The 72,089-nt window shown below is 43.8% G+C and overlaps 1 protein-coding gene across 1 annotated transcript; it reads right to left on the bottom strand.

Annotated features, from left to right (window-relative positions):
- Positions 1–22,382: 22,382 nt before the first annotated feature.
- Positions 22,383–46,184, bottom strand: LOC121557885 (CD276 antigen-like). Its single transcript, XM_045211803.1, has 5 exons — positions 46,172–46,184; positions 26,398–26,742; positions 25,596–25,880; positions 25,340–25,474; positions 22,383–22,706 (listed from the first exon to the last, which is right to left on the bottom strand). The coding sequence occupies exons 1-5, from the start codon at positions 46,182–46,184 to the stop codon at positions 22,603–22,605; spliced, it is 882 nt and encodes a 293-aa protein (XP_045067738.1). The 3' UTR covers positions 22,383–22,602.
- Positions 46,185–72,089: the final 25,905 nt, after the last annotated feature.

The raw sequence follows: 72,089 nt of genomic DNA on the forward strand, positions 1-72,089 counted from the left end.
ACGAGTATGGCACTGCCAGCCATACTTATCCAACAGTTCTGTTCTCAGTGGCTCACAGGTTTTTTGCTAAGAAAACCAGAATATTGACTTTTTCTGGCTTCAAGGATGAGCGAGTGCAAGTCACAATATTCCCTCCTGTGCTAAAAAGACGCTCTGAGGGAGCGCTTGTAGCAGGTACACAAAGATACTTGCGTGCCATGGTGCACAACTGTGGGTAGCTGATCTTGTGCACCCTCCACCAAGCCAATGGATCATCTTCTCCATCAATGGTAGGAGTCATCAGGTAATTGTTTATCTCTGCCTCTGCGACATCTTCAAGATTTACAGGCAAAGAAGGAGAGGCTGAACTGGTCTTGAAAAAAACTGCCAAGAGACCTCTTCGTCTTTTCCCCCAAGGACTGTGCACTTTGAGGCATCTGAACAGTTTCAGTACGAGACCTCTTCTCCTATTAGATGAAAACAACAGCCATTAGTTTTCCAGTTAGATTTTACAGAAAATTTTTGTTTTTGTGAAATACATAATTATTTACCCAATGATATGTACGTTGTGCCAAGTCTACTATCTCTGTCTTCAGACGAGTCTTGATAGCAGGGATGTTGTCTGTACTGATGTACTGTATTTTGAACCTAGGGTCCAGGGAAACAGGCAACATCCAAAAGCTCCTGGATGTTTGGGTCTCCATATTTGTTATTGAGGTATGCTAGGACTTTGGTTTTTATTGATTTAGTCAGGTCAGTGTCCTCAGCATCTTCAGCCAGGACTGATGTGGCAAAAAGGTGGAGAACTGGCTTGAGGTAGGAGATGCTTACATACTCCTCTCCAGAAAGAGCATCAGTAAACTCCAGTAGAGGATGCAGTGCCTTGTGAATCGACTCCAACACGTCAATATCCTGCCAGGTTGGGATAAGGGAGCGTGCATATCGATCTCCAGACAATACCTGAGAAATGGCTTTGGCCTGTTCAAGCACTCTGGCAATCATCATTTCTTTAGAACCCCATCTTGTTGGGCACTCCGTTATGAGGTTGTGCTCAGGGAGTTTGAGCTCTCTCTGTGCCTCCGTCAGGGCTGCTTTCTTCTTCCAACTGTGGGAAAAGTGCCCCACCAGCTTCCTGCACAGTGCTGTTGCCCTTGACACTCTGTCATCTTTGAGTGCATTTTCTAAAAGAAATAAAAAGTAGTGTATTACACACAATTTGAGTTTTGATACAAGGCTCTCACTATTACACACTCAAATTAGCTGTAATTCTGAAATACACACATCCACAACACATCCTCTCTCTCTCTCTCAATTCAAAGGGTCTTTATTTGCATGTCAATTCTCTCTCTCTTTCTCTCTCTCTCTCTCTCATAAACACTAAAAAAACATGTAAAAAACAAAAACAAGAAAAGAAAAAAATGCAGGTGGGCATTCCACCACAGACAGACATATGATATAAGCAAGTAAAATGAATTTACATATTAGAAAAGGAGTGGAAGTATGAATTTATTTAATCCCATCCGATTTATATAATATCATTTATATATATTTGTATATTCAGCTTTACTAATCGACGCATCTCTCTCTCTCGCACTCGCGCACACACACACACACACACACACACACACACACACACACACACACACACACACACACACACACACACACACACACACACACACGATAACTTACCAATGGCAAGATGTAATCTGTGGCCAAAACATTGGAGCCTCGTCCATTCATTAAGCCGCGCAGCAAGCACCATATTCGACGCGTTGTCCGTCGTGATGCAGACGTGATTCTCCTCGTGGAGATCCCAGCTGACAAGCCCTTCTCTCAGGCCGGCTGCAATATTTTCCCCTGTGTGATCGTCTGGGAAGTAGGTAGTTTGTAGGCAGCGAGCTCGGAGGTTGAAATCTTCATCAATAAAATGGACTGTAAGACTCTGGTACGGCTCAGCTGTGCGGCTTGACCACATATCAGTAGTGCTAGCAAAAAACTCCACCGTTTTAAGTTCCGCGGCGACTTTCTCTTTGCACTTTTGTACAGCTCCGGTATGGCAGTCTGACTGAAGTATGTGCGGGAGGGTATACTGTAACGTTTATCAAGCGTATGTATTAATGCCATGAACCCAGGCTTGGTCACCGTGCTGAGAGGCATCATATCTTTGGCTATGAACTCGGTTATTGTCCGAGTGATTTCTCCGTGCCGTTTTGAATTACGTTCATACGGAGTGACACTTTCGAACATTTCTGTCAGTGATCCCTGTCTTGAGGTATTTGGCTTGTCTCGCGCACTGATGCTCGGCATTTTGGTCATACAACTGTCATGCATTGATTTGTGGTATTTTTTTAAGTGCTGAAACAGGTTTGTAGTGTTACCCGTGAAGTAGCAATCGGAGCACGGCATGCTCTGCACAACACCTGATGCTGCTCAGCATCTTCTTTTTTAAAACCAAAATAGTTCCACACCACCGACGTGCTGTTCCTCTTCGATATTAAAGTATCAGCTGTGTCAGTTTCTGACTGTTCCGTCGAGCAAGAGGCCATTGCGCTGGACAGCATGAAAAGTCGCGTCACGTGACCACCTCAAATCGCGCACGTTGCGATTAGAAAATCGCGTTCAGTCAAATCGCGATATTATCGCGAATGCAATTAATCGTTCAGCCCTATGAACTTCTGAAGCCAAATATCTAATTGATCCATTAAATGACCGGGTATGATGGTGCATTGATCAGTTATACAGTTTAAAGCTGTTCTTTTGCATTTTTGCCCAAAGTCAACCTTTTAACACATTGACTTTGTTTGAACTTCATTTCATAAACAAAATCTTAGGAGGACAAATCATTTTCAATGTTCCCACCCTTCCTTCTCCTGACAGTTGCCTGGCCAACTGATTATAAAATGCCCCAGATGAACCTTGACCTGGTAGTTTAATGTTCTTCTTCCTTTCTCATGATCTAAGGATGCCTCAGGTGGTAAACAGGCCACTGGGTAAACAGTATCTTACTGAATGATGAACTATTCTATCATGAGATCTGAGAGAAGGTGTGTTTAAAGGAAACAGAGCACCTGGCCTACAGTAGTCTGCTACAAGCAGTCAGCTTCCTTTTCGTTTTATCTATACAAGTTACCAGATCAACCTGTACTTGTTTGTTTGGCATAATTATCTGACTTGCAAGCAGTCAGTTGCCAACTAGTGGCCTTGTGGGTAATGTCCACCCTGATAAGGTGTTGGGGGTTTGATCCCTGTTTGAGTCATACCAAAGACTCTATAAAATGGGACCTGATGCGTCTGCTTGAAGGAGATGGATTGGGTGTAAGGCCCTCTAACAGATTAGCTTCCTGTCCAGTACTTGTACATCCAGCTGCCTCACGCTACAGAAACAAGAGATAGGTTCTTGAACTTTGGGCCGTTCTGGCTTGGACAAGACTTACTTACTTAAGCAGTCAGTTGACAATTAAAACAACATTTCACTCATTCTGCATCCAAACAAACAGGTTAAGGTTGATCTTGTGAATTTGATGAATAAACTTTAATAAAATAAGCTAAATGGTCTATTGACTTTTGAAGATTCTCTTATGGAGAAACAAAAACAGGCTTCTCCTTCACAGTGTTGAAACGGTGAGAAATGTTGTTCACATGGAATAGGCCTGAAGTTACAGAAGTTTCCATGGAATAGGCCTGAAGTTACAGCAGTTTCATGGAATAGGCCTGAAGTTACAGAAGTTTCCATGGAATAGGCCTGAAGTTACAGAAGTTTCCATGGAATAGGCCTGAAGTTACAGAAGTTTCCATGGAATAGGCCTGAAGTTACAGAAGTTTCCATGGAATAGGCCTGAAGTTACAGAAGTTTCCATGGAATAGGCCTGAAGTTACAGCAGTTTCCATGGAATAGGCCTGAAGTTACAGAAGTTTCCATGGAATAGGCCTGAAGTTACAGCAGTTTCCATGGAATAGGCCTGAAGTTACAGAAGTTTCATGGAATAGGCCTGAAGTTACAGCAGTTTCATGGAATAGGCCTGAAGTTACAGAAGTTTCCATGGAATAGGCCTGAAGTTACAGCAGTTTCATGGAATAGGCCTGAAGTTACAGCAGTTTCCATGGAATAGGCCTGAAGTTACAGAAGTTTCCATGGAATAGGCCTGAAGTTACAGAAGTTTCCATGGAATAGGCCTGAAGTTACAGCAGTTTCATGGAATAGGCCTGAAGTTACAGCAGTGTACATGGAATAGGCCTGAAGTTACAGAAGTTTCCATGGAATAGGCCTGAAGTTACAGAAGTTTCCATGGAATAGGCCTGAAGTTACAGAAGTTTCCATGGAATAGGCCTGAAGTTACAGAAGTGTCCATGGAATAGGCCTGAAGTTACAGAAGTTTCCATGGAATAGGCCTGAAGTTACAGCAGTTTCCATGGAATAGGCCTGAAGTTACAGAAGTGTCCATGGAATAGGCCTGAAGTTACAGAAGTTTCCATGGAATAGGCCTGAAGTTACAGCAGTTTCATGGAATAGGCCTGAAGTTACAGCAGTTTCATGGAATAGGTCTGAAGTTACAGCAGTTTCATGGAATAGGCCTGAAGTTACAGCAGTTTCCATGGAATAGGCCTGAAGTTACAGAAGTTTCCATGGAATAGGCCTGAAGTTACAGAAGTTTCCATGGAATAGGCCTGAAGTTACAGCAGTTTCATGGAATAGGCCTGAAGTTACAGCAGTGTACATGGAATAGGCCTGAAGTTACAGAAGTTTCCATGGAATAGGCCTGAAGTTACAGAAGTTTCCATGGAATAGGCCTGAAGTTACAGAAGTTTCCATGGAATAGGCCTGAAGTTACAGAAGTGTCCATGGAATAGGCCTGAAGTTACAGAAGTTTCCATGGAATAGGCCTGAAGTTACAGCAGTTTCCATGGAATAGGCCTGAAGTTACAGAAGTGTCCATGGAATAGGCCTGAAGTTACAGAAGTTTCCATGGAATAGGCCTGAAGTTACAGCAGTTTCATGGAATAGGCCTGAAGTTACAGCAGTTTCATGGAATAGGTCTGAAGTTACAGAAGTTTCCATGGAATAGGCCTGAAGTTACAAAAGTTTCCATGGAATAGGCCTGAAGTTACAGCAGTTTCATGGAATAGGTCTGAAGTTACAGAAGTGTCCATGGAATAGGCCTGAAGTTACAGAAGTTTCCATGGAATAGGCCTGAAGTTACAGAAGTTTCCATGGAATAGGCCTGAAGTTACAGAAGTTTCCATGGAATAGGCCTGAAGTTACAGCAGTGTACATGGAATAGGCCTGAAGTTACAAAAGTTTCCATGGAATAGGCCTGAAGTTACAGAAGTTTCCATGGAATAGGCCTGAAGTTACAGAAGTTTCCATGGAATAGGCCTGAAGTTACAGAAGTTTCAGGGAATCCCTCTCTCCCTCTCTCCCTCTCTCCCCCTCTCTATTCTCTCTCTCTCTTTCTCTCTCTCTCCCTCGCTTCCCCGTTCTTCCACTCCTCTCTCCCCCCTTTTTATTCCTTCATTTCTGATTGAGGTAGAAATGTTACATGTATGATTTCCAGGTAGAAATGTTACATGTATGATTTCCAGGTAGAAATGTTACATGTATGACCTTTAAATGCTTCCAGTGCTTCAGTCTTTTAACTATTTTCACACGTGGCTTTGTTTGGCAGAAACTTTACTGGGCCTTTAAAGGTAGTAACTAATTAAACATATTGAAACTTTACTGGGCCTCTAAAAGGTAGTGACTAATTAAATGTAATGAGCGAACAAATGTATTCAGATTTGTTTCCTTAACTCATCGGCGGTCTATGGATGGGGTGGGTTGGCTGAGAGTTTCCTTTGGCGAGGGTGGAGACTTTGCTAACCGGAACTCCCAGTTTCTAACGCGTATGGACCCAGAACTTTAATCACACAACATTTTTGGGGGTAAACGAGATTAGACCGCTCTAAAAAGTGACTGCATCCACACTTTTGGTTTTGGTAGAAAAACGTAGAGTATGTCAGCATAGAGTGGGTCAGAAGTTACACAACACACAGTGGGACTGTTTTGGAATAAAACACTAATATATTCTTCAACAGCTTCTATGTTGTGTGCTTATTGTTTAACCAATTATATGTTCTAGGCGCCATTTTGAGACCCTAAGGAGCATCAGGTACTCATGCAATGTATACCAATCGCATGTTCATCTTTATGTGAGAAATTAAACATTTATAACATTTTTATAAAGTATAAATAGCCCTCACTTTAGATGAAGCCACGCAAAAATATGTAACTAATGATCAGTAACTGGTTTATAAAGACCTGTATTAAATATCTGATGAAGGATATAATTAATCATTTTGACTATAGCCCTACATGTGAGATTAACTAGCATTTGCAAATGTGGGAGAATCATAAAATAATGAAAAAACGATTTACAAATATGTATTATATTATTCTATATATGTTTATATATATATATATATATATATATATATATATATATACAGTGGGGAAAAAAAGTATTTAGTCAGCCACCAATTGTGCAAGTTCTCCCACTTAAAAAGATGAGAGAGGCCTGTAATTTTCATCATAGGTACATGTCAACTATGACAGACAAATTGAGAAAAAAAAATCCAGAAAATCCCATTGTAGGATTTTTAATGAATTTATTTGCAAATTATGGTGGAAAATAAGTATTTGGTCACCTACAAACAAGCAAGATTTCTGGCTCTCACAGACCTGTAACTTCTTCTTTAAGAGGCTCCTCTGTCCTCCACTCGTTACCTGTATTAATGGCACCTGTTTGAACTTGTTATCAGTATAAAAGACACCTGTCCACAACCTCAAACAGTCACACTCCAAACTTCACAATGGCCAAGACCAAAGAGCTGTCAAAGGACACCAAAAACAAAATTGTAGACCTGCACCAGGCTGGGAAGACTGAATCTGCAATAGGTAAGCAGCTTGGTTTGAAGAAATCAACTGTGGGAGCAATTATTAGGAAATGGAAGACATACAAGACCACTGATAATCTCCCTCGATCTGGGGCTCCACGCAAGATCTCACCCCGTGGGGTCAAAATGATCACAAGAACGGTGAGCAAAAATCCCAGAACCACACGGGGGGACCTAGTGAATGACCTGCAGAGAGCTGGGACCAAAGTAACAAAGCCAACCATCAGTAACACACTACGCCGCCAGGGACTCAAATCCTGCAGTGCGAGACGTGTCCCCCTGCTTAAGCCAGTACATGTCCAGGCCCGTCTGAAGTGCATTTGGATGATCCAGAAGAGGATTGGGAGAATGTCATATGGTCAGATGAAACCAAAATATAACTTTTTGGTAAAAACTCAACTCGTCATGTTTGGAGGACAAAAATGCTGAGTTGCATCCAAAGAACACCATACCTACTGTGAAGCATGGGGTTGGAAACATCATGCTTTGGGGCTGTTTTTCTGCAAAGGGACCAGGACGACTGATCCGTGCAAAGGAAAGAATGAATGGGGCCATGTATCGTGAGATTTTGAGTGAAACCCTCCTTCCATCAGCAAGGGCATTGAAGATGAAACGTGGCTGGGTCTTTCAGCATGACAATGATCCCAAACACACCGCCCGGGCAACGAAGGAGTGGCTTCGTAAGAAGCATTTCAAGGTCCTGGAGTGGCCTAGCCAGTCTCCAGATCTCAACCCCATAGAAAATCTTTGGAGGGAGTTGAAAGTCTGTGTTGCCCAGCGACAGCCCCAAAACATCACTGCTCTAGAGGAGATCTGCATGGAGGAATGGGCCAAAATACCAGCAACAGTGTGTGAAAACCTTGTGAAGACTTACAGAAAACGTTTGACCTGTGTCATTGCCAACAAAGGGTATATAACAAAGTATTGAGAAACTTTTGTTATTGACCAAATACTTATTTTCCACCATCATATGCCAATAAATTCATTAAAAATCCTACAATGTGATTTTCTGGATTTCTTTTTCTCATTTTGTCTGTCATAGTTGACGTGTACCTATGATGAAAATTACAGGCCTCTCTCATCTTTTTAAGTGGGAGAACTTGCACAATTGGTGGCTGACTAAATACTTTTTTCCCCCACTGTATATATACAGTGGGGAGAACAAGTATTTGATACACTGCCGATTTTGCAGGTTTTCCTACTTACAAAGCATGTAGAGGTCTGTAATTTTTATCATAGGTACACTTCAACTGTGAGAGACGGAATCTAAAACAAAAATCCAGAAAATCACATTGTTTGATTTTTAAGTAATTAATTACAACAACACTGCAGCACCGAGGTGGGTTACAGTTGCTGAGTTCACGTTCAATTAATATCCCACAAGGCTTAGCGCCTCTGACTCAGCAACTCAAAGAAGTAACACTTGCATTTCCCTTGACCAGCAAGTAACAATATTTAGTATGATGTCTCATAAAGGTCTCACATTCATTACATATATCTATACAACTGAATGAAATGGAGGAAGATGTATACAACTAAATGAAATGGAGGAAGATGTTTACAACTGAATGAAATGGAGGAAGATGTTTACAACTGAATGAAATGGAGGAAGATGTTTACAACTGAATTAAATGGAGGAAGATGTGTACAACTGAATGAAATGGAGGAAGATGTGTACAACTAAATGAAATGGAGGAAGATGTGTACAACTGAATGAAATGGAGGAAGATGTGTACAACTGAATGAAATGGAGGAAGATGTGTACAACTGAATGAAATGGAGGAAGATGTGTACAACTGAATGAAATGGAGGAAGATGTTTACAACTGAATGAAATGGAGGAAGATGTTTACAACTGAATGAAATGGAGGAAGATGTTTCCAACTGAATGAAATGGAGGAAGAAATCAACTTTCCATCTCTGATTTAGCCTCTAACACACTAACTGGAAACCAGAAGATGGCATATAATGGATGTTTAATTTACTGGTGTCGTTTATGTTGGTTTATTCTGTGGTCTGACCACTGCTGAGTTTATTTCCAGTAATAGAAGTAGTTCACAGTAAGAGTTGACAAGGCTGTGTATGTAGTGTTAGAAAATGTGCTTCCTAACAACACTGTGGTCAGAGCAGCACTGGGCTGATTAACACCTCAGCAGCTGTAGATTCTCCAGTTGAGGAGGCCTTTTCTCAGTAAGAGTAGGGGAGACTGGGGAACAAAGTAACACTTTTAGGCTTTTGATTATTATGAAAATGTTATTTAAGTTAAATGTTACAATTGACCCAGTAGGCAAATGTTCCACAGGTCAATACTTTTTTTTAAAGGAGAGGCGGCAAGTATATTTACTTTAGGGCCTCAAACCCCTTTTTTTGTCCATAAAACTAAAAGTAATTAATGGATTTAAACAAAACCTCTTGGGCATGTAGAGACACTAACCAAGCATTAGCACCTTGAATAAGAGCTTTAAGTGGTTTCTAATTGGAGTTATTTAGCGGTTACAACTGACCCTGTGTTACTATGTTCCCCAGGCTACCCTACCTTCATGTAGAATATTTAAAGTGACTGATTTGCTAAAGTAAAACATTTGTAACTTCTTCAACTACCATAACAATTGTATAGAACTGAAGCAGGTCACACAATTTTACTTCATGTAAAATTACCTTTCTAGTTGTAATTTAAAAAGGTGTGGATATTTATTTGTTAATTGTTCACATAAAGTGTTGCCTTGAATGTTGGCTTGTAGGACGTATGATATACTATGAATCAATGTCTTATTTCATGAAAATACAGAAATCCTTTGTTTCAGGGAAACATTATATGCATTAACTCATGACTGTGGGGAGGAGTGCCATTTTCTGTCCAATTAGGTCATTTCTGGACAATATTTCTGCAAGTAAAATGATGGTTCTACTTTGGAATGGGGAGCCCACAGCCAATAGAGGAGTTTATCCAACCCAACCCTCCTGGTCCAGTCTTGACCACTAATTATACCAGACAGGACTCATCTTCTCCCAGATATCATCACAGAAAATGTCATCATTTAGTTAGATAATGTTTACCCAGTGGCATTGATAGACCATGAGAGAAGAAAATATAAAATTAGCATTTCTAAGCTTCTCATTAATTATGGAAAAACTCACCCCAGCACTTTCTGAGGCAGGCCTTGGAGGCAGGAAGGACATCACCCTCTTCTGGTCTTGAAGGCAGGAAGGACATCACCCTCTTCTGGTCTTGGAGGCAGGAAGGACATCACCCTCTTCTGGTCTTGGAGGCAGGAAGGACATCACCCTCTTCTGGTCTTGGAGGCAGGAAGGACATCACCCTCTTCTGGTCTTGGAGGCAGGAAGGACATCACCCTCTTCTGGTCTTGGAGGCAGGAAGGACATCACCCTCTTCTGGTCTTGGAGGCAGGAAGGACATCACCCTCTTCTGGTCTTGGAGGCAGGAAGGACATCACCCTCTTCTGGTCTTGGAGGCAGGAAGGACATCACCCTCTTCTGGTCTTGGAGGCAGGAAGGACATCACCCTCTTCTGGTCTTGGAGGCAGGAAGGAAATCACCCTCTTCTGGTCTTGGAGGCAGGAAGGACATCACCCTCTTCTGGTCTTGGAGGCAGGAAGGACATCACCCTCTTCTGGTCTTGGAGGCAGGAAGGACATCACCCTCTTCTGGTCTTGGAGGCAGGAAGGACATCACCCTCTTCTGGTCTTGGAGGCAGGAAGGACATCACCCTCTTCTGGTCTTGGAGGCAGGAAGGACATCACCCTCTTCTGGTCTTGGAGGCAGGAAGGACATCACCCTCTTCTGGTCTTGGAGGCAGGAAGGACATCACCCTCTCCTGGTCTTGGAGGCAGGAAGGACATCACCCTCTTCTGGTCTTGGATGCAGGAAGGACATCACCCTCTTCTGGTCTTGGAGGCAGGAAGGACATCACCCTCTTCTGGTCTTGGAGGCAGGAAGGACATCACCCTCTTCTGGTCTTGGAGGCAGGAAGGACATCACCCTCTTCTGGTCTTGGAGGCAGGAAGGACATCACCCTCTTCTGGTCTTGGAGGCAGGAAGGACGTCACCCTCTTCTGGTCTTGGAGGCAGGAAGGACATCACCCTCTTCTGGTCTTGGAGGCAGGAAGGACATCACCCTCTTCTGGTCTTGGAGGCAGGAAGGACATCACCCTCTTCTGGTCTTGGAGGCAGGAAGGACATCACCCTCTTCTGGTCTTGGAGGCAGGAAGGACATCACCCTCTCCTGGTCTTGGAGGCAGGAAGGACATCACCCTCTTCTGGTCTTGGATGCAGGAAGGACATCACCCTCTTCTGGTCTTGGAGGCAGGAAGGACATCACCCTCTTCTGGTCTTGGAGGCAGGAAGGACATCACCCTCTTCTGGTCTTGGAGGCAGGAAGGACATCACCCTCTTCTGGTCTTGGAGGCAGGAAGGACATCACCCTCTTTTGGTCTTGGAGGCAGGAAGGACATCACCCTCTTCTGGTCTTGGAGGCAGGAAGGACATCACCCTCTTCTGGTCTTGGAGGCAGGAAGGACATCACCCTCTTCTGGTCTTGGAGGCAGGAAGGCCATCACCCTCTTCTGGTCTTGGAGGCAGGAAGGACATCACCCTCTTCTGGTCTTGGAGGCAGGAAGGACATCACCCTCTTCTGGTCTTGGAGGCAGGAAGGACATCACCCTCTTCTGGTCTTGGAGGCAGGAAGGACATCTCCCTCTTCTGGTCTTGGAGGCAGGAAGGACATCACCCTCTTCTGGTCTTGGAGGCAGGAAGGCCATCACCCTCTTCTGGTCTTGGAGGCAGGAAGGACATCACCCTCTGATGGTTTTGGAGGCAGGAAGGACATCACCCTCTTCTGGTCTTGGAGGCAGGAAGGACATCACCCTCTTCTGGTCTTGGAGGCAGGAAGGACATCACCCTCTTCTGGTCTTGGAGGCAGGAAGGACATCACCCTCTTCTGGTCTTGGAGGCAGGAAGGGCATCACCCTCTTCTGGTCTTGGAGGCAGGAAGGCCATCACCCTCTTCAGGTCTTGGAGGCAGGAAGGACATCACCCTCTTCTGGTCTTCACCCCACCAGGGACAGAAGCCTGGGGTGGATACAAGGGGGCCTGGGGTAGATCACCAGGGACAGGGGCCGAACATGAGGCAGGAGAGAGCGCTGGAGGTACCTGTACATCCAAAGGTTCATACAGAATACACACAGAGAATACATCATTGACAGCTACATTACTAAGCATTCTCAGCACCATGAGAGTAAATCTACAGCCAAGCTGCAGCATGAATGGTAAGTGACAGCTACTAGATTTAGTTATGTAGCTATAGGACAAAGAATGCATAGGCCTTTATGACAGATACAGGAAGGGAGTGTCATCATAGAAGGGTTTTCATCTGTGCAAAGTACACACTGCATTTATGGAAAGCATGCATGTCAAGCATTCAATGCATGTCAGATCTACATGGGCAAATAGTAAGATTAACACAATGCATATCTTCCATTCTTGTAAAGTATTCATGCTTGCAGAATGTCAAGGGAATTGAATAGCCTACCTAACATTGCAGACCCATATGCATGTGTAGATTGAATTGCAAGGCAAATATCGCGATTATCACACCATTACACTAGAAACATAACACATGTCTTAGCTACTACATGACTGATACTGCTACATACATGTTGAATAAAAACATGCTAACGTTACTGTACTGTAGCCTGGATCACGTACACACGATTTCACAACTTCACAGACGTCTTATACCATACAACAAAGCACGAATTGAAGCGATAGTATGCATTAAAATAGCTACGATTGTAAAAGTATTATTGAAAATGCAGACAAGTGGTGGCTGATTCTAGCGCCAGCTACCGATGATGCTGAAACCAATACTCCGTGTATCAGACGTAGATGACACCAGAGATAGAAGTGTATAATAATGTTTTCAATTCGCTTTTCCATTCTTACAACTTCACAGATGTAGCAAAAACATTACAATAGATTTCGTTCAAGATTGTAAAAGATACTTACTCTGTAACTCTCTCTCCGTGTGATGGAAACATTGATGCGGGGAAAGACTCTTCTTCTTCTTCTTCTTCTTCTTCTTCTTCTTCTTCTTCTTCTTCTTCTTCTTCTTCTTCTTCTTCTTCTTCTTCTTCTTCTTCTTCTTCTTCTTCTTCTTCTTCTTCTTCTTCTCCTGTGGGTTTTATGGCGGACTACACCCAGAAAGGTATGTTGCCGCCACCAACTGGATGGTTTATAATATATATAGAATGAAAAAACCAGAATCCATACCTAATAGTGATACTAACTTAATCCACGCTAATGAAATTGGTACATTGTCAAAACAAACAAAATTCCCACTTCTTCCGACTTTTAGTTCTCCATATCTCCCTTTCCAGACTCTAGGACCTGAGAAGGTGGTACGGCTTGTGCCAATATTCCATGTAACTCCTTTGCTGTGAAATCTTTCAGCCCCGGGAATCGCTCCGCCGCAATCACTATGATTTCTATCTTCCATAACCTTCTCTCCACCTTGGCAGTGCCATCAATTACCATAGCTATAAATGCTACAAAGTCAAACCTTCTAATGTTTAAAATGTGAGGATCCTGCTGGTGAATGGCAACCCCTGCATCCTGCATTGTAGGTCTATCCACTACCATGGACTCTTCTGGTGCAACATTCAAACCCTCAACCCTTTTAACAGCTGCTTCATCTGAAATGCTCTGGACAACCCTGACTTAGGCCACCTCATTCTCTTTCACCCTTGTGGGGCATTCAGAAGATGTGGCTTCATGGTTCCCACTGCAATTGCAACATGTCACATATTCATCACTTTTATAACACATAATATGATCCTTTCCAAAACTTGGACATATCGGATTCTCCCTTCTGCAAACACTTGCTACATGACCAAAAGATTTACAGTGATCACACTGCATTGGTCTTGGGATAAATGCTCTGACTCTGTAGTTAATATACTCCAACTGCACTTCAGTAGGGAGAGACTCCATATCCAAAGACCTGAAACGTTGTTTACTGTGTTCACTGTGTGGTGGAGAAAGCAGACACTTCTGTTGATGTTTGCTACCCTCTAGTGGTCATGTTGGGTAAGTGCACCTCTAGTGGTCATGTTGGGTAAGTGCACCTCTAATGGTCATGTTGGGTAAGTGCACCTCTAATGGTCATGTTGGGTAAGTGCACCTCTAATGGTCATGTTTCATGCCTTCTAAGGTGCCTTCATTTGGTTGATTTTGAAGGCCGCGTCGATGTATCCTTCGCCGGGGAGGCTATCCCACTAATACAGTCTTGGTCAAAAGTTTTGAGAATGACACAAATACTAATTTTCACAAAGTCTGCTGCCTCAGTTTTGATGATGGCAATTTGCATATACTCCAGAATGTCATGAAGAGTGATCAGATGAATTGCAATGAATTGCAAAGTCCCTCTTTGCCATGAAAATGAACTTAATCCCAAAAAAACATTTCCACTGTATTTCAGCCCTGCCACAAAAGGACCAGCTGCCATCATGTCAGTGATTCTCTCGTTAACACAGGTGAGAGTGTTGATGAGGACAAGGCTGGAGATCACTCGGTCATGCTGATTGAGTCAGAATAACAGACTGGAAGCTTTAAAAGGAGGGTGGTGCTTGAAACCATGGTTACCTGCAAGGAAGCACGTGGCGTCATCATTGCTTTGCACAAAAAGGGCTTCACAGGCAAGGATATTGCTGCTAGTAAGATTGCACCTAAATCAACCATTTATCGGATCATCAAGAACATCAAGGAGAGAGGTTCAATTGTTGTGAAGAAGGCGTCAGGGTGCCCAAGAAAGTCCAGCAAGCGCCAGGACCGTCTCCTAAAGTTGATTCAGCTGCGTGATCGGGGCACCACCAGTGCAGAGCTTGCTGAGGAATGGCAACAGGCAGGTGTGAGTGCATCTGCACGCACAGTGAGGCGAAGAGTTTTGGAGGATGGCCTGGTGTCAAGAAGGGCAGCAAAGAAGCCACTTCTCTCCAGGAAAAACACCAGGGACAGACTGATATTCTGCAAAAGGTACAGGGATTGGACTGCTGAGGACTCGGGTAAAGGAATTTTTTCTTTCCGATTGTTTGGGGCGTCCGGAGAAGACAAGGTGAGCGCTACCATCAGTCCTGTGTCATGCCAACAGTAAAGCATCCTGAGACCATTCATGTGTGGGGTTGCTTCTCAGCCAAGGGAGTGGGCTCACTCACAATTTTGCCTAAGAACACAGCCTTGAATAAAGAATGGTACCAACACATCCTCCGAGAGCAACTTCTCCCAACCATCCAAGAACAGTTTGGTGACGACCGATGCCTTTTCCAGCATGATGGAGCACCTTGCCATGAGGCAAAAGTTATAACTAAGTGGCTCTGGGAACAAAACATCAACATTTTGGGTCCATGGCCAGGAAACTCCCCAGACCTTAATCCCATTGAGAACTTGTGGTCAATCCTCAAGAGGCGGGTGGACAAACAACAACCCACATATTCTGACAAACTCCAAGCATTGATTATGCAAGAATTGGCTGCCATCAGTCAGGATGTGGCCCAGAAGTTAATTGACAGCATGCCAGGGCAGATTGCAGAGGTCTTGAAAAAGAAGGTTCAACAATGCAAATATTTGTCAATTGTCAATAAAAGCCTTTGACACTTATGGAATGCTTGTAATTATACTTCAGTATACCATAGTAACATCTGAAGTGCACCTCTAATGGTCATGTTGGGTAAGTGCACCTCTAATGGTCATGTTTCATGCCTTCTAAGGTGCCTTCATTTGGTTGATTTTGAAGGCCGCGTCGATGTATCCTTCGCCGGGGAGGCTATCCCACTAATACAGTCTTGGTCAAAAGTTTTGAGAATGACACAAATACTAATTTTCACAAAGTCTGCTGCCTCAGTTTTGATGATGGCAATTTGCATATACTCCAGAATGTCATGAAGAGTGATCAGATGAACAAAACATCGACATTTTGGGTCCATGGCCAGGAAACTCCCCAGACCTTAATCCCATTGAGAACTTGTGGTCGATGATCACCATATTTTTCAACGAGTCTGCAATATGTCTCAATAGAGTGATTGCGATTGGCTGGAGGTACAAAATAACTATTACTTCTAAAAGGAGTCGGAGTATGTGCAGGTGAGCAAGCTAAATGTTCAGTTGAAATATCACGATTTGGGGAGCAAAAGTATTCCCTTAAACTGATGTTTAAAAAAAAAAAACTAACATGTCTCCCTTAACATCGAAATCTGAGTTGTAGGCACAAAAGAGAACCCTTTATTAAGCAAGGAGACATGGACAGGGCTCAATATCTTGCTTGATAAATGAAAGACACTCAGTCCCGTGGGTTCTGGGACCGTGTGAACGGTCTCCTCTGCCTCCGGTAGTCGTTTCTTCTTACCCTGTCGGCCCAGTCTATCGTTGGATTCAAAACTGGCACTGGAAGCGGATGAGCCGCTGGTTGTAGAGCGTTGGTCAGACGGGATTGGATAGAAGTAAGCAGCCTCCATCCTGCGTCTGTCATGGAGAGGAGCAGTACCTCTTTTGTCAGGGTTTCTCCTGAAGTAGACTTTGTCCTCTGCCTTGTCTTTAATGAGGTGTTCAGTAAGGGTCTGGAACAAACAGACGTGACTGTCCAGACACTGTCCGTGTCTTGTTTCATGTCTGTTTATATTAAATATTCACTCCCTGTACCTGCTTCTCATCTCCCGGCGTCTGTCCTCACATTCAGTAAGGGTCTGGAACAAAACAACACGACTGTCATGAGCCTTCATGTACCGAACAAGCTTTTGAGTGTTGGAGGTTCGTCTTCTTGATGTCCCTCACTTGGGGATGACTTATTTTGTTCAATGGACTGTGTTCTAAGGATTCATGCACAGATATAGGAAACCAATAAGTGTTCATATTATATATATTATATTATTATTATACATGGGATAGTATAAAAGTAATCATTCTACCCCTCCAAAAAAAATAAAAAATAATAATAATAATAAAATATAAACATAAAATAAAATAAAACAATATATATATATATATATAAAACAAACGAAAATTAAAAATCTACTCTAAAAAATAAGTAATAATAATAATACAAAAATAATACCAATTTTTTTTTTTTTTTTTTTAATAATAATTGTAAAGTGGTTGTCCCACTGGCTATCATAAGGTGAATGCACCAATTTAAAAGTCGCTCTGGATAAGAGCGTCTGCTAAATGATGTAAATGTAAAAATATTCTGAAGAATGACAAGTGCTGATTTCTCCCCATGGTTCTGGTTTTGAGGCTTGGGCAGGCTGCAGTTCATCTGTCTAATCCCCTGCAAGGAGAAATACATTTAATGTATATTCCTGTTTGATATGCGTGCATATAATTACATTGGACATGTTTTCCTTTGTAATATGACAGTGTTTGTTTTGTATCCAATGCATTCAGCTTACATTAAGGACGAAGCAGTGGAGTCCGGTCTTGAGACCACATAATTGTCTCGGTCTTGTCTCGGCGTCTGATACATTTGTTTCCATCTCTCCAATAGTATTTCTCATCAATTTTCACCTAATTCTACTCATTCATGATATTGTTTGACTATTTTGGGAGGTGATGATTTACAGTCGACTCCTGATAAGAGCTCAAATACATTTTTACCTTACCAAACAATTAGATGGCCTGCAAAAAATAAAAAACATTTACACACTGAAAAAATGAGCATTGACCAGAATGAGGCGCTCTCCTCTCTATATATAGTTCCTGCACTGAGGAATACCATCTTCAGAGAATGTTGTGATAATTTATCTGCAGATAATCGATGACTGGAGCTCAAAACGCAACAGTGATAGTAAACAAACCATGGAGCCAAATTAACGTTTCTTTCACATTCTTTATTTTGACAGGAAGTCAGTGCTGAGACAGGTCTCTTTTCCAGGGGAACCCCGTATACTACCAAACTACACATTAAATAAACTTACTTATACACTACAATACATGAAAAACAAAACACAATCATAAAAAAATAATAAAAAATACATTATTCAGTAACAAGGTCAAATACCCCAGAAACAGCAATTCCTCAAATTTTAAAGCACATTGTAGATCATTCCAAACGCAAGGCGCAAGGAAACCAAAGGCTGATTTAGCTAATTCTCTAGACACCAAAGGAGTCTCCAGAGTTAACCAGCCCTGTGAACGGGTTTGGTACCTTGTCATTTTAAATCTGAACAGTGACGCTAGGTAAGTCAGAAGTTTGTGGAGTTAACAAAAAGAGAATAATTTTGTGATCGACGTGACTACATAGAGGTAATAAAACTGCCTCCTGTCATAAAATGAAGGGCACTATGAAAAACGTTATCCAGGTGTTTAAGAGTAGAGGAAGCTGCACTTTGATAAAACAGTACCACCATAATCAAGAACAGCTAGAAAGGCTGACTGCAAAATATGCGATTCGGTTTCTGACCTTCACAAAAAGGAGCTGTTAACTATTGTTGTGCAGCTTAAACTCCGGTTGTAACTGAATTTATAAAACGATGCCACTCGCGCAATTAAGAAATAAATAAGGAGTAAAGAAAGAAAGTGGTGGAAAAAGTATCCAAACGTCATACTTGAGTAAAAGTAAAGATACTTTAATAGAAAATGACTCAAGTAAAAGTGACCCAGTAAAATACTACTTCAGTAAATGTCTGAAAGTATTTGGTTTTAAATATACTTAAGTATCAAAAGTAAAAGTATTAATGTAATGCGTACTTGTGTGTGGCAGGGGAAATGTATGGAGTAAAAAGTACATTATTTTCTTTAGGAATGTGGTGAAGTAAAAGTAGTCTAAAATATAAATTGTAAAGTACAGACACCCCCCCAAAAAAACTACGTAAGTAGTACTTTAAAGTATTTTTACTGAAGTACTTTACACCACTGGAAATACAAATGGTAGAAAATACATAGAATATTGTTCTAAGGAGTGTTCTGATTTTGTTTTAATAATATTACATGTCAAAAATAGTAGCACTGGAAAGTTCCATCCTGAGTGATAAAGTAGAAGCTTTGAATGACTTTACCAGCAGCTACTGTAGGTTAGACACTGCTGTCTGAGTTAAAGCTGCTGTGGTGACTTTACCAGCAGCTACAGTAAGCTACACACTGCTGTCTGAGTTAAAGCTGCTGTGGTGACTTTACCAGCAGCTACAGTAAGCTACACACTGCTGTCTGAGTTAAAGCTGCTGTGGTGACTTTACCAGCAGCTACAGTAAGCTACACACTGCTGTCTGAGTTAAAGCTGCTGTGGTGACTTTACCAGCAGCTATAGTAAGCTACACACTGCTGTCTGAGTTAAAGCTGCTGTGGTGACTTTACCAGCAGCTACAGTAAGCTACACACTGCCGTCTGAGTTAAAGCAGCTGTGGTGACTTTACCAGGAGCTACAGTAAGCTACACACTGCTGTCTGAGTTAAAGCTGCTGTGGTGACTTTACCAGCAGCTAGAGTAAGCTACACACTGCTGTCTGAGTTAAAGCTGCTGTGGTGACTTTACCAGCAGCTACAGTAAGCTACACACTGCTGTCTGAGTTAAAGCTGCTGTGGTGACTTTACCAGGAGCTACAGTAAGCTACACACTGCCGTCTGAGTTAAAGCTGCTGTGGTGACTTTACCAGCAGCTACAGTAAGCTACACACTGCTGCCTGAGTTAAAGCTGCTGTGGTGACTTTACCAGCAGCTACAGTAAGCTACACACTGCTGTCTGAGTTAAAGCTGCTGTGGTGACTTTACCAGCAGCTACAGTAAGCTACACACTGCTGTCTGAGTTAAAGCTGCTGTGGTGACTTTACCAGCAGCTAGAGTAAGCTACACACTGCTGTCTGAGTTAAAGCTGCTGTGGTGACTTTACCAGCAGCTACAGTAAGCTACACACTGCTGTCTGAGTTAAAGCTGCTGTGGTGACTTTACCAGCAGCTAGAGTAAGCTACACACTGCTGTCTGAGTTAAAGCTGCTGTGGTGACTTTACCAGCAGCTACAGTAAGCTACACACTGCTGTCTGAGTTAAAGCTGCTGTGGTGACTTTACCAGCAGCTAGAGTAAGCTACACACTGCTGTCTGAGTTAAAGCTGCTGTGGTGACTTTACCAGCAGCTACAGTAAGCTACACACTGCTGTCTGAGTTAAAGCTGCTGTGGTGACTTTACCAGCAGCTACAGTAAGCTACACACTGCTGTCTGAGTTAAAGCTGCTGTGGTGCGCATTATCCACTTTAATTATCTGAACATCAACAATCATGCATGTCAGTGCATACAGAATAACAGAGTAAATATAATCTACCTTAAATATGTATTCAGACCCCTTGACTTTTTCCACATTTTGTTACGTTACAGCCTTATTCTAAAATTGATTAAATCGTTTTTTTTCAACATTATCAATCCACACACAAAATGTTAGCAAATGTACTAAACATTTTTAAAAATGACAGCGATTACAGCATCGAGTCTTCTTGGGTATGACGCTACAAGCTTGGCACACCTGTATTTGGGAAGTTTCTCCCATTCTTCTCTGCAGAACCTCTCAAGCTCTGTCAGGTTGGATGGGGAGCGTCGCTGTACAGCTATTTTCAGGTCTCTCCAGAGATGTTCAATCGGGTTCAGGTCCGGTCTCTGACTGGGCCACTCAAGGACATTCAGAGACTTGTCTTGAAGCCAATCCTGCGTTGTCTTGGCTGTGTGTGTAGGGTCGTTGTCCTGTTGGTAGGTGAACCTTTGCCCGTCAGAGGTCCTGAGCGCTCTGGAGCAGGTTTTCATCAAGGATCTCTGTGTACTTTGCTCTGTTCATCTTTCCCTCGATCCTGACTAGTCTCCCAGTCGCTGAAAAACATCTCCACAGCATGAAGCTGCCACCACCATGCTTCACCGTACGGATGCCAGGTTTCCACCAGCCGTGACGCTTGGCATTCAGGCCAAAGAGTTACATCTTGGTTTCATCAGACCAGAGAATCTTGTTTCTCATGGTCTGAGTCCTTTAGGTGCCTTTTGGAAAACTCCAAGCGGGTTGTCATGTGCCTTTTACTGAGAAGTGGCTTCCGTCTGGACACTCTACCATAAAGGCCTGATTGGTGGAGTCCAGCAGAGATGGTTGTCCTTCTGGAAGGTTCTCCCATCTCCACAGAGAAACTCTGGCGCTCTGTCAGTGTGACCATCGGGTTCTTGGTCACCTCCCTGACCAAGGCCCTTCTCCCAGATTGCTCAGTTTGGCTTGGCGGCCAGATCTAGGAAGAGTCTTGGTGGTTCCAAACTTCTTCCATTTAAGAATGATGGAGGCCACTGTGTTCTTGGGGACCTTCAATGCTGCAGACATTTTTTGGTACCCTTCCCCAGATCTGGGTCTGAATACTTATGTAAATAAGGTATTTCAGTTTTTATTTTTAATACATTTGCTAAAGATTCTAAAAACCTGTTTTCGCTTCGTCAATATGGGGTATTTTGTGTAGATTGATGAGGATTTTTATTTATTTAATCCATTTTAGAATAAGGCTGTAATGTAACAAAATTTGGAAAAAGGGAAGGGGTATGAATACTTTCCGAAGGCACTGTATCTAAACCGGCACCTCTATCACCCCCACCAGTTGGTGGCGCTCTTTTTCACGCGGATTTTCAAAACGACTTCTCCGGAAATCTGTTGCAGTGACAGAGACTCTAGGGAGTGTATCCACCATCTCTTCATGGGAACTCAAACACTACAGACCCGTTGTCCTCACGTCTCCCGTCTCCTCCGAAAGGTCCAAAATCATTACTCTGGTGGGAGGAGCTATAGGAGGACAGGCTCATTGTAATGGCTGAAATGGAATCAATGGAACTGAGTCAAACATGTGGTTTCCATATGTTAGATACTGTTCCATTGTTTCCCAAAATAAAAATTTGCACCCCTTTGGGTCCCCAGGACCAAGATTGAGAAACACTAACCCTCACCAACTCAGCCCAACTGCAGATTACAGGCTAGTCTACCTTTAAGGCAAAGTTACAGGATAGAGCACCTGGTGATTTTGGCAGGGAAGTTACAATGCCCCTCTTTGGCACAGTGAGAGGTCATCGTGACCCCAGAGACAAATCTTAGCACCTGAGAAGACCCTGATCAGAATATCCCTTCAGCAACTCCCTACGCGTGACCTCTGCCGCGACCCCGGCAATTCAAAACAGTCTCCCTCTTTCCAACTCAGCCAGGCTTTGATTGCTTCTGTACGCAATAACTGGTGCTTTTACTATTAAAGTGCATTGTCCCTGTCAAATAAATGAATACATCAGCACATATTACTGACTACCTAAGCGACACCAAAGATGGCGGATGCAACAACAAATGCTGACGACATAGTGCTATATATGGAGCGGTAGGCAGACTAGTGGTTAAGCGCATGGGGCCAGTAACCAAAAGGTTGCTGGTTCCAATCCCTGAGCCAACTAGGTGAAAAATCTGTCGGTGCCCTTGAGCAAGGCACTTAACCCTAGTCGCTCTGGATATGAGCTTCTGCTAAATGACTAACATGTAAATATAGCGATGCATAGTCCTATATAGTCATAGGCAAGCATGGTCCTTGGTAGCGCATGTAACTCCAGGATAGTGTGTTTGATTCCTGGGACCGTCCATACATGTCTGCTAAATGGCATATAACACTATTATTATAAATTAGATCATTTCACATCTTTTACAATCTTTTAAACCTTTGACAGACTGGGTTCACCGGCCTCATCTTCCTCATTCTTCGTCGTCTCCTTGTTCTTCTTCATTAAGGGTTCTGCATTACTGACGTCCAACGCTCCTGTTTAAATGGATGAGAGACAGGACTAGAACAGAACCGTCTAACACGTCACATGAACACAGTCAACTAAGTATGTGTTTCACATCCCTGGACTGGTGAAATCTACTATGTAGTCAAGTCCTCTGTTCAACCTCTTGACCATGTAGACCAGTGGTCACCAACCTTTTCTGAGTCAAGATCACTTTGAGTGAAAAAGCAGGCCGAGATCTACCCCTCAGATTCTCTTTTAAACATGACTGAAAAAACATAAGCAACATTAACCAATTAAAAACTGTTCTGTAGCAACGAGGTTTGTGCAGTAGGCTAGAAGTCCAATACATTATCACTGCATATTGGCTATGCTTGGATTTCCCTGCCAATCTTGTTCTTCTCAGACCACTTAGAAATTATATTTTATAAAATGTGTTATATGATCACACTGGTAATAGATCATGTGTTGTATTATTTGTGAGGCACAGCTAAGTGAGCATAATAATTAGCTTTTATTTTTACTGAACTGATGACCTGTATCTGATGGTCAGTCAATCAATCAATCAATCAATTTTTTATTTTATATAGCCCTTCTTACATCAGCTAATATCTCGAAGTGCTGTACAGAAACCCAGCCTAAAACCCCAAACAGCTAGTAATGCAGGTGTAGAAGCACGGCATATAACAGTCAGTCTGAGGGGAGGGAGAGAGCAGTGGTGAGGCTGACTGATGACCTGCATCTGATGGTCAGTCTGAGGGGAGGGAGAGAGCAGTGGTGAGGCTGACTGATGACCTGTATCTGATGGTCAGTCTGAGGGGAGGGAGAGAGCAGTGGTGAGGCTGACTGATGACCTGCATCTGATGGTCAGTCTGAGGGGAGGGAGAGAGCAGTGGTGAGGCTGACTGATGGCCTGTATCTGATGGTCAGTCTGAGGGGAGGGAGAGAGCAGTGGTGAGGCTGACTGATGACCTGTATCTGATGGTCAGTCTGAGGGGAGGGAGAGAGCAGTGGTGAGGCTGACTGATGACCTGCATCTGATGGTCAGTCTGAGGGGAGGGAGAGAGCAGTGGTGAGGCTGACTGATGACCTGTATCTGATGGTCAGTCTGAGGGAGGGAGAGAGCAGTGGTGAGGCTGACTGATGACCTGTATCTGATGGTCAGTCTGAGGGAGGGAGAGAGCAGCGGTGAGGCTGACTGATGACCTGCATCTGATGGTCAGTCTGAGGAGGGAGAGAGCAGTGGTGAGGCTGACTGATGACCTGTATCTGATGGTCAGTCTGAGGGGAGGGAGAGAGCAGTGGTGAGGCTGACTGATGACCTGTATCTGATGGTCAGTCTGAGGGGAGGGAGAGAGCAGTGGTGAGGCTGACTGATGACCTGTATCTGATGGTCAGTCTGAGGGGAGGGAGAGAGCAGTGGTGAGGCTGACTGATGACCTGTATCTGATGGTCAGTCTGAGGGGAGGGAGAGAGCAGTGGTGAGGCTGACTGATGACCTGTATCTGATGGTCAGTCTGAGGGGAGGGAGAGAGCAGTGGTGAGGCTGACTGATGACCTGCATCTGATGGTCAGTCTGAGGGGAGGGAGAGAGCAGCGGTGAGGCTGACTGATGACCTGTATCTGATGGTCAGTCTGAGGGGAGGGAGAGAGCAGTGGGGAGGCTGACTGATGACCTGTATCTGATGGTCAGTCTGAGGGGAGGGAGAGAGCAGCGGTGAGGCTGACTGATGACCTTCATCTGATGGTCAGTCTGAGGGGAGGGAGAGAGCAGTGGTGAGGCTGACTGATGACCTGTATCTGATGGTCAGTCTGAGGGGAGGGAGAGAGCAGTGGTGAGGCTGACTGATGACCTGTATCGGATGGTCAGTCTGAGGGGAGGGAGAGAGCAGTGGTGAGGCTGACTGATGACCTGTATCGGATGGTCAGTCTGAGGGGAGGGAGAGAGCAGTGGTGAGGCTGACTGATGACCTGTATCTGATGGTCAGTCTGAGGGGAGGGAGAGAGCAGTGGTGAGGCTGACTGATGACCTGCATCTGATGGTCAGTCTGAGGGGAGGGAGAGAGCAGTGGTGAGGCTGACTGATGGCTGCCTCTCACCCGACTCACTGTCCCTCCACCCTCCTTCCCTCTGCTGAGAAAAGGACAGTCGTCCAGCTGATGGCAAAACTCAAGTCACACTAAGTGTTGACAGTGCTGAATAACAACAAACATGAACTTAAACGTTTTTGAAATCTCACAGCATCAACTTTGCTGTATTCGTTGAGTCTCTCTCTAGTCTTGGTTTTAAACGTTTTGAAATCTCACAGCATCAACTTTGCTGTGCGTTAGAGGCTTTGTTTTAAACCTATGGCTCGAAGAAACTGTGCAGACACGGTGATCTGAGCTATCTGATTGGCCAGTGGTCGGCCTATAGGAGCACTTGATTTGCTCTCTGGACGTGCCGGGTAGGCAGAGTTCTATGATGATGTATGTTTTTTTTACAGAAATGTTTGGTGATCGACTAGGAATGTCTTGGCGATGGAGCAGTCAATCGCGATCGACCGGTTGGTGACCACTGATGTAGACAGACATGAATTACCTCTCTCTTTAGGTTGTTTTATATAGCGCAATTAGACCTCCACCAGATGACACTACCACACCAGGAAGTAACTCCCATGACTTACGTTTCTCCATGCTGATGGTCAACATCCCTTTTCTTATCAACAGGTAGAGACCTCCAACTCCAACAAGAGCTGTGACTCCAGCTGCAACAAGACCTGTCAGCCACAAGGACTGGCACTGCGTAGGAAACATTTGATCTGAAACACAGGATGTAGAATTATTACAATACCTAATGCGTATTACACCTGAAATGACTTAAACAACAGGACATTTTTTACCGATAGTGCCTTCTTTCAAATATCCAAAACAGACCCTCACCTGGAATATGAACCCGTCTCTCCTTCATGTGTTTGATCTCCGGCTGTTGAACCCGACAGGTGAACGTGTTGTTGTCAGTTTTCGGGACGTTGACATGGCTTGTCACAGTGTAGCAGCCTTCACGGTCTCTGGATGTCTCTGGAGGTCCAGCAGCAGGGAGGACACGTCCATGAACGTCACACCACTCCATGACAGGCTCTGGGTAGCAGCCTTCAGCCTCACAGCGCAGGACCACCTCATCACCTTTGATTCCTTCAATGGAGATTACTGGTCGAGACGCTGCACCTATAGAGATACAGAGATATACCACGGCTCTCAGCCAATCAGCATTCAGGGCTCAAACCACCTTGTTTATAATGTTATACCACATATACCACGGGTATGACAATAAAATAATTACGTTGGTAACCAGTTTATAATAGCAATAAGGCAACTCAGGGTTTGTGGTATGTGGTCAATATCCCACGGCTAATGGCTATATCCAGGTTGCGTCGTGCATAAGAACAGACCTTAGCCGTGGTATATTGGCCATATGACACACCCCCTCGTGACTTATTGCTTAAATATAACAAGGGTTTGCTAATACTTATGGACCTTAAAATTCTAAAAGTAACTTCCAATGACTCACAGCATTGTACATTGAATTAGCTGGGGTTATCACACTATTAAGGTTAGTATGTAGGCTAACCAATCTATCTAACTAATACTCATCAGGCAATGGACTTGACATTGAACTCACCCTTGATTTCATGTGATCTGTCTCTTAAGGGGGATTGGGTGGTCAGCAGGTGTGTTGACTCACCAACAATGAGTTGAATGGTGGTTTTCTGGTGGTCCAACAGTGGAACGTAACAGGTGTAGTTTCCAGCATCAGAGAGTTCCACTCTGATCAGCTTTAAACCAGCGTTGCCTTCCACTAGTTCTTCTTTAAACAGTGACGTCCTTCCCCCGAATAATCGATTCTGGAGCGCAAGGTCGTCCTTCTCATCTCTGTAAAGATGCACCTCTTTTGGTTTTAGGTCAGGTCTCTGCCATTCTACTGTTTGATACACAGCGCTAACGGTTGGTCTCAGGGTGCAAGGCAGGATGACGTCATCACCAACTAAGGCCACAATGGGCTCAGCAGAACCAGCAACCTGAACTGTCCCTGAGAAGAAACAGATTACAGAGTGATATACTTTGAGACAAAGCAAGATACAGGCCTACTGAATGATGAGCAGGTTGACAGTGACTCCCACACTAAAACCATCTCACTAAATAGTAGGGATCAGTTAGAATAATCGGTTTATCGATTAGTTGATCGAGGGTGTTTGAATCAATCACAGATACGGAAAAGGCTGCATTTCCCACAGACAGCTGATCTCTCTTTAGTGAGAGCTTTATACAAGGGAACCTCAGGAGCCACGTTTTAAAGGTCCAATGCAGCCGTTTTTAGCTTGTTATCAAATCATTTCTGGGTAACAATTAAGTACCTTACAGTGATTCTTTTCACTTAAAATGGTCAAAAATAAACAAAAATAGAATCTTAGCAAAGAGCAATTTCTCAAGCAAGAATGTATCTAGGACTGTCTGGGAGTGGTCTGAGTGGGGAGGGGGAAACTGAAAACTAGCTGTTATTGGTAGAGAGGTTTGGAACTCTTTCTTATTGGTCTATTAACTAATTTACCGCATGGTGATGTCACCATGGAATCACAAAACTCCATCCCACCAAAACAGGCTGAAATTTCAGTCAGTCTTTTCAAACAGCTCTTACACTAAAAGGGCATTATCATCATTTACACAATTTCACAGTATTATTCCAACCTCAGTGTGGAAATCAAACACAGGAAAATCACATTTTTGACTGCACTGGGCCTTTAATAGCTCTCCTGAACGGTTACCTGCAGACATTTGTTTAAAGAGGCAATCAGCTGTTGAAACAATAACGAAGCCTATTCCCTGTTTCGGTAAGAAACTGAAGGAGGGGACTGAAGAAATGTAACCACTCTCAAGTTAATAGACAGAGCTATGGGAGCAACAACTGACCATCCATGACATCAAAATGTTACACCTGCAAATCTGTGTACAGGACAAATAAACTTTTGATTTGGCCCCGGTTTCCTAGAAGTATCTTAAGGCTAAGTTTATCGTTAGAGCCATAGGATCCTATCCGATGCTTTTGGGAAACCGGGCCCTGTTCCATTCTATAGATGCTGTGTATAAGAAAGTTTAAGAAAGTGTAAGAAAGTAACGTTACAACCGCAAAATCCACATTAGTACTAGATAGCAAACGTACTTACCGCCTGTGTCACTTGATGTTGATGATATAGTGATGATGTACATTAACATTGTACACAACCAGCAGGGCAAAGAAGTCTTCATATTGACCGGTTAAGCGTCCAACGTTATGGTGCTCTGGTTAAACTGACTGTAGGCAGTGATACGGGCTGTTGCTGAGGGAGGGAGGGAGGGAGGGAGGGAGGGAGGGAGGGAGGGAGGGAGTGGTGTTGAGGTCCCGAGGGGGGTTAATTATTACCAAGCATGACATCCCCACATTGTAGCCTTTACATTGAATATATTCACTGATCATGTACTCTACCTTGGCAAATAAAGGTGCAGTTCAGGTCTGAATGTTTGTGAGACATTATTTTTCAGTCGTATCCAATACCAGGAGTATCAAACTCCAGTCTTTGATTGATGCTGTGTCTGCATGTATGGTTTACAATTATACACTTCAACAGTGTTTACCAATCCTGGTCCTGGGACATCAATGGTTACACATTGTAACTATGCAATAGACTACAAACATGATTTAACTAGTTTAAGGCTGATTTGTAATTCGTATATACAGAAACAGAGTTTTAAAAACAGTACACTACACTTCCTATGCATCATGTAATTACTCTAAAATCGGTTAATCTCACGATCTAATTTCCTTCATCTGCACTGATCTGAGGACACGGGATAGGTGTAGTATTTCATCAAATGAGAGACTTAATTTCAATCAGAAGAGAATGTGAAAAACTTTATTGAAAGAAGTTAATTATCCAAGTGTTATAAATACATAATACATGCATTATAAATATCATAATTGTAATATTATAAATACAAGTTCAATCTGTACTTCAATGCACATCTGGTGTGCATTCTAAAAACAGAGGAAGAAAGAGGAGGTGGGGAGAGAGGTGGGAGAAAGAGGAGGTGGGGAGAGAGGTGGGAGAAAGAGGAGTTGGCGAGAGAGGTGGGAGGAAGAGGAGGTGGGGAGAGAGGTGGGAGGAAGAGGAGGTGGGGAGAGAGGTGGGAGGAAGAGGAGGTAGGGAGAGAGGTGGGAGAAAGAGGAGGTGGGGAGAGAGGTGGGAGAAAGAGGAGGTGGGGAGAGAGGTGGGAGGAAGAGGAGGTAGGGAGAGGTGGGAGAAAGAGGAGGTGGGGAGAGAGGTGGGAGAAAGAGGAGGTGGGGAGAGAGGTGGGAGGAAGAGGAGGTGGGGAGAGAGGTGGGAGAAAGAGGAGGTGGGGAGAGAGGTGTAAGAAAGAGGAGGTGGGGAGAGAGGTGAGAGGAAGAGGAGGTGGGGAGAGAGGTGGGAGAAAGAGGAGGTGGGGAGAGAGGTGGGAGGAAGAGGAGGTGGGGAGAGAGGTGGGAGGAAGAGGAGGTGGGGAGAGAGGTGGGAGAAAGAGGAGGTGGGGAGAGAGGTGGGAGGAAGAGGAGGTGGGGGAGAGAGGTGGGAGAAAGAGGAGGTGGGGAGAGAGGTGGGAGAAAGAGGAGGTGGGGAGAGAGGTGGGAGAGAGAGAGGAGGTGGGGGAGAGAGGTGGGAGAAAGAGGAGGTGGGGAGAGAGGGTGGGAGAAAGAGGAGGTGGGGAGAGAGGTGGGAGAAAGAGGAGGTGGGGAGAGAGGTGGGAGAAAGAGGAGGTGGGGGAGAGAGGTGGGGAGAAAGAGGAGGTGGGGAGAGAGGTGGGAGAAAAAGGAGGTGGGGAGAGAGGTGTAAGAAAGAGGAGGTGGGGAGAGAGGTGGGAGAAAGAGGAGGTGGGGAGAGAGGTGTAAGAAAGAGGAGGTGGGGAGAGAGGTGGGAGAAAGAGGAGGTGGGGAGAGAGGTGGGAGAAAGAGGAGGTGGGGAGAGAGGTGGGAGGAAGAGGAGGTGGGGAGAGAGGTGGGAGAAAGAGGAGGTGGGGAGAGAGGTGGGAGGAAGAGGAGGTGGGGAGAGAGGTGTAAGAAAGAGGAGGTGGGGAGAGAGGTGGGAGAAAGAGGAGGTGGGGAGAGGTGGGAGAAAGAGGAGGTGGGGGAGAGAGGTGGGAGAAAGAGGAGGTGGGGAGAGAGGTGGGAGGAAGAGGAGGTGGGGAGAGTGGTGGGAGAAAGAGGAGGTGGGGAGAGAGGTGGGAGGAAGAGGAGGTGGGGAGAGAGGTGGGAGAAAGAGGAGGTGGGGAGAGAGGTGGGAGGAAGAGGAGGTGGGGAGAGAGATGGGAGGAAGAGGAGGTGGGGAGAGAGGTGGGAGAAAGAGGAGGTGGGGAGAGAGGTGGGAGGAAGAGGAGGTGGGGAGAGAGGTGGGAGGAAGAGCGTCAAGGACAGAAAGGGAAAGAGGTAAGAATAGAGGAGCAGGGAAGACAGCATGTGATTAATGAATTACAGTGCTACTAGGGAAGACAGCATATGATTAATGAATTACAGTGCTACTAGGGAAGACAGCATATGATTAATGAATTACAGTGCTACTAGGGAAGACAGCATATGATTAATGAATTACAGTGCTACTAGGGAAGACAGCATATGATTAATGAATTACAGTGCTACTAGGGAAGACAGCATATGATTAATGAATTACAGTGCTACTAGGGAAGACAGCATATGATTAATGAATTACAGTGCTACTAGGGAAGACAGCATATGATTAATGAATCACAGTGCTGCTAGGGAAGACAGCATATGATTAATGAATCACAGTGCTACTAGGGAAGACAGCATATGATTAATGAATTACAGTGCTACTAGGGAAGACAGCATATGATTAATGAATCACAGTGCTACTAGGGAAGACAGCATATGATTAATGAATTACAGTGCTACTAGGGAAGACAGCATATGATTAATGAATTACAGTGCTACTTGGGAAGACAGCATATGATTAATGAATTACAGTGCTACTAGGGAAGACAGCATGTGATTAATGAATTACAGTGCTACTAGGGAAGACAGCATATGATTAATGAATTACAGTGCTACTAGGGAAGACAGCATATGATTAATGAATCGCAGTGCTACTAGGGAAGACAGCATATGATTAATGAATTACAGTGCTACTAGGGAAGACAGCATACGATTAATGAATTACAGTGCTACTAGGGAAGACAGCATATGATTAATGAATTACAGTGCTACTAGGGAAGACAGCATATGATTAATGAATCACAGTGCTACTAGGGAAGACAGCATATGATTAATGAATCACAGTGCTGCTAGGGAAGACAGCATATGATTAATGAATTACAGTGCTACTAGGGAAGACAGCATGTGATTAATGAATTACAGTGCTACTAGGGAAGACAGCATATGATTAATGAATTACAGTGCTACTAGGGAAGACAGCATATGATTAATGAATTACAGTGCTACTAGGGAAGACAGCATATGATTAATGAACTACAGTGCTACTAGGGAAGACAGCATGTGATTAATGAATTACAGTGCTACTAGGGAAGACAGCATGTGATTAATGAATTACAGTGCTACTAGGGAAGACAGCATATGATTAATGAATCACAGTGCTACTAGGGAAGACAGCATATGATTAATGAATCACAGTGCTACTAGGGAAGACAGCATATGATTAATGAATTACAGTGCTACTAGGGAAGACAGCATATGATTAATGAATTACAGTGCTACTAGGGAAGACAGCATATGATTAATGAATTACAGTGCTACTAGGGAAGACAGCATATGATTAATGAATCACAGTGCTACTAGGGAAGACAGCATATGATTAATGAATTACAGTGCTACTAGGGAAGACAGCATATGATTAATGAATTACAGTGCTACTAGGGAAGACAGCATATGATTAATGAATTACAGTGCTACTAGGGAAGACAGCATATGATTAATGAATTACAGTGCTACTAGGGAAGACAGCATATGATTAATGAATTACAGTGCTACTAGGGAAGACAGCATATGATTAATGAATTACAGTGCTACTAGGGGAAGACAGCATATGATTAATGAATCACAGTGCTACTAGGGAAGACAGCATATGATTAATGAATTACAGTGCTGCTAGGGAAGACAGCATATGATTAATGAATTTCAGTGCTACTAGGGAAGACAGCATATGATTAATGAATTACAGTGCTACTAGGGAAGACAGCATATGATTAATGAATTACAGTGCCACCAGGGAAGACAGCATATGATTAATGAATTACAGTGCTACTAGGGAAGACAGCATGTGATTAATGAATTACAGTGCTACCCTAATATTCTACTAGGGAAGACAGCATATGATTAATGAATTACAGTGCTACTAGGGAAGACAGCATATGATTAATGAATTACAGTGCTACCTTCATATTCTCTCAGTTCATCACAGTTACATAGTAGTGTCTCTAGCGGTGTTTCCTAACCAGCCTTGGGCCCCCAGTCGGTTATCTTAAGAGGGCCCCCAGTTGGGCCCCCAGTTGGTTATCTTAAGAGGGCCCCCAGTTGGGCCCCCAGTTGGGCCCCCAGTCGGTTATCTTAAGAGGGCCCCCAGTTGGGCCCCCAGTCGGTTATCTTAAGAGGGCCCCCAGTTGGGTGTCTCTAGCGGTGTCTCCTAACCAGCCTTGGGCCCCCAGTTGGGCCCCCAGTTGGTTATCTTAAGAGGGCCCCCAGTTGGGCCCCCAGTTGGGCCCCCAGTTGGGCCCCCAGTCGGTTATCTTAAGAGGGCCCCCAGTTGGGCCCCCAGTCGGTTATCTTAAGAGGGCCCCCAGTTGGGCCCCCAGTTGGGCCCCCAGTCGGTTATCTTAAGAGCGGGTGAGGTGGTGATGAGTTAGCAGCTCATTTGAGTTAGCTTGCACTGTAACGTTAACTAGTTAGCTAATAATACGTTTTTTTGTTGTTGTTATTTATAAGTTCTCCCAGCCATGTGGACGAAACAGGGCAGCAAAGTTTGTTTGTCACCAGTGCGGTTTAGAGCATATTACTATTTACCTGTGAATAAATTAATGAAATGGAGAATGGATTAAACTATTTACCCATTTAATAACCGGACCTTCATACAAACTTGCTATACTGAATTCTTGACACACAATCAGGGTTGCCTGGTCAGGAAACATTTCCAGCCCAATGACCACTGAAAGCTGCCCGAAAGGCCTGAAAAACAAGCCCCATTTTGTTTTCGAATCAAGAGGGGCCATATTTATACAATAAACCATTTTTCCATAACGTTATCGAGCCAATTAAGAAGGAATGTCATAGTAACTTGTAACGACGTTAGAAGCAAAATTCGGGTTTCTTCAAAGTATTAATTATTGCAAGCTATGACATGACGTAATAATGGAATTTTAATATGTGACAAGATAAAATATAATTTAAATATATTAAACTCGCCAGATCATTTTCCATCAATGGATGTCGATTTAACTCGCTTACCTGCTATGATTAAGCAATAAGGCACAAGGGGGTATGGTACACCCCCCCCCTCCTCCCTCTCTGTGGATGACTTCGTCAACCACTTTGAAAAAAAGGTTGACGACATCCGATCCTCGTTTGTTAAGTCTAATGACACTGCTGGTCCTGCTCACACTGCCCTACCCTATGCTTTGACTTCTTTCTCCCCTCTCTCTCCAGATAAAATCTTGCGACTTGTGACTGCAGGCCGCCCAACAACCTGCCCGCTTGACCCCATCCCCTCCTCTCTTCTCCAGACCATCTCCGGTGACCTTCTCCCCTACCTCACCTCGCTGATCAACTCATCCTTGACCGCTGGCTATGTCCCTTCCGTCTTCAAGAGAGCGAGAGTTGCACCCCTTCTCAAAAAAACAACACTCGATCCCACTGATGTCAACAACTACAGACCAGTATCCCTTCTTTCTTTTCTTTCCAAAACTATTGAGCGTGCCGTCTTTAGCCAACTCTCTTGCTATCTCTCTCAGAATGACCTTCTTGATCCAAACCAGTCAGGTTTCAGGACTGGTCATTCAACTGAGACTGCTCTTCTCTGTGTCACGGAGGCTTTCCGCACTGCTAAAGCTAACTCTCTCTCCTCTGCTCTTGTCCTTCTAGACCTGTCTGCTGCCTTTGATACTGTGAACCATCAGATCCTCCTCTCCACCCTCTCCGAGCTGGGCATCTCCGGGCAACACCCGTCTGGTGTTCAACCTTCCCAAGTTCTCTCACGTCACCCCCCTCCTCCGCACACTCCACTGGCTTCCAGTTGAAGCTCGCATCCGTTACAAGACCATGGTGCTTGCCTATGGAGCAGTGAGGGGAACGGCACCTCTGTACCTTCAGGCTCTGATCAGTCCCTACACCCAAACGAGGGCATTGCGTTCATCCACCTCTGGCCTGCTGGCTCCCCTTCCTCTGCGGAAGCATAGTTCCCGCTCAGCCCAGTCAAAACTGTTGGCTGCTCTGGCACCCCAATGGTGGAACAAGCTCCCTCACGACGCCAGGACAGCGGAGTCACTCACCACCTTCCGGAGACATTTGAAACCCCACCTCTTTAAGGAATACCTGGGATAGGATAAAGTAATCCTTCTACCCCCCCCAATTTTTTTTTAACCCTAATTGCTCCTGTAAGTCGCTCTGGATAAGAGCGTCTGCTAAATGACTAAAATGTAAATGTAAATGTACAGTGTATTGGGAAAGTATTCAGACCCCTTGACTTTTTCCACATTTTGTTACTTTACAGCCTTATTCTAAAATGGATTAAATAAAAATAAAAATATCATTAATCTACACACAATATCCCCATAATGACAATGCAAAACTGTTTTTTCGAAATTTTTATGAATGTATAAAAAATAAAAACAGAAAAACCTTATTTACATAACTATTCAGAACCTTTGCTATGAGATTCGAAATTGAGCTCAGGTGCATCCTGTTTCCATTGATCATCCTTGAGATGTTTCTACAACTTGATTGGAGTCCACCTGTAGTAAATTCAATTGATTGGACATGATTTGGAAAGGCAAACACCTGTCTATATAAGGTCCCACAGTTGACAGTGCATGTCAGAGCAAAAACCAAGCCATGAGGTCGAAGGAATTGTTCGTAGAGCTCAGAGACAGGATTGTGTCGAGGCACAGATCTGGGGAAGGGTACCAAAACATTTCTGCAGCATTGAAGGTTCCCAAGAACACAGTGGCCTCCATCATTCTTAAATGGAAGAAGTTTGGAACCTCCAAGACTCTTCCTTGAGCTGGTCGCCCGGAAAAACTGAACAATTGGGGGAGAAGGGTCTTGGTCAGGGAGGTGACCAAGAACCCGATGGTCACTCTGACAGAGCTCCAGTGTTCCTCTGTGAGATGGGAGAACCTTCCAGAAGGACAACCATCTCTGCAGGACTCCACCAATCAGGCCTTTATGGTAGAGTGGCCAGACGGAAGCCACTCCTCAGTAAAAGGCACATGACATCCCGCTTGGAGTTTGACAAAAGGCACCTAAAGGACTCTGACCATGAGAAACAAGATTCTCTGGTCTGATGAAACCAAGATTGAACTCTTTGGCCTGAATGCCAAGCGTCACGTCTGGAGGTAGTTAATTTATTTCCAAAGCTGCAATGATGGGACACACACAGTATGGATGAATGATCAGTAGTCTACAGGATATAAATAGATTCTCCATAAATCTGCTGCATAATATACTAAGAAAAAAAATAATCAAAACGTCTACTAAGGTCATTGTGATCATATAGTGGATTTAACCATTTCTAATAATTCCTAATTTACTATAATACAAATAAATACATTGTTTCCATGTGTAATCTCATATTTAACAACATCAGAATAAACTATTATCCATTTTAGCATTCAAAATATTCCAAAATGAACCTGAAATGACTCAATGTCACCCTCTAATGGTGAGAAAATATAACACACCTAGAATATACCACGTATTTTCCTAAACTAACAAAACCAGGCTAATAAACTGGCTGGTGTTCATGAGTTTATAAAACATATACTTTATGCATTTGTCATAAATTACCTGCAATGATGGGACACACAGTATGGATGAATGATCAGTAGGATATAAATATCACTCCTAAAGAAGATGCATCTTCGAGTTAGCTACCAACTTCAAAGAGGGAACTTTAGCTAGCATAAAACCCACATGGAAAACTGAGATTCGGCAAATATCATATAAAGAGTGGCTTCTTTGACGCTGTGGGGATCTATTCTCTTACAACTAGATGTGATGCCTAGTTTAGAAAGAATACATTCATGATTAAACATAATAGGTTTGTGCTGTACTGATATAGATTGTTTAACATAACAAGCTGTGATTAATGTGAGGAACCGTTAGGGGGTAGGCTGAGATAGACTTGTGACTCACACACACACACACACACACTGCCTCTTTGTTAAACTGCTCAAGGACATGTGTACTGCTACAATGAAGAAGTGCTGACTCTCGAGACAGGCAACAGTGAAGCGCCAAGGGGCTGGGACCAGCCTGTGCGCCAACGATAGGTTGGGTAAGTTTAAACCACACCCAGCCTCTACTCTGACAGGCCCAGCCTGGAGCAGGAACTATCTCTGTCAGAGTATTAAAGAAGAACCTTGGGTTGAAAAAGTTAGTTCTCTGACTGCCCTGCGTGGTGTTTCAGTGGGCCCGTATATGCAAAACATAATATTTACCATTCAAGTGTTTGCATTAATTAAAATACTAGTCTATCTTAAAAGACGTGTATTGACCTCTTTTGTTCCAATACCAGATTCGAATTGACGTAACCTGACAACGCCAAACCAACAACAGTAGTAATTAATAACATAAATTGCTAATGTACGATGTAAAAGGTGGATGTTATGGTGTAATGTCAACTTCATACATGTCTGACCCTGGACAATTCAATGTTCAACTCCCCCACAGCAATTCTCCATAAATGTGCTGTGGACGACCCAGAATCCCAGACCTTTATCACTGAGCGTATTTGACACTCATCTACCAGGAGGTGGAATAATACCCATTTTTATGCAGGATTTTAACAACTTCATTACCCCATTTTTTATTTTTTTATATTTTTTATTTCACCTTTATTTAACCAGGTAAGCCAGTTGAGAACAAGTTCTCATTTACAACTGCGACCTGGCCAAGATAAAGCAAAGCAGTGCGATAAAAACAACAACACAGAGTTACATATGGGGTAAAAAAATATAAAGTCACAAAAAATTAAATAAAAATAAAAAATAAAAAATACAACAGAAAATATATATACAGTGTGTGCAAATGTAGCAAGTTATGGAGGTAAGGCAATAAATAGGCTATAGTGCAAAATAATTACAATTAGTATTAACACTGGAATGCTAGATGTGCAAGAGATTATGTGCAAATAGAGATACTGGGGTACAAATGAGCAAAATAAATAACAATATAGGGATGAGGTAGTTGGGTGGGCTAATTTCAGATGGGCTGTGTACAGGTGCAGTGATCGGTAAGGTGCTCTGACAACTGATGCTTAAAGTTAGTGAGGGAGATAAGAGTCTCCAGCTTCAGAGATTTTTGCAATTCGTTCCAGTCATTGGCAGCAGAGAACTGGAAGGAATGGCGGCCAAAGGAGGTGTTGGCTTTGGGAATGACCAGTGAGATATACCTGCTGGAGCGCAGACTACGGGTGGGTGCTGCTATGGTGACCAATGAGCTAAGATAAGGCGGGGATTTGCCTAGCAGTGATTTATAGATGGCCTGGAGCAAGTGGGTTTGGCGACGAATATGTAGTGAGGACCAGCCAACAAGAGCGTACAGGTCACAGTGGTGGGTAGTGTATGGGGCTTTGGAGACAAAACGGATGGCACTGTGATAGACTACATCCAATTTGCTGAGTAGAGTGTTGGAGGCTATTTTGTAAATGACATCACCGAAGTCAAGGATCGGTAGGATAGTCAGTTTTACGAGGGCATGTTTGGCAGCATGAGTGAAGGAGGCTTTGTTGCGAAATAGGAAGCCGATTCTAGATTTAACTTTGGATTGGAGATTCTTAATGTGAGTCTGGAAGGAGAGTTACACTTACACAAGTCCCAATTTCTTATAACCTAATTTTCTAGACATCAATGTACAGCAACATTTTTACACGTCACTGCAGAACACCTGTCATATGCACACATACTCAGCTGTGGGGCTTACAAGACCCCAATTTCATATAATTTTCAAGACAATGTATCAGTAGAACAAATATCACAATATCGGAAATAACTTCAAATAAAATAAATCAATGTAGGCTATAGCAGAACACACATTTAAGAATATATAGGCCTCCTGCCTATGTGATAATATGAAGCACATATTCAGATTACAAACGTGTTCTGTGCTGTGAAGGTAAAGGCAGAAAAATGTCCTACCTTAGTTTTCAAAACCTCCCACAATGACTCTCCCCATGTCAAGTCCATTTAACTCCTGAGAGTCAACTTCTTGCTCCAAGCCATGAGCGGCCTGTGGCTGTGACGTCTCAAGCCATGAGCGGGCCTGTGGCTGTGACGTCTCCAAGCCATGAGCGGGCCTGTGGCTGTGACGCCAAGCCATGAGGGGCCTGTGGCTGTGACGTCTCAAGCCAGGAGCGGCCTGTGGCTGTGACGTCTCAAGCCATGAGCGGGCCTGTGGCGTGACGTCTCCAAGCCATGAGCGGGCCTGTGGCTGTGACGTCTCCAAGCCAGGAGCGGGCCTGTGGCTGTGACGTCTCCAAGCCATGAGCGGGCCTGTGGCTGTGACGTCTCCAGCCATGAGCGGGCCTGTGGCTGTGACGCTCCAAGCCATGAGCGGGCCTGTGGCTGTGATGTTTAGCCTCCTTCTAAGGCTGTTCTGGTTAGTGTCTATTTATTTATTGTTCATTTTGAGTTTTAACCTGGGTGTCCTCTTTATCCTTGTCTACAAGGCTTGCTGCCACCAAATGCGCCTTGATTCAGGAATGTTCAAAAACCTTTTTTCTGAGGGCTCTTTGTTGTTGTTTTCTATGTCTGAGACATAGGATGTTAATTTACTGTCCATTCCACCCACTATTTTGCTAGTTTAATCCCTCCAGTCGTTTCTAGACCCAAGCTCCCTACCTTTTTGCATGTTGTACAGCCCAACTTTGAATTCTGCATGACAAGCCAGGGGTTATACGTTTGCTTGTTCTTGAACTGCAAATTGCACCTGCTCCGAGCACTTGGTCGGTGGAGGCACTGCCCCCTCCCCCAGCTCCCCTTCTCCCTCTCCCACTGAGTCTGACTCGATAGTAGCCCTACTAGCTAGTGGAGGTGCCGGTGGTGATGCTGAACTATGGGGGTTTTAAGTGGTGGTTATGCTGAACTATGGGGGTGATAAGTGGTGGTGATGCTGAACTATGGGGGTGATAAGTGGTGGTGATGCTGAACTATGGGGGTGATAAGTGGTGGTGATGCTGAACTATGGGGGTGATAAGTGGTGGTGATGCTGAACTATGGGGGTGATAAGTGGTGGTGATGCTGAACTATGGGGGTGATAAGTGGTGGTGATGCTGAACTATGGGGGTGATAAGTGGTGGTGATGCTGAACTATGGGGGTGATAAGCGGTGGTGATGCTGAACTATGGGGGTGATAAGCGGTGGTGATGCTGAACTACGGGGGTGATAAGAGCCGTGAAGCTACTGACACCTCTCACCAAGTCACCTAACATCTTTCTAAATAAAATACTGCCATGAATTAAGATGGACTGTCAATGGAGGTAAGTTTTTTTCTAACGGCTTGTGTACACTAGCACCCAGTAAATTGCAGCGTGCCGCTTCGGCCGCATAGAGTGGCTCGCTTGTGGGCGTGGTGGCAGCATATGCAGCACATTCGATTGTGCGTCAAGAATTCAGCATAGCAAGTTCTTATGAAGGTCTGGTTATTAAATGGGTAAATAGTTTAATCCATTCTCCATTTCATGAATTTATTCACAGGTAAATAAACTCAGCAAAAAAAGAAACCTCCCTTATTCAGGAACCTGTCTTTCAAAGATAATTTGTAAAAATCCAAATAACTTCACAGATCTTCATTGTAAATGGTTTATACACTGTTTCCCATGCTTGTTCAATGAACCATAAACAATTAATGAACATGCACCTGTGGAACGGTCATTAAGACTCTAACAGCTTACAGACTGTAGGCATTTAAGGTCACAGTTATGAAAACTTAGGACACTAAAGAGGCCTTTCTACTGACTCTGAAAAACACAAAAGAAAGATGCCCAGGGTCCCTGCTCATCTGCGTGAACGTGCCTTAGGCATGCTGCAAGGAGGCATGAGGACTGCAGATGTGGCACAATCCCTCCATCAGTGCTCAGACTGTCCGCAATAGGCTGAGAGAGGCTGGACTGTGGGCTTGTAGGCCTGTTGTAAGGCAGGTCCTCACCAGACATCTCTGGCAACAACGTCGCCTATGGGCTACAAACCCACCGTCGCTGGACCAGACAGGACTGGCAAAAAGTGCTCTTCACTGACGAGTCGCGGTTTTGTCTCACCAGGGGGTGATGGTCGGATTCACGTTTATCGTCGAAGAATAAGCGTTACACCGAGGCCTGTACTCTGGAGCGGGATCGATTTGGAGGTGGAGGGTCCGTCATGGTCTGGGGCGGTGTGTCACAGCATCATCGGACTGAGTTTGTTGTCATTGCAGGCAATCTCAACGCTGTGCGTTACAGGAAAACATCCTCCTCCCTCATGTGGTACCCTTTCTGCAGGCTCATCCTGACATGACCCTCCAGCATGACAATGCCACCAGCCATACTGCTCGTTCTGTGCGTGATTTCCTGTAAGACAGGAATGTCAGTGTTCTGCCATGGCCAGCGAAGAGCCCGGATCTCAATCCCATTGAGCATGTCTGGGATCTGTTGGATCGGAGGGTGAGGGCTAGGCCATCCCCCAGAAATGTCTGGGAACTTGCAGGTGCCTTGGTGGAAGAGTGGGGTAACATCTCACAGCAAGAACTGGTAAATCTGGTGCAGTCCATGAGGAGGAGATGCACTGCAGTACTTAATGCAGCTGGTGGTCACACCAGATACTGACTGTTACTTTTGATTCCCCCCCTTTGTTCAGGGACACATTATTCCATTTCTGTTAGTCACATGTCTGTGGAACTTGTTCTGTTTATGTCTGTTGTTGAATCTTGTTATGTTCATACAAATATGTATACATGTTAAGTTTGTTGAAAATAAATAAACGCAGTTGACAGTGAGAGGACGTTTCTTTTAGTTATATGCTCTAAACCGCTCTGGTGACAAACAAACTTTGCTGCCCTGTTTCCAATCGTCTACATGGCTGGGAGAACATATTCAAGTAAGTAAATTTCGAAAATGTAAACAAAAAAAACCTGATGCATTATTAGCTAACTAGCTACAGTGCAGGCTAACTCAAATGAGCTGCTAATGTAGCTAGCTAACTATCTAGCCAACTTTACAAACTGTATAGATAGATAGCTAAGTTAATTCAATTTGACCAGCTACCTAACTTCATATTAGCTAGCTATCTTGATGTATTTATCATTGTAAAAAAACAAACTCCAAATGCATTTGTAGGTAGCTAGCGAACAGCCACGGAGGAGGGTGAAAGGATGGAAGCCCCCAACGCAACTGTCAAAGTGAGAGAGCAGGCTATTCTGGAAAGGGCAGGTACTTTTGTGTAGTTCCAGTCCCTAGAGATGAGGACGGAGGTAATAGTAACATAATATTCATTGCTGTCTAATTTGAGCATAAGGAAGTCTGTTTCTTGTGATGTTTTCTGTCCTCAGATACAGAGAGCAGTGAAAGCCTGTCTGCAGATGAAGAGGTCCCAATGAAGAGCAGTGGTTCTCAGTCCTGGTGCTGGGGACTCAAGCTTCAAGGGGGTATTTATGTATTCATTTGTGATGCTATCCTTGATATGATCCTGCTGTCCTTTGACAGCTCTTTGGTCTTGGCCATAGTGGAGTTTGGAGTGTGACTGTTTGAGGTTGTGGACAGGTGTCTTTTATACTGATAACAAGTTCAAACAGGTGCCATTAATACAGGTAACGAGTGGAGGACAGAGGAGCCTCTTAAAGAAGAAGTTACAGGTCTGTGAGAGCCAGAAATCTTGCTTGTTTGTAGGTGACCAAATACTTACTGTGATTTTCTGGAATTTTTTTTCTCAATTTGTCTGTCATAGTTGACGTGTACCTATGATGAAAATTGCAGGCCTCTCTCATCTTTTTAAGTGGGAGAACTTGCACAATTGGTGGCTGACTAAATACTTTATTTCCCCACTGTAAGTATTTGACCCCTCTGCAAAACATGACTTAGTACTTGGTGGCAAAACCCTTGTTGGCAATCATTTCCAAGATGGCGAAGTAGTGCAGTCCTGTTTCTGTCGTGTGTCTGTAAATAGCCTGTAAATACCCTGTTTTTTTGTATTTTTCGTACATGTTTCCCCTATCAGACTTTTCATCCTTCTAGAAAATATACTTTCCTGCAACCCGCCTCACTCAATGTGGAACAGATTCTATTGTTGACTTACCTTTGTCTAGAATCCAGAATCTCCAGTTGAAACTAGCTAGCCAGTTTCAGCTAACTAGCTACTTGCTATTAGCCACAGCTAGCGGTGTTTCACTCAGAACATTGGATTTTTTTCCGCGGGATTAATTTTAATCACTGGACATTGATCACCTGATATTCGGCCAGTCTGCACAGCGCGTTATCGACCCAGAACATATCAGTTTTTCCACGGAATCACTGAATCACTGGACCTTTAACTCCGGATTCACCGCTACCAGCTGGCTACAACAAAACGGACGCTGTGGTCTAGTTAATCATCCTGAGCTACCGGGCCCATCTCCGGCTATCTACCTCTTTGTCAACCGGACGGGACCACCTAGTGTTGACACGGAGCCCCCGCCGATCCTACACGACTGGTCTGCCGACGAAATCGTCTGATGTGGTTACGACGTTAACCACGAAGATTCCATCCATCTGCTAGCCCCCTGGCCGCTAGCACACTCTATTCGTGGCCTCTTACTCACTAAACTGAACTAGCTACTGAACTAGCTACTTGCTATTAGCCACAGCCAGCGGTGTTTCACCCAGAACCTTGGATTTTTTCCGCGGGATTAATTTTAATCACTGGACATTGATCACCGGATATTCGGCCGAGGTCTGCACAGCTGCGTTATCGATCCAGAACATATCAGTTTTTCCGCCGGAATCACTGAATAACTGGACCTTTAACTCGCTCGGATTCATCGCTACCAGCTGGCTACAACAAAACGGACGCTGTGGTCTAGCTAATCATCCTGAGCTAGGCCCATCTCCCGCTTATCTACCTCTCTGTCAACCGGGACGGGACCACCTAGTGTTGACACGAAGCCCCGCCGATCCTACACGACTGGTCTGCCGACTAAATCGTCTGATGTGGTTACGACGTTAACCACAAAGATTCCATCCATCTGCTAGCCCTTACTAGCCCCTGCTAACCCTCTTACTCACTAGTGCTTCACCACCGACTTATGATAACTCAGCTATACAGCTGATATCTGCTGGACTGTTCCTTTTTACGGTACTACATCCTGTTTATGTTTAGCCTCAGCCCGAAACATGGTTAGTTTATTGTTGTTTCGGTTATTTCTAATTGTACTATATCACTGTAGACCCCCAGCCTAGCTAAACCTGCCTTAGATAGCTATTTTGTCCCTCCCCCATACACTCAGAGACCGACTCAATTTATGCCTCTAGAGATACTATCTCTTTCATTGTTACCCAACGCTCAGGTTTACCTCCACTTTACTCATATCCTTCCCACATCCTTGTCTGTACATAATGCCCTGAATCTTTTCTATAACACCCGGAAATCTGCCCCCTTTATTCTATGTACCCAACGCACTAGAAGACCAGTTCTTAAAGCCTTTAGCCGTATCCTTATTCTAGTCCTCCTCTGTTCCTCTGGTGATGTAGAGGCTAACCCAGGCCCTGCAGCCCCTCAGTATCACTCCTACTCCCCAGGCGCTATCATTTGATGACTTCTGTAATCGCAAAAGTCTTGGTTTCTTGCACATAAATATCAGAAATCTACTTCCTAAGTTTTAGTTATTCATTGCGTTAGCACACTCTGCCAACCCTGATGTTCTAGCAGTGTCTGAATCCTGGCTCAGGAAGGCCACCAAAAATTCTGAAATTTCCATCCCCAACTATAACATTTTTCCGTCTAGATAGAACTGCCAAAGGGGTGGAGTTGCAATCTACTGTAGAGATAGCCTGCAGAGCTCTATCATACTATCCAGGTCTGTGCCCAAACAGTTTCGAGCTTCTACTTCCTAAAAATCCTCTCACTGTTGCCGCTTTGCTACAGACCCCCTCAGCCCCCAGCTGTGCCCTGGACACCATATGTGAATTGATTGCCCCCATTTATCCTCAGAGTTTGTACTGCTTAGTGACCTTAATTGGGATATGCTTAATACCCCAGCAATCCTACAATCCAAGCTAGATGCCCTCAACCTCACGCAAATTACCAACGAACCTACCAGGTACAACCCTAAATCCGTAAACATGGTACCCTCATAGATATCATCCTGACTAACACACCCTCTAAATACACCTCAGCTGTCTTCAACCAGGATCTCAGCGATCACTGCCTTATTGCCTGCGTCCGTAACGGGTCCGTGGTCAAACGACCACCCCTCATCACTGTCAAACGCTCCTAAAACACTTTAGCTAGGAGGCCTTCCTAATTGACCTGGCCCAGGTATCCTGGATGGATATAGATCTCATTCCGTCAGTAGAGGATGCCTAGTTGTTCCTTAAAAGTATTCTTCCTCTCAATCTTAAATAAACATGCCCCATTCAAAAATACAGAACTAAGAACCGATATAGCCCCTGGTTCTCCTCAGACTTGACTGCCCTTGACCAGCACAAAAACATCCTGTGGCGTACAGCATTAGCATCAAATAGTCCCCGTGATATGCAACTTTTCGGGGAAGTTAGGAACCAATATACACAAGCAGTCAGGAAAGCAAGAGGCTAACTTTTCAAACAGAAATTTGCTTCCTGTAGCACTAACTCCAAAAAAAGTTTTGGGACACTGTAAAGTCCATGGAGAATAAGAGCACTTCTCCCAGCTTGCCCACTGCACTGAGGCCAGAAACACTATCACCACCGATAAATCTACAATAATCGAGAATTTCAACAAGCATTTTGCTACAGCTGGCCATGCTTTCCATCTGGCTACCACTAACCCGGCCACCAACTCTGCACCCTCTGCTGCAACTTGCCCATGCCCCCCCGCTTCTCCCTTCAACAAATTCAGACAGCTGATGTTTTGAAAGCGCTGCAAAATCTGGACCCCCTACAAATCAGCTGGGCTAGACAATCTGGACCCTTTCTTTCTAAAACTAGACGGAAATTGTCGCAACCCCTATTACTAGTCTGTTCAACCTCTCTTTCATAACGTCTGAGATCCCCAGAGATTGGAAAGCTGCCCAGCGGTCATCCCCCCTCTTCAAAGGGGGTGACACTCCTAGATCCAAACTGCTACAGACCTATATCCATCCCTGCCCTGCCTTCGAAAGTATTCGAAAGCCAAGTTAACAAACAGATCACCGACCATTTGAATACCACCGTACCTTCTCCGCTATGCAATCCGGTTTCGAGCTGGTCACGGGTGGACTTCAGCCACGTCAAGGTCCAAACGATATTACAACGCGATTGATAATAGACAGTACTGTGCAGCCGTCTTCATCGACCTGGCCAACGCTTCGACTCTGTCAACCACCGCATTCTTATTGGCAGACTAAATAGCCTTGGTTTCTCAAAGACAGCCTCGCCTGGTTCACCAACTACTTCTCAGATAGAGTTCAGTGTGTCAAATCGGAGGGCCTGTTGTCTGGACCTATGGCAGTCTCTATGGGGTGCACAGGGTTCAATTCTTGGGTCGACACTTTTCTCCCGTGTATATCAATGATGTAAAGCTCTTGCTGCTGGTGACTCTCAGATCCACCTCTACGCAGACGACACCATTTTGTATACATCTGGCCCTTCATTGGACACTGTGTTAACAAACCTCCAAACAAGCTTCAATGCCATACAACAATCCTTCAGTAGCCTTCAACTGCTCTTAAACACTAGTAAAAAACTAAATGCATGCTTTTCAATCGAACGCTGCTAGCACCCGCCCACCCGACTAGAATCACCACTCTCGGCCGGGTGGACCTAGAGTATGTGGACAACTACAAATATCTAGGTTGTCTGGTTAGACTGTAAACTCAACTTCCAGACTCACACAAAGAATCTCCAATCCAAAGTTAAATTTAGAATCGGCTTCCTATTTTACAACAAAGCCTCCTTCATTTTTGTTGCTTCTACACCTGCATTACTAGCTGTTTGGGGTTTTAGGCTGGAGTTTCTGTGACAGCACTTCCGAGATATTAGCTGATGTAAGAAGGGCTATATAAAATAAAATTGATTGATTGATTCACTCACCTGTGCCAAACATGCCCTCGTAAAACTGACTATCCACCGATCCTTGACTTCGCCCATGTCATTTACCAAATAGCCTCCAACACTCTACTCAGCAAATTGATGTAGTCTATCACAGTGCCATCCGTTTTGTCTCCAAAGCCCCCATACACTACCCACCACTGTGACCTGTACGCTCTTGTTGGCTGGTCCTCACTACATGTCCGTCGTCAATCCCACTGGCTCCAGGCCATCTATAAATCACTGCTAGGCAAATCCCGCCTTATCTTAGCTCATTGGTCACCATAGCAGCACCCACCCGTAGTCTGCGCTCCAGCTAGGTATATCTCACTGGTCATTCCCAAAGCCAACACTTCCTTTGGCCGCCATTCCTTCCAGTTCTCTGCTGCCAATGACTGGAACGAATTGCAAAAATCTCGAAGCTGGAGATTTTTATCTCCCTCAATAACTTTTCAGCATCAGTTGTCCAGAGCACCTTACCGATCACTGCACCTGTACACAGCCCATCTGAAATTAGCCCACCCCCAACTACCTCATCCCTATATTGTTATTTATTTTGCTCTTTTTGCACCCCAGTATCTCTATTTGCACATAATCTCTTGCACATCTAGCATTCCAGTGTTAATACTATTGTAATTATTCTGCACTAAGTCTATTTATTGCCTTACCTCCATAACTTGCTACATTTGCACACACTGTATATATATTTTCTGTTGTATTTCTGACTTTATGTTTTTTTTACCCCATATGTAATCTCTGTGTTGTTTTTATTGCACTACTTTGCTTTATCTTGGCCAGGTCGCAGTTGTAAATGAGAACCTGTTCTCAACTGGCTTAACCTGGTTAAATAAAGGTGAAATAAAAAATAAATAAAAAAATCACAGAGGTCAGACGTTTCTTGTAGTTGGCCACCAGGTTTGCACACATCTCAGGAGGGATTTTGTTCCACTCCTCTTTGCAGATCTTCTCCAAGTCATTAAGGTTTCGAGGCTGACGTTTGGCAACTCGAACCTTCAGCTCCCTCCACAGATTTTCTATGGGATTAAGGTCTGGAGACTGGCTAGGCCACTCCAGGACCTTAATGTGCTTCTTCTTGAGCCACTCCTTTGTTGCCTTGGCCGTGTGTTTTGGGTCATTGTCATGCTGGAATATCCATCCACGACCCATTTTCAATGCCCTGAAGGAGGTTCTCACCCAAGATTTGACGGTACATGGCCCCCGTCCATCGTCCCTTTGATGCAGTGAAGTTGTCCTGTCCCCTTAGCAGAAAAAACACCCCCCAAAGCATAATGTTTCCACCTCCATGTTTGACGGTGGGGATGGTGTTCTTGGGGTCATAGGCAGCATTCCTCCCTCCTCCAAACACGGCGAGTTGAGTTGATGCCAAAGAGCTCGATTTTGGTCTCAACTGACCACAACACTTTCACCCAGTTCTCCTCTGAATCATTCAGATGTTCATTGGCAAACTTCAGACGGGCCTGTATATGTGCTTTCTTTAGCAGGGGGGACCCTTGCGGGCGCTGCAGGATTTCAGTCCTTCCACGGCGTAATGTGTTACCAATTCTACAGGGACTATGGTGGTCTGCTTGAAACATGTAGGTATTACAGACTCTGTCAGGGACCGGTTGAAAATGTCAGTGAAGTCACTTGCCAGTTGGTCAGCGCATGCTTTCGGAGTACACGTCCTGGTAATCCGTCTGGCCCTGCGGCCTTGTGGAATGTTGATCTGTTTAAAGGTCTTACTCAAGAATTACAAATCAGCCTTTAACTAGTTAAATCATGTTAGTACTCTATTGCATAGTTACAATGTGTAACCATTGATGTCCCAGGACCAGGATTGGTAAACACGGTTGAAGTGTATAATTGTAATACATACATGCAGACACAGCATCAATCAAAGACTGGAGTTTGATACTCCTGGTATTGGATATGACTGAAAACTAATGTCTTGCACAGACATTCTTACCCGAACCACACCTTTATTTGCCAAGGTAGTACATGATCAGTGAATATATTAAATGTAAAGGCTACAATGTGGGGATCTCATGCTTGGTAATAACTACATGTATATACGACTTGCATCCTTGGCACAATAAAGTAATGTTATATTCTACTTAATCCATAGACTTCATTGATGCCATTCAGACTGTTTTGAAGTCGATACAACCGGCTAAGATAGCTGAGGTTCATAGCTAGGTTCTGAACTAATATTTATACCAAACGTTTTAGGGTCCATTCACAGATCATCTACATAGCTAGCTACACATCCATAGACATACAGGTATTTTTTATCCTCCACTGCACAATAACAAGTAAAATTGTACATTCAATTTGCAGTAAATGCTTTATCTAGCTAGATTCTTTAAATCCACTGTTTCCCCAAGACGACAGCCTGGTTTGCTGGTTTCCTCAGGAGTCCCTAAAACATTAAACAACCAGAATTACATACTCATGTCACAACGTCCATAAAGCTAGCTGGCTAATGTTACCTAGTCAGCTAGCTTGCTAAATCGCGATTTTCGTAAATTAACTTCATGACAAAAAACGATTCATAATCGTTTGTCTCTACATTAACTAACATATTCCCCTCAACTGTACATTTTTTTGCACGATTCGTTACGACGTTATAATGACTAACATTTGCTTCCATCCTAGCTAGTATTTCTGTCCGCCATCTTTGATGAAGAAAGTCTCCAGCCTTGGGTCGAATAGCGTCCAAGTCGTCATGGGAACCAACCACTCGATATGATTGGTCATCGCCCAGCGCTCGGCAACCAATGGGAGGCGGTCTTTTGAGCTATTGCGCTTGGGCACACGAAGGGAATGCGGTTTAAACCATCTCGGAGTGGAGCTTTCAGATTGAGCTCTAGTGCGCCCAAAGTCGTTTTCCAGTGCTTTGTCTCCATTATTTATTGATGTGCATCAGTTCTAGAGAGTATTAATGTTTTATGGAAAAAGGGTTGGAAATAGGTGCCTCCATATTGACAATCTAAATAGCCTACCTACAACTGGTAAAAACGTTGTCAATGTGCGCGCCTACTGCTCCTGTCACTCACATGACTCAGTAAATAACTATAGCCTTAACAAACACACTCTCAAAACACACACTCTCAAACACACACACACACACACCACACACACACACACACACACACACACACACACACACACACACACACACACACACACACACACACACACACACACACACACACACACACACACACACACACACACACACACACACACCTCTGGACCTCAACACCACTCACTCATAACGTTTCTGCCTGATCCTGCCTGTGTCATTGGAGGAGGGATGTGTGTGAAGCAGCGCTCCCCGCTTGTCAATGTATCCCTGATCCTGCCGCTTTAACCGGAGCACCATAACGTTGGACGCTTAACCGGCCAATATGAAGACTTCTTTGCCCTGCTGGTTGTGTACAATGTTAATGTACATCATCACTATATCATCAATATCAAGTGACACAGGCGGTAAGTACGTTTGCTAGCTTGTGGATTTTGCGGTTGTGACGTTACTTTCATTTCTTAAACTTTCTTATAGACAGCATCTATAGAATGGAACAGGGCCGGTTTCCCAAAAGCATCGGATAGGATCCTATGGCTCTAACGATAAACTTAGCCTTAAGATACTTATTGGAAACCGGGGCCAAATCTAAAGTTTATTTGTCCTGTACACAGATTTGAAGGTGTAACATTTTGATGTAATGGATGGTCAGTTGTTGCTCCCATAGCTCTGTCTAACTTGAGAGTGGTTACATTTCTTCAGTCCCCTCCTTCAGTTTCTTACCGAAACAGGAAATAGGCTTCGTTATTGTTTCAACAGCTGATTGCCGCTTTTAACAAATGTCTGCAGGTAACCGTTCAGGAGAGCTATTAAAGGCCCAGTGCAGTCCAAAAATGTGATTTTCCTGTGTTTGATTTCCACACTGAGGTTGGAATAATACTGTGAAATAGTGTAAATTATGATAATGCCCTTTTAGTGTAAGAGCTGTTTGGAAAGACTGACTGAAATTTCAGCCTGTTTTGGTGGGATGGAGTTTTGTCCTTCCATGGTGACATCACCATGCGGTAAATTAGTTAATAGACCAATAAGAAAGAGTTCCAAACCTCTCTGCCAATAACAGCTAGTTTTCAGTTTCCCATCCCCACTCAGACCACTCCCAGACAGTCCCTAGATACATTCTTGCTTGAGAAATTGCTCTTTGCTAAGATTCTATTTTTGTTTCTTTTTGACAATTTTAAGTGAAAAACAATCACTGTAAGGTACTTAATTGTTACCCAGAAATGATTTGATAACGAGCTAAAAACGGCAGGCCTTTAAAAGTGGCTCCTGAGGTACCCTTGTATAAAGCTCTCACTAAAGAGAGATCAGCTGTCTGTGGGAAATGCAGCCTTTTCCGTATCTGTGATTGATTCAAACACCCTCGATCAACTAATCGATAAACCGATTATTCTAACTGATCCCTACTATTAGTGAGATGGTTTTAGCTGTGGGAGTCACTGTCAACCTGCTCATCATTCAGTAGGCCTGTATCTTGCTTTGTCTCAAAGTATATCACTCTGTAATCTGTTTCTCTCAGGGACAGTTCAGGTTGCTGGTTCTGCTGAGCCCATTGTGGCCTTAGTTGGTGACGAAGCGTCATCCTGCCCTTGCACCCTGAGACCCACCGTTAGCGCTGTGTATCAGACAGTAGAATGGCAGAGACCTGACCTAAAACCAAAAGAGGTGCATCTTTACAGAGAGGGAGAAGGACAACTTTCTGCTCCAGAATCACCATTCGGGGAAGGACGTCACTGTTTAAAGAAGAACTAGTGGAAGGCAACGCTAGTTTAAAGCTGACCAGAGTGGAACTCTCTGATGCTGGAAACTACACCTGTTACATTCCACTGTTGGACCACCAGAAAACCACCATTCAACTCATTGTTGGTGAGTCAACACACCTGCTGACCACCCAATCCCCCTTAAGAGACAGATCACATGAAATCAAGGGTGAGTTCAATGTCAAGTCCATTGCCTGATGAGTATTAGTTAGATTGGTTAGCCTACATGCTAACCTTAATAGTGTGATAACCCCAGCTAATTCAATGTACAATGCTGTGAGTCATTGGAAGTTACTTTTTGAATTTTAAGGTCCATAAGTATCAGCAAACCCTTATTATATTTAAGCAATAAGTCACGAGGTGTGTCATATGGCCAATATACCACGGCTAAGGTCTGTTCTTATGCCACGACGCAACCTGGATATAGCCATTAGCCGTAGGATATTGGCCACATACCACAAACCCTGAGTTGCCTTATTGCTATTATAAACTGGTTACCAACGTAATTATTTTATTGTCATACCCGTGGTATAACATTATAAACAAGGTGGTTTGAGCCCTGAATGCTGATTGGCTGAGAGCCGTGGTATATCTCTGTATCTCTATAGGTGCAGCGTCTCGACCAGTAATCACCATTGAAGGAATCAAAGGTGATGAGGTGGTCCTGCGCTGTGAGGCTGAAGGCTGCTACCCAGAGCCTGTCATGGAGTGGTGTGACGTTCATGGACGTGTCCTCCCTGCTGCTGGACCTCCAGAGACATCCAGAGACCGTGAAGGCTGCTACACTGTGACAAGCCATGTCAACGTCCCGAAAACGGACAACAACACGTTCACCTGTCGGGTTCAACAGCCGGAGATCAAACACATGAAGGAGAGACGGGTTCATATTCCAGGTGAGGGTCTGTTTTGGATATTTGAAAGAAGGCACTATCGGTAAAAAATGTCCTGTTGTTTAAGTCATTTCATGTATAATACGCATTAGGTATTGTAATAATTCTACATCCTGTGTTTCAGATCAAATGTTTCCTACGCAGTGCCAGTCCTTGTGGCTGACAGTTCCTGTTGCAGTTGGAGTCACAGCTCTTGTTGGAGCTGGAGTGGGCTGGAGGTCTCTACCTGTTGATAAGAATAGGGATGTTGACCATCAGCATGGTAAGTCATGGAGTTACTTCCTGGTGTGGTGGTGTTATCTGGTGGAGGTCTAATTGCGCTATATAAAACAACCTAAAGAGAGAGGTAATTCATGTCTGTCTACATCAGTGGTCACCAACCGGGTCGATCGCGATTGACTGCTCCATCTCCAAGACATTCCTAGTCGATCACCAAACATTTCTGTAAAGTCCCAACGATAAAGCCTTGTGTTCCTATTTATTTAAATTTTTGGTGCTGTTTGCAGTAGGTCCACTTGATTCAGCAGCCCTGGTGCCGGGAAGGAAAAGTGTTCCCATTTCATTTGTCTGAAGGTAGAACTCTGCCTACCTGGCAGGTCCAGAGAGCAAATCAGAGTGCTCCTCTATAGGGCGACCACTACGGCCAATCAGATAAGCTCAGATCTCTGCGTGTCTGCACAGTATCTTCGAGCCATAGGTTTAACTGAACAAAACCTCTGCACAACAAATGTAGACTGTGATATTTCAAAACGTTTAAAACCAAAACCAGAGAGAGACTCAACGAATACAGCAAAGTTGATGCTGTGAGATTTCAAAACATTTAAGTTCATGTTTGTTGTTATTCAGCACTGTCAACATTTAGTCTTCCAGTTGATTGCCAAATCAGCTCAGTCGCACTGTCCTTTTCTCAGCAGAGGGAAAGAGGGTGGAGGGACAGTGAGTCGGGTGAGAGGCAGCCATCAGTCAGCCTCACCACTGCTCTCTCCCTCCCCCTCAGACTGACCATCAGATACAGGTCATCAGTCAGCCTCACCACTGCTCTCTCCCTCCCCTCAGACCATCAGATACAGGTCATCAGTCAGCCTCACCACTGCTCTCTCCCTCCCCTCAGACTGACCATCAGATACAGGTCATCAGTCAGCCTCACCACTGCTCTCTCCCTCCCCTCAGACTGACCATCAGATACAGGTCATCAGTCAGCCTCACCACTGCTCTCTCCCTCCCCCTCAGACCGACCATCAGATACAGGTCATCAGTCAGCCTCACCACTGCTCCCTCCCTCCCTCAGACTGACCATCAGATACAGGTCATCAGTCAGCCTCACCACTGCTCTCTCCCTCCCCTCAGACTGACCATCAGATACAGGTCATCAGTCAGCCTCACCACTGCTCTTCCTCCCTCAGACTGACCATCAGACAGGTCAGTCAGTCAGCCTCACCACTGCTCTTCTCCCTCAGAACTGACCATCAGATACAGGTCATCAGTCAGCCTCACCACTGCTCTCTCCCTCCCCCTCAGACTGACCATCAGATACAGGTCATCAGTCAGCCTCACCGCTGCTCCTCTCCCTCCCTCAGACTGACCATTAGATACAGAGCAGTTTTTAATTGATTAATGTTGCATAGGCTTATGTTTTTCAGTCATCTTTAAAAGAGAATCTGAGGGGTAGATCTCGGCCTGCTTTTTCACTCAAAGTGATCTTGACTCAGAAAAGGTTGGTGACCACTGGTCTACATGGTCAAGAGGTTGAACAGAGGACTTGACTACATAGTAGATTTCACCAGTCCAGGGATGTGAAACACATACTTAGTTGACTGTGTTCATGTGACATGTTAGACGGTTGTGTTTCAAGTCCTGTCTCTCATCCATTTCAAACAGGAGCGTTGGACGTCAGTAATGCAGAACCCTTAATGAAGAAGAACAAGGAGACGACGAAGAATGAGGAAGATGAGGCCGGTGAACCCAGTCTGTCAAAGGTTTAAAAGATTGTAAAAGATGTGAAATGATCTAATTTTATAATAATAGTATTATATGCCATTTAGCAGACGTGTATGGACGGTCCCAGGAATCAAACCCACTATCCTGGAGTTACATGCGCTACCAAGGACCATGCTTGCCTATGACTATACAGGACTATGCATTGCTATATTTACATGTTAGTCATTTAGCAGAAGCTCATATCCAGGAGCGACTAGGGTTAAGTGCCTTGCTCAAGGGCACCGACAGATTTTTCACCTAGGTGGCTCAGGGATTGTAACCAGCAACCTTTTGGTTACTGGCCCCATGCGCTAACCACTAGTCTACCTACCGCTCCACATATAGCACTATGTCGTCAGCATTTGTTGTTGCATCCGCCATCTTTGGTGTCGCTTTAGGTAGTCAGTAATATGTGATTTATTCATTTATTTGACAGGGACAATGCACTTTAATAGGTAAAAGCACCAGTTATTGCGTACAGAAGCAATCAAAGCCTGGCTGAGTTGGAAAGAGAGACTGTTTTGAATTGCCGGGGTCGCGGCAGAGGTCACGCGTGGGAGTTGCTGAAAGGGATATTCTGATCAGGGTCTTCTCAGGTGCTAAGATTTGTCTCTGGGGTCACGATGACCTCTCACTGTGCCAAAGAGGGGCATTGTAACTTCCCTGCCAAAATCACCAGGTGCTCCTCTATCCTGTAACTTTGCCTTAAAGATAGACTAGCCTGTAATCTGCAGTTGGGTTGAGTTGGTGGAGGGTTAGTGTTTCTCAATCTTGGTCCTGGGGACCCAAAGGGGTGCACATTTTTATTTTGGGAAAGAATTCGGAACAGTATCTAACATATGGAAACCACATGTTTGACTCAGTTCCATTGATTCCATTTCAGCCATTACAATGAGCCTGTCCTCCTATAGCTCCTCCTACCAGCCTCCATTGACTGGGTTAGAGAGTAATGATTTTGGACCTTTCGGAGGAGACGGGAGACGTGAGGACAACGGGTCTGTAGTGTTTGAGTTCCATGAAGAGATGGTGGATACACTGCCTAGAGTCTCTGTCACTGCAGCGGATTTCCGGAGAAGTCGTTTGAAAATCAGCGTGAAAAGAGCGCCACCAACTGGTGGGGGGTGATAGAGGTGCGGTTTAGATACAGTGCCTTCGGAAAGTATTCGACCCCTTCCCTTTTCCACATTTTGTTACATTACAGCCTTATTCTAAAATTGATTAAATAAATAAAAATCCTCATCAATCTACACACAATACCCCATATTGACAAAGTGAAAACAGGTTTTTAGAATCTTAAGCAAATGTATTAAAAATAAAAACTGAAATAGCTTATTTACATAAGTATTCAGACCCAGATCTGGGGAAGGGTACCAAAAAATTCTGCAGCATTGATGGTCCCCAAGAACACAGTGGCCTCCATCATTCTTAAATGGAAGAAGTTTGGAACCACCAAGACTCTTCCCTAAGAGCTGGCCGCCCGGCCAAACTGAGCAATTGGGCGCGAGAAGGGCCTTGGTCAGGGAGGTGACCAAGAAACTGATGGTCACTCTGACAGAGCGCCAGAGTTTCTCTGTGGAGATGGGAGAACCTTCCAGAAGGACAACCATCTCTGCTGGTCTCCACCAATCAGGCCTTTATGGTAGAGTGGCCAGACGGAAGCCACTTCTCAGTAAAAGGCACATGACAGCCCGTTTGGAGTTTGCCAAAAGGCACCTAAAGGACTCAGACCATGAGAAACAAGATTATCTTGTCTGATGAAACCAAGATGTAACTCTTTGGCCTGAATGCCAAGCATCACGTCTGGAGGAAACCTGGCACCATCCCTACGGTGAAGCATGGTGGTGGCAGCATCATGCTGTGGAGATGTTTTTTCAGCGACAGGAAGACTTGTCAGGATCGAGGAAAGATTAACGGAGCAAAGTACAGAGAGATCCTTGATGAAAACCTGCTCCAGAGCGCTCAGGACCTCAGACTGGGCGAAGGTTCACCTTCCAACAGGACAACAGCCCTAAGCACACAGCCTGGCTTCAGGACCAGTCTCTGAATGTCCCCATCCAACCTGAAGAATGGGAGAAACTCCCCCAAATACAGGTGTGCCAAGCTTGTAGCGTCATACCCAAGAACTCGAGGCTGTAATCGCTGCAGTTTTTAAAAAATGTTTAGTACATTTGCTAACATTTTGTGTGTAGATTGAGAAGGTTGAAAAAAATGATTTAATCCATTTTAGAATAAGGCTGTAACGTAACAAAATGTGGAAAAAGTCAAGGGGTCTGAATACATATTTAAGGTAGATTTTATTTTCTCTGTTATGCTGTATGCACTGACATGCATGATTGTTGATGTTCAGGGAATTAAAGTGTATAATGCGCACCACAGCAGCTTTAACTCAGACAGCAGTGTCTAACCTACTGTAGCTGCTGGTAAAGTCATTCAAAGTAATTCAAAGCTTCTACTTTATCACTCAGGATGGAACTTTCCAGTGCTACTATTTTTGACGTAATATTATTAAAACAAAATCAGAACACTCCATAGAACAATAGTCTATGTATTTTCTACCATTTGTATTTCAAGTGGTGTAAAATACTTCAGTAAAACTAATTTAAAGTACTACTTAAGTCGTTTTTTGGGGGGGTGTCTGTACTTTACTATTTATATTTTAGACTACTTTTACTTTACCACATTCCTAAAGAAAATAATGTACTTTTTACTCCATATATTTCCCCTGCCACACACAAGTACGCATTACATTAATACTTTTAGTTTTGATACTTAAGTATATTTAAAACCAAATACTTTCAGACATTTACTGAAGTAGTATTTTACTGGGTCACTTTTACTTGAGTCATTTTCTATTCATGTATCTTTTACTTTTACTCAAGTATGACGTTTGGATACTTTTTCCACCACTTTATTTCTTTACTCCTTATTTATTTCTTAATTGCGCGAGTGGCATCGTTTTACAAATTCAGTTACAACCGGAGTTTAAGCACAATAGTTAACAGCAATTTTTTATTTAATGTGTAGTTTGGTGGTATACGGGGTCCCCCTGGAAAAGAGACCTGTCTCAGCACTGACTTCCTGTCAAAATAAAGAATGTGAAAGAAACTTTAATTTGGCTCCATGGTTTGTTTACTGTTACTGTTGCTTTTTGAGCTCCAGTCATCGATTATCTGCAGATAAATTATCACAACATTCTCTGAAGATGGTATTCCTCAATGCAGGAACTATATATAGAGAGGAGAGACGCCTCATTCTGGTCCACGCTCATTTTTTTCAGTGTGTAAATGTTTTTGTTTTTTGCAGGCCATCTAATTATTTGGTAAGGTAAAAATGTATTTGAGCTCTTATCAGGAGTCGACTGTAAATCATCACCTCCCAAAATAGTCAAACAATATCATGAATGAGTAGAATTAGGTGAAAGTGGATGAGAAATACTATTGGACAGATGGAAACAAATGTATCAGACGCCGAGACAAGACCGAGACACTTATGTGGTCTCAAGACCGAACTCCACTGCTTCGTCCTAATGTAAGCTGAATGCATTGGATACAAAACAAACACTGTCATATTATAAAGGAAAACATGTCCAATGTAATTATATGCACGCATATCAAACAGGAATATACATTAAATGTATTTCTCCTTGCAGGGGATTAGACATATGAACTGCAGCCTGCCCAAGCCTCAAAACCAGAACCGTGGGGAGAAATCAGCACTTGTCATTCTTCAGAATATTTTTACATTTACATTTACGTCATTTAGCAGACGCTCTAATCCAGAGCGACTTACAAATTGGTGCATTCACCTTATAGCCAGCGGGATAACCACTTTACAATTATAATTATTTTGTATTATTTTTTTGTGGTATTATTATTTTTTACTTTTTTTTTATTAGATTTTTTATTTTCGTTTGTTTTATATATATATATATTGTTGTTTTTTATTTTATGTTTTTTGTAATTATTATTATTATTATTTTTATATATTATTATTTTATTTTTTTTGGGGGGGTAGAAGGATTACTTTTATACTATCTACTACCATGTATAATAATAATATAATATATATATAATATGAACACTTATTGGTTTCTGTATCTGTGCATGAATCCTTAGAACACAGTCCATTGAACACTTATTGGTTTCCTGTATCTGTGCATGAATCCTTAGAACACAGTCCATTGAACAAAATAAGTCATCCCCAAGTGAGGGACATCAAGAAGACGAACCTCCAACACTCAAAAGCTTGTTCGGTACATGAAGGCTCATGACAGTCACGTCTGTTTGTTCCAGACCCTTACTGAACACTTAATTAAAGACAAGGCAGAGGACAAAGTCTACTTCAGGAGAAACCCTGACAAAAGAGGTACTGCTCCTCCTCTCCATGCCAGACGCAGGATGGAGGCTGCTTACTTCTATCCAATCCCGTCTGACCAACGCTCTACAACCAGCGGCTCATCCGCTTCCAGTGGCAGTTTTGAATCCATCGATAGACTGGGCCGACAGGGTAAGAAGAAACGACTACCGGAGGCAGAGGGGACCGTTCACACGGTCCCAGAACCCACGGGACTGAATGTCTTTCATTTATCAAGCAAGATATTGAGCCCTGTCCATGTCTCCTTGCTTAATAAAGGGTTATCTTTTGTGCCTACAACTCAGATTTCGATGTTAAGGGAGACATGTTAGCTTTTTAGAAACATCAGTTTAAGGGAATACTTTAGCTCCCCACATCGTGATATTTCAACTGAACATTTAGCTTGCTCACCTGCACATACTCCGACTCCTTTTAGAAGTAAGAGTTATTTTGTACCTCCAGCCAATCGCAATCACTCTATTGAGACATATTGCAGACTCGTTGAAAAAGATGGCGTTCATCTCCTGAAGAACAAACATGAGTACATATCTTTCCATAATTTACCTAAGGATAAAAACAAGCTTTGCTTGATTTACAATCAGCTACGTCAGTCCTTACCCTCCCTGCTAATAAGGGTGGGTCGGTTGTATTCATGGCCAGGACAGTTTATGTAAATGTTATAGACAACTGCTTGACAACACCTTCTACAAGAAACGGAGAAGTGACCCCACTGCCCAATTTCAGAACACTATCTTTACTGTCCTAGATGGGTATTTAAGTTATTTGCCAAATTACACAAGAATGTTACAAAACCTCCAGGGCGTCCCTATTGTAGCGGGCATTGATGCAGTAACGGCCCCTTTATCGACTTTTTGCTGACTTTTTATTAGACCAGTCGCTTAACAGCTCCCCCTCCTTTGTAAAGGACACCAGCAGTATGATCTCTATTATTGAATCTCTTGATCCTCTCCCCTGAGAATACTTTGTTAGTTACTTTTGATGTTGTGTCGTTATACACGAATGTTCCTCACGAGGGCGGTATTGAAGCCATGGGACATTTTCTTCTGCGATAGTTTTGTCAGATGTTACTATGGTATACTGAATTACAAGCATTCCATATGTGTCAAAGGCTCTTATTGACAATTACATTACGTTTTATGCAAAGAGTCAATATTTGCATTGTTGACCCTTCCTCTTTTTCAAGACCTCTGCAATCTGCCCTGGCATGCTGTCAATTAACTTCTGGGCCACATCCTGACTGATGGCAGCCCATTCTTGCATAATCAATGCTTGGAGTTTGTCAGAATATGTGGGTTTTTGTTTGTCCACCTGCCTCTTGAGGATCGACCACAAGTTCTCAATGGGATTAAGGTCTGGGGAGTTTCCTGGCCATGGACCCAAAATGTTGATGTTTTGTTCCCAGAGCCACTTAGTTATCACTTTTGCCTTATGGCAAGGTGCTCCCATCATGCTGGAAAAAGGCATTGGTCGTCACCAAACTGTTCTTGGATGGTTGGGAGAAGTTGCTCTCGGATGATGTGTTGATACCATTCTTTATTCATGGCTGTGTTCTTAGGCAAAATTGTGAGGTGAGCCCACTCCTTGGCTGAGAAGCAACCCCCACACATGAATGGTCTCAGGATGCTTTACTGTTGGCATGACACAGGACTGATGGTAGCGCTCACCTTGTCTTCTCCGGACAAGGTGTTTTCCGGATGCCCCAAACAATCGGAAAGGGGATTCATCAGAAAAAATTACTTTACCCGAGTCCTCAGCAGTCCAATCCCTGTACCTTTTGCAGAATATCAGTCTGTCCCTGGTGTTTTTCCTGGAGAGAAGTGGCTTCTTTGCTACCCTTCTTGACACCAGGCCATCCTCCAAAACTCTTCGCCTCACTGTGCGTGCAGATGCACTCACACCTGCCTGCTGCCATTCATGTCGTCTGCGTAGCAATGATAGGAGAGACCATGTGAGGATATGACAGAGCCAAGTGACTTGGTGTATAGAGAGAATAGGAGAGGGCCTAGAACTGAGCCCTGGGGGACACCAGTGGTGAGAGCACGTGGTGTGGAGACAGATTCTCGCCACACCACCTGGTAGGAGCGACCTGTCAGGTAGGACGCAATCCAAGAGTGAGCAGCGCCGGAGATGCCCAACTCGGAGAGGGTGGAGAGGGAGAAGGGGGAAAGATGTGCAGATGTGATGCTTGGCATTCAGGCCAAATAGTTAAATCTTGGTTTAATCATGTGCCTTTTACTGAGGAGTGGCTTCCGTCTGGCCACTCTACCATAAAGGCCTGATTGGTGGAGTGCTGCAGAGATGGTTGTCCTTCTGGAATATTCCCCCATCTCCACAGTGGAACTCTGGAGCTCTGTAAGTGACCATCGGATTCATGGTCACCACTCTGACCAAGGCCCTTCTCCCCCGATTGCTCAGTTTGGCCGGACGTTTCTGCTTTTCTAATAACCACTTTCTGTGTTCTTTGTTTGTGCTTTTCTAATAACCAATTTCTGTGTTCATGCAAGTGACTGATTGAACGTAATCCTTACTCTCAGTATCTGCATTTGGCAGTACGCCCAGACCCTTGTTTTGAGAACGAAATATATCTCAGTTTCAAGGTCTCAGCTTAGAGAGAAGAAGCCTCGTGAGGTATGAACCATCATATACATGAACCAGTATTGGTCGGTCACATGAATGAAGCAAACGTGAATGATGAATTAATTATGAATGATGAATAAGTTAAATAATATGCCATTTAGCAGACGCTTTTATCCAAAGCGACATACAGTCATGCGTGCATACATTTTTACGTATGGGTGGTCCCGGAGATCGAACCCACTACCCTGGCGTTACAAGCACCATGCTCTACCAATTGAGCTACAGAGGACCACAAATATATAAATCATACAAATATAACTTGTCTGCAGTATATAAGAGAACTAACGGGACTGCCCCGGAAGAGCTCCTGACAGACGTGGTGCATTAAGTTTGTTGGAACCTCTCCAGCATGCTGTTAATAAGAATGATTAATTTAAGATTGACTTGAGTCTCATCTGAACAGTTGATGTTGAGATTGAGATTTAAGATTGACTTTGAGTGTCCCTGTCACGGTTTCGGCCGAGGCGGCCCTTCTCCTTGTTCGGGCAGGCTTCGGCGGTCGTCGCCTCCGGAGTACTAGCTGCCACCGTTCGATGTTTCTTGTTTGATTGTGTAGAATTTCCACAACAGTGGTTCCAAACTTGGTGGTTTAAGAATGATGGAGGCCACTGTGTTCTTGGGGACGTTCAGTGCTGCAGATTTTTTTGGGTACCCTTCCCCAGATCTGTGCCTCGACAGAATCCAGTCTCGGAGCTCTACGGACAATTCCTTCGACCTCATGGCTTGGTTTTTGCTCTGACATGCACTGTCAACTGTGGGAGCTTATATAGACAGGTGTGTGCCTTTCTAAATCATGTCCAATCAATTGAATTTACCACAGGTAGACTTTGGTTGTAGAAACATCTCAAGGATGATCAATGGAAACAAGATGCACATGAGCTCATTTTTGAGTCTCATATCAAAAGGGTCTGAATACTTACAGTACCAGTCTAAAGTTTGGGCACACCTACTCATTCAAGGTTTTTTTCTTTATTTTTACTATTTTCTACATTGTAGAATAATAGTGAAGACATCAAAACTATGAAATAACACATATGGAATCATGTAGTAACCCAAAAAGTGTTAAACAAATCAAAATATATTTTGCATTATTCAAAGTAGCCACCCTTTGCCTTGATGACAGCTTTGCACACTCTTGGCATTCTCTTAACCAGCTTCATGAGGAAATGTTTTTCCAAAAGTCTGGAAGGAGTTCCCACATATGCTGAGCACTTGTTGGCTGCTTTTCCTTCACTCTGCGTTCCAACTCATCCCAAACCATCTCAATTGGGTTGAGGTCGGGTGATTGTGGAGGCCAGGTCATCTGATGCAGCACTCCATCACTCTCCTTCTTGGTCAAATAGCCCTTACACAGCCTGGAGGTGTGTTTTGGGTCATTGTCCTGTTGAAAAACAAATAATAGTCCCACTAAGCGCAAACCAGATGGGATGCCATATCGCTGCAGAATGCTGTGGTAGCCATGCTGGTTAAGTGTGCCTTGAACTCTAAATAAATCACAGTGTCACCAGCAAAGCACCCCCACACCATCACACCTCATCAGACCAAAGGACAGATTTCCACCGGTCTAATGTCCATTGCTCGTGTTTCTTGGCCCAAGCAAGTCTCTTCTTCTTATTGGTGTCCTTTAGTAGTGGTTCCTTTGCGGCAATTTGACCATGAAGGCCTGATTTCATGCAGTCTCATCTGATCAGTTGATGTTGAGATGTGTCTGTGACTTGAACTCTGTGAAGCATTTATTTGAGCTGCAATACTCTGCAGCAGAGGTAACTCTGGGTCTTCCATTCCTGTGGCGGTCCTAATGAGAGCCAGTTTCATCATAGCGCTTGATGGTTTTTGCAACTGCACTTGAAGAAACTTTCAAAGTTCTTTACATTTTCCGGATTGACCTTCTTGTCTTAAAGTAATGATGGACTGTAATTTCTCTTTGCTTATTTGAGCAGTTCTTGCCATAATATGGACTGAGTCTTTTACCAAATAGGGCTATCTTCTGTACAGTCCCTTGCAAAAGTATTCATCCACCTTGGCGTTTTTCCTATTTTGTTACATTACAACCTGTAATTTAAATGGATTTTTATTTGGATTTCATGTAATGGACATACACAAAATAAAAAAAATGACTTGTTTAAAAAAAAAATACAAATAAATAACGGAAAAGTGGTGCGTGCATATGTATTCACCCCCTTTGCTATGAAGCCCCTAAAAAAGATCTGGTGCAACCAATTACCTTCAGAAGTCACATAATTAGTTAGATTGCACACAGGTGGACTTTATTTAAGTGTCACATGATCTCAGTATATATACACCTGTTCTGAAAGGCCCCAGAGTCTGCAACACCACTAAGCAAGGGGCACCACCAAGCAAGCGGCACCATGAAGGCCAAGGAGCTCCCCAAACAGGTCAGGGACAAAGTTGTGGAGAAGTACAGATCAGGGTTGGGTTATAAAAAAATATTCGAAACTTTGAACATCCCACGGAGCACCATTAAATCCATTATTAAAAATGGAAAGAATATGGCACCACAACAAACCTGCCAAGAGAGGGCCGCCCACCAAAACTCACGGACCAGGCAATGACGGCATTAATCAGAGAGGCAACAAAGAGACCAAGGATAACCCTGAAGGAGCTGCAAAGCTCCACAGCGGAGGTTGGAGTATCTGTCCATAGGACCACTTTAGGCCCTACACTCCACAGAGCTGGGCTTTATGGAAGAGTGGCCAGAAAAAAAGCCATTGCTTAAAGAAAAAAATAAGCAATCACATTTGGTGTTCGCCAAAAGGCATGTGGGGAGACTCCCCAAACATATGGAAGAAGGTAGTCTGGTCAGGTGAGACTAAAATTGAGCTTTTTGGCCATCAAGGAAAACACTATGTCTGGCGCAAACCCAACACCTCTCATCACCCCGAGAACATCATCCCTACAGTGAAGCATGGTGGTGGCAGCATCATGCTGTGGGGATGTTTTTCATCGGCAGGGACTGGGAAACTGGTCAGAATTGAAGGAATGATGGATGGCGCTAAATACAGGGAAATTCTTGAGGGAAACCTGTTTCAGTCTTCCAGAGATTTGAGACTGGGACGGAGAATAGTTATGCACGCTCAAGTTTTCTGTTTTTTTGTCTTATTTCTTATTTGTTTCATAATAAAAAATATTTAGCATCTTCAAAGTGGTAGGCATGTTGTGTAAATCAAATTATACAAACACCCAAAAAATATATTTTAATTCCAGGTTGTAAGGCAACAAAATAGGAAAAATTCAAAGGGGGCTAAATACCTTCGCAAGCCACTGTGTACCAACCCTACCTTGTCACAACACAACTGATTGTCTCAAACGCATTAAGAAGGAAAGAAACTCCACAAATTAACTTTTAACAAGGCACACCTGTTCATTGAAATGCATTCTAGGTGACTACCTCGAAGCTGGTTGAGAGAATGCCAACAGTGTGCAAAGCTGTCATCAAGGCAAAGGGTGGCTACTTTGAAGAATCTCAAATATAAAATATATTTTGATTTGTTTAACACTTTTTTGGTTACTACATGATTCCATATGAGTTATTTCATAGTTTTGATGTCTTCACTATTATTCTACAATGTGAAAATAGTAAAAAAATAAAGAAAAACCCTTGAATGAGTAGGTGTGTCCAAACTTTTGACTGGAACTGTATTTATGTTGAACTTTATGAGCTGGATTGCCTGTCTTTGCAATTCATTTACACACAGAGGCGTTCGATGCCGTTTAAGATGAGGGAGGACATTTCTTTTTTTCATGAGCATGGCCTTATATCTATTACAGCATATTGAATGACTCTAATTCATATTCCATTCACCCAGCTCAATGTAACATCGATAGGTTTAGGCGTGTCCAAACTTTTGACTGGCACTGTATGTAAATAAGGTATTTCTGTTTTTTAGTTTTTATACATGTGTAAACATTTCTAAAAACCTGTTTTCGCTTTATCGTTATTATCGGGTAGCTTTATCGGGTATTGTGTGTAGATTGATGATAGGAAAAAAAAGATTGTATCCATTTTGGAAAAAGTCAAGGGGTCTGAATACTTTCCGAATTCACTGTATATGGGAGTTAATCAAAATGGGGTTTGTTGTTTTCGAATTCTTTGTGGGTCTGTGTAATCTGAGGGAAATATGTCTCTAATATGGGCATACATTTGGCAGGAGGTTAGGAAGTGCAGCTCAGTTTCCACCTCATTTTGTGGGCAGTGTACACATAGCCTGTCTTCTCTTGAGAGCCAGGTCTGCCTACGGCGGCCTCTATCAATAACAAGGCTATGCTCACTGAGTCTATACATAGTCAAAGCTTTCCTTAATTTAGGGTCAGTCACAGTGGTCAGGCATTCTGCCACTGTGTACTCTCTGTTTAGGGCCAAATAGCATTTGTTCTGTTTTTTGGTAAATTCTTTCCAATGTGTCAAGTAATTCTCTTTTTGTTTTTCTCATGATTTGGTTGGGTCTAATTGTTGTTGTTGTTGTTGTCCTGGGGCTCTGTGGGGTCTGTTTGTGTTTGTGAACAGAGCTCCAGGACCAGCTTGTTTAGGGGACTCTTCTCCGGGTTCATATCTCTGTAGGTGATGGCTTTGTTATGGAAGGTTTGGGAATCGCTTCCTTCCTCCAGGTTATTTTAATTTTATTTTCATCCTTTTAACACTGATAACTACTGTTGGTAACATTTCATAAATAAACCAGTACATTATCTTGGAAATTATAACTACTGTTGGTAACATTTCATAAATCAACCACTACATTATCTTGTAAATGTATACAGAGACTATATAGGCTCCAGCAATACAATGTCACCCTGAGTGAAATACAATGTAGCCTAATGGACTATGATATATGATAGATAAAATACTAATACAATACACAAACACAGGCTAAATTGTCTATTCATTGACCATATATTTACCATCTAATGAATTGGTTATAGGACTATCCACTGTTCCCCAGTCCCACTGCACCAAGCTTTCTCTCTCTCGCTCTCTCACTCTCTCTCTCTCTCTCTCTCTCTCTCTCTCTCTCTCTCTCTCTCTCTCTCTCTCTCTCTCTCTCTCTCTCTCTCTCTCTCTCTCTCTCTCTCTCTCTCTCTCTCTCTCCCCCTCTGTCTCTCTCTCTCTCTCTCTGTCAATTCAATTCAATTCAATTTAAGGGCTTTATTGGCATGGGAAACGTGTGTTAACATTGCCAAAGCAAGTGAAGTAGATAGTAAACAAAAGTGAAATAAACAATAAATATTAACAGTAAACATTACACTCAGAAGTTTCAAAAGAATAAAGACATTTCAAATGTCATATTATGTCTATATACAGTGTTGTAACAATGTGCAAATAGTTAAAGTACAAATGGGAAAATAAATAAACATAAATATGGGTTGTATTTACAATGGTGTTTGTTCTTCACTGGTTGCCCTTTTCTTGTGGCAACAGGTCACAAATCTTGCAGCTGTGATGGCACACTCTGTCTCTCTCTCTCTCTCTCTCTCTCTCTCTCTCTCTCTCTCTCTCTCTCTCTCTCTCTGTCTCTCTCTCTCTCTCTCTCTCTCTCTCTCTCTCTCTCTCTCTCTCTCTCTCTCTCTCTCTCTCTCTCTCTCTCTCTCTCTCTCTCTCTCTCTCTCTCTCTCTCTCTCTCTCTCTCTCATTCCTAATTGGCATATATCCCTCCTCACCTCTCCACCATGCTATAGCAGATGTTGGGTGAGCGTTCTGCCACAAAATGGTCGCCATGCATCACCCAGGTAGGTGCCACACATTGATGGTGGATGAGGTGAGTTTCCCCCTTTACTATATAAAACCCTTTGAATCTACTGCAGTTGGTAGAAAGGCGCTATAAAAATATAAAAATCCATTATTACTATTCTCTCTCGTCTTTCCCCCTGCTGCTCATTTGCCCTTTGACCCCTCCGCATTATTGGTCCTACACACACACACACACACACACACACTGCACAGAGAGAGAGAGAGAGAGAGAGCAGAGCCGCGAAAGCAGCAGGCACAGCCACTGCCCCGGTCAGTACTCGCGACAGTCCCCGGATCTACCCTACCAACCAACGAGGACACGCTACACTGGAGTCCCGGAGTATCCTATCGTTCCAACGAAGAGAGGGATACATGTTTCACCCCACAGACCTGAGAAGAAGAATGTGAAGAAAAGGAAAATGCCTCGGAAAAAGCAAGACCAACCGCAGCGCTTGGGGCTACAATCACGTAAGTGTATTCGGTGATACAGCTTTCTGCTCCGTTCAGTGGAGCGGTAACCAGGGGCGGAGAGGTGAAACGGGGAAGGGATACGGTAGCACGAGAGGGAGATAGGCTACGGTATTCCACCGCTCGGGAGGTCTGGGTCTACTGCACCCCGGCAGCTCGCGGGCGGCAGCCATGTTGTGAACCGAGAGAGCTGGAGCGGGTGCGCAAGCCATGACCGCAAGCCTTGACCGCGGGGCCGGTGGATCAATAACGGGGTCAGTCGGTTCTAAAGGTTGAGTTTGGCTCGTGACACCATTACCGACCCGGTCAGACAGACATCTATCCTGACACACACACACACACACACACACACACACACACACACACACCGTAACCTCACACATTGTAGGCTACTTTGTCTAATGGGGTTACGGCAGGTTACTGTAGGCTACCGTGTGTCCGGTCTAGATAAGATGTCTGTCTGGGCCCAGTAATGGTGTCACGAACTGTAGACAATATAACATGTTTTTGGATTATTGACAGGACCTCATCTCATAGTTACTGTGAAAGACAAGTTATACCGTGGCCATTTGTGTAGGAGAGCATACAGTATGCTCCTAACCGATTATTATTATATTATACGTCTATACGTCGATGCTTCTAGCGCGTATTCAGATGAATAGCGAGGTCAGAGCACGGGTGTCCCTCGGTCAGTCCGTGACAGCGTTATTACGGATCGGTCAGACAGAGCGGACACACACACACACACACACACTAACCGCACACACATTTTATTGTTATTTATTAAAGTTATATTGTAGCCATCTGTATAGTAGGCCAGGGCGGCTCCAGGATGACATGCCTGAGGGGGCATTTTAAATCCATGGGGGAAGTCAACTAGTATTGCTTTAGAGCCTAAATAACACAAGGTGGATTGGTGCTACTGCTGTTCAAATGTACATGAAATGTATCTGAAATGTAGCTACACGTCAACAACCATCTCCTTTATATAATAGCACAAGAAAGAGATACGCCACTACAACATAGGGGTGAAATGTACCCCACTACAACATAGGTGAAATGTACCCCACTACAACATAGGGGTGAAATGTACCCCACTACAACATAGGGGGTGAAATGTACCCCACTACAACATAGGGGTGAAATGTACCCCACTACAACATAGGGGTGAAATGTACCCACTACAACATAGGGGTGAAATGTACCCCACTACAACATAGGGTGAAATGTACCCCACTACAACATAGGGGTGAAATGTACCCCACTACAACATAGGGGTGAAATGTACCCACTACAATATAGGGGTGAAATGTACCCCACTACAACATAGGGGTGAAATGTACCCCACTACAACATAGGGGTGAAATGTACCCCACTACAACATAGGGGTGAAATGTACCCTACTACAACATAGGGTGAAATGTACCCCACTACAACATAGGGGTGTATCTGAAATGTAGCCAGTGGCGTGTATTCATGGCAGCCAAGGGAAGCCAGGATTCCCCAAAAAAGTGATACATATATATATATATAAACTCAGCAAAAAAAGAAACGTCCTCTCACTGTCAACTGCGTTTATTTTCAGCAAACTTAACATGTGTAAATATTTGTATGACCATAACAAGATTCAACAACTGAGACATAAACTGAACAAGTTCCACAGACATGTGACTAACAGAAATGGAATAATGTGTCCCTGAACAAAGGGGGGGTCAAAATCAAAAGTAACAGTCAGTATCTGGTGTGGCCACCAGCTGCATTAAGTACTGCAGTGCATCTCCTCCTCATGGACTGCACCAGATTTGCCAGTTCTTGCTGTGAGATGTTACCCCACTCTTCCACCAAGGCACCTGCAAGTTCCCAGATATTTCTGGGGGGAATGGCCCTAGCCATCACCCTCCGATCCAACAGGTCCCAGACGTGCTCAATGGGATTGAGATCCGGGCTCTTCGCTGGCCATGGCAGAACACTGACATTCCTTTCTTGCAGGAAATCACGCACAGAACGAGCAGTATGGCTGGTGGCATTGTCATGCTGGAAGGTCATGTCAGGATGAGCCTGCAGGAAGGGTACCACATGAGGGAGGAGGATGTCTTCCCTGTAACGCACAGCATTGAGATTGCCTTTAATGACAACAAGCTCAGTCCGATGATGCTGTGACACACCGCCCCAGACCATGACGGACCCTCCACCTCCAAATCGATCCCGCTCCAGAGTACAAGCCTCGGTGTAACGCTCATTCCTTCGACGATAAACGCGAATCCGACCATCACCCCTGGTGAGACAAAACCACGACTCGTCAGTGAAGAGCACTTTTTGCCAGTCCTGTCTGGCCCAGCGACGGTGGGTTTGTGCCCATAGGCGACATTGTTGACGGTGATGTCTGGTGAGGACCTGCATTACAACAGGCCTACAAGCCCTCAGTCCAGCCTCTCTCAGCCTATTCGGACAGTCTGAGCACTGATGGAGGGATTGTGCGTTCCTGGTGTAACTCGGGCAGCTGTTGTTGCCATCCTGTACCTGTCCCGCAGGTGTGATGTTCGGATGTACCCGATCCTGTGCAGGTGTTGTTACACGTGGTCTGCCACTGCGAGGACGATCAGCTGTCCGTCCTGTCTCCCTGTAGCGCTGTCTTAGGCGTCTCACAGTATGGACATTGCAATTTATTGCCCTGGCCACATCTGCAGTCCTCATGCCTCCTTGCAGCACGCTCAAGGCACGTTCACGCATCTTTATTTCAGTGTTTTTCAGAGCTAGTAGAAAGGCCTCTTTAGTGTCCTAAGTTTTCATAACTGTGACCTTAATTGCCTACCGTCTGTAAGCTGTTAGTGTCTTAACGACCGTTCCACAGGTGCATGTTCATTAATTGTTTATGGTTCATTGAACAAGCATGGGAAACAGTGTTTAAACCCTTTACAATTAAGATCTGTGAAGTTATTTTGATTTTTTACAAATTATCTTTGAAAGACAGGGTCCTGAAAAAGGGACGTTTCTTTTTTTGCTGAGTTTATATATATATATATATATATATATATATATCTTTCGTCTCTCTGCGTTTCATAATTTCCCTTCAATTCGCAAGAGGCTGAATGTATCTCACAGGAGAAAGCATCAGAGCGAGTGAAACAGCGCCCCTCTGTCTCTGTACATCTATCTGATGCTGTCTGGTCCAAACCAGTATGACATTGTTGCGGCCAGTAGCATTGAAGGCAAGGGAAGCCAGCGAGCATCTGGCCTCCCTTGACAAAAAAAGTATAACAAATTTGCAAATCAGCGTTGAGCTAAACTGAGCGAGCTCAACTGTGAATGGTCCTGGCACACCAAAAAAAAGTGTCAAAGGAAGCCAGCTTGGATTTGGCTTCACTCCTATCAAATCCCATTGAGAGCATACGTCATTGACAGAAAAACTTGAATTGTGTTGTTGTCCTCCGGGCTAGCTAAAATTGTCCCTTTCCTAAATTAGCCATGGATGGAGACAGGGATTTGGACTTGTGGTTTTACTTAATTCTCCGTACTGGCCAATAAAGGCGATTCTGATCCAACCATTAATTCATACATTGTTGTGCCCCTGGCCTGAGAAGATGGAAGTTCAATATCAGTTCCGTTTAAGATGAGGACGATTTGTTTTCATGAGCATGGCCTTATTTCTATTACAGCATATTGGATGACTCTAATTCATATTCCATTCACCCAGTTCAATGTAACATCGATAGGTTTAGGCTACTACATGATACTCGAATTTTCCCTGTACCCATCATGAGGTTGCTACAACCTAGCCTATGAATGAAAGTTTACAACGTAGGTGCACACAGGTCGGAGACAAATTTGAGGAGACAGACAGTGACACATGGACAGACAGGGACATTCAATACCGCCTTGCACACTCTTGCCTGCATCTAGCTGATATAGGGTGTAATCATTAGTCCAACAGTTGCAAACAAGAGTTTCTGTAGAGGTATGTTTTATCCCTGTTTTGTTCCGTTTGCTTCCGTTTAAGAAACATTTTTTCAACAGAATCGGCGGAATGAATACACCCTGATCACGAGTAAACACAGTTCGCTTTCATAGCAGCCACGTTGTATTCCTTCTCACATCTATACGCTCTCCTCCTCTCACCTTTTCCCTTCGCTTGTGGACTTCGGTGCACAACACATCAGCTGTATGTGACCAGGCGAAAAAACCTTTTAGGCAATATGAAAGAGGATGTCATTGGCGTTTTCTACAAGTAGAGTGAGGACATGTTTTTCTACTTGCCGAACACACATAAATCAGAACCATGGACAGCTACATCATATTTAGCTTACGTTGACTGGACTAAATAGTTTTTGGTATCTTTTAATTGTCACTGTATTAGACTAAGCAGAGGTGATTTGATGATGTTGAAATGGTGCTGGAATAGTGGAGGCAGCTCCTGTTTTTTTCTTTGCGACTTGCGGTAACTCTCTGTGGTTCTGAATCAATAGTTGTTTAGTGGTCCGAAAATGTCGGAAACATTAGCTTGCTTGACCCCTGCTGTAGGTCATGTAACTGTCTGTTACATGGGATATGCTTTGTGGACTCCACCGGACAGAGGATGCTCTCCGGTTTTGTGATAAAACAAAGGTGTAGTTGAATTTATTCTGCCACTGTGTCTTCCTATTGTCTCGGCCTTAGGCCTATATATCACGGTGTCAAGGCATATGAACTAACAGGTTATAGAGCAAACAACGCAATCATCACAACACATAGGTTGTAATATGACTTATTTTTGTGGGGGGTGGGGGGGGTGGGGGGGGCTTGGCTTCCCCAGTGATTTTAGCTGCCATAGACCTAAACATAATTTGTGCCTTTCAACACACACAGATCAGCTTGACAGGATGAGCACCACTAGCTCATCAGATATTCTTACAGGCTTCATAGCTTTAAACTTCAATAATTACAACTATAGGCTACGTTTCTGTCGAATTTGTGACACTACGCAATGAGCGTAACCTACAGTAAGCCAAGCCAC

This window comes from Coregonus clupeaformis, chromosome 39 (genome assembly GCF_020615455.1).
Source record: "Coregonus clupeaformis isolate EN_2021a chromosome 39, ASM2061545v1, whole genome shotgun sequence".
In the NCBI taxonomy this organism is placed as follows: domain Eukaryota; kingdom Metazoa; phylum Chordata; class Actinopteri; order Salmoniformes; family Salmonidae; genus Coregonus; species Coregonus clupeaformis.

What these genes read in the sequence shown, in the direction of transcription:
- LOC121557885 (XM_045211803.1), bottom strand. An exon ending in GAGACGGGTTCATATTCCAG is followed by an intron (nt 25,475 to 25,595) that starts GTGAGGGTCTGT and finishes CCTGTGTTTCAG; the next exon opens with ATCAAATGTTTCCTACGCAG. An exon ending in GACCATCAGCATGGAGAAAC is followed by an intron (nt 22,707 to 25,339) that starts GTAAGTCATGGG and finishes CCATTTAAACAG; the next exon opens with GAGCGTTGGACGTCAGTAAT.